This window comes from Aegilops tauschii, chromosome 4 (genome assembly GCF_002575655.3).
Source record: "Aegilops tauschii subsp. strangulata cultivar AL8/78 chromosome 4, Aet v6.0, whole genome shotgun sequence".
NCBI lineage: Eukaryota > Viridiplantae > Streptophyta > Magnoliopsida > Poales > Poaceae > Aegilops > Aegilops tauschii.
Window position 1 is genome coordinate 20,060,991 of NC_053038.3, and position 72,089 is coordinate 20,133,079.

Here is a 72,089-nt window from a genome sequence, read left to right on the forward strand (position 1 = left end):
GATTCCTTCGCCAAGGCAATTGCACCAGTATTGTCACAAAAGATTTTCGTTGGACCCGATGCACTAGGTATGACACCTAGATCTGATATGAACTCCTTCATCCAGACTCCTTCATTTGCTGCTTCCGAAGCAGCCATGTACTACGCTTCACACGTAGATCCCGCCATGACGCTTTGTTTAGAACTGCACCAACTGACAGCTCCATCGTTCAATGTAAACACGTATCCGGTTTGTGATTTAGAATCGTCCGGATCAGTGTCAAAGCTTGCATCAACGTAACCATTTACGATGAGCTCTTTGTCACCTCCATAAACGAGAAACATATCCTTAGTCCTTTTAAGGTATTTCAGGATGTTCTTGACCGCTGTCCAGTGATCCGCTCCTGGATTACTTTGGTACCTCCCTGCTAAACTTATAGCAAGGCACACATCAGGTCTGGTACACAGCATTGCATACATGATAGAGCCTATGGCTGAAGCATAGGGAACATCTTTCATCTTCTCTCTATCTTCTGCAGTGGTCGGGCATTGAGTCTTACTCAACTTCACACCTTGTAACACAGGCAAGAACCCTTTCTTTGCTTGATCCATTTTGAACTTCTTCAAAACTTTGTCAACGTATGTGCTTTGTCAAAGTCCAATTAAGCATCTTGATCTATCTCTATAGATCTTGATGCCCAATATATAAGCAGCTTCACCGAGGTCTTTCATCGAAAAACTCTTGTTCAAGTATCCCTTTATGCTATCCAGAAATTCTATATCATTTCCAATCAGCAATATGTCATCCACATATAATATCAGAAATGCTGCAGAGCTCCCACTCACTTTCTTGTAAATACAGGCTTCTCCAAAAGTCTGTATAAAACCAAATGCTTTGATCACACTATCAAAGCATTTATTCCAACTCCGAGAGGCTTGCACCAGTCCATAAATGGATCGCCGGAGCTTGCACACTTTGTTAGCTCCCTTTGGATCGACAAAACCTTCCGGTTGCATCATATACAACTCTTCTTCCAGAAATCCATTCAGGAATGCAGTTTTTACATCCATTTGCCAAATTTCATAATCATAAAATGCGGCAATTGCTAACATGATTCGGACAGACTTAAGCATCGCTACGGGTGAGAAGGTCTCATCATAGTCAATCGCTTGAACTTGTCGAAAACCTTTTGCAACAAGTCGAGCTTTATAGACAGTAACATTACCGTCAGCGTCAGTCTTCTTCTTGAAGATCCATTTATTCTCAATGGCTTGTCGATCATCGGGCAAGTCAACCAAAGTCCACACTTTGTTCTCATACATGGATCCCATCTCAGATTTCATGGCCTCAAGCCATTTTGCGGAATCTAGGCTCACCATCGCTTCTTCATAGTTCGTAGGTTCGTCATGGTCTAGCAACATAACTTCCAGAACAGGATTACCGTACCACTCAGGCACGGATCTTACTCTGGTTGACCTACGAGGTTCAGTAATAACTTGATCTAAAGTTCCATGATCATCATCATTAACTTCCTCACTAATTGGTGTAGGCGTCGCAGAAACCGGTTTCTGCGATGAACTACTTTCCAATAAGGGAGCAGGTACAATCACCTCATCAAGTTCTACTTTCCTCCCACTCACTTCTTTCGAGAGAAACTCCTTCTCCAGAAAGATTCCGAATTTAGCAACAAAAGTCTTGCCTTCGGATCTGTGATAGAAGGTGTACCCAACAGTCTCCTTTGGGTATACTATGAAGACACATTTCTCCGATTTGGGTTCGAGCTTATCAGGTTGAAGCTTTTTCACATAAGCATCGCAGCCCCAAACTTTAAGAAACGACAACTTTGGTTTCTTGCCAAACCACAGTTCATAAGGCGTCGTTTCAACGGATTTTGATGGTGCCCTATTTAACGTGAATGCGGCCGTCTCTAAAGCATAACCCCAAAACGATAGCGGTAAATTAGTAAGAGACATCATAGATCACACCATATCTAGTAGAGTACGATTACGACGTTCGGACACACCATTACGCTCTGGTGTTCTGGGTGGCGTGAGTTGCGAAACTATTCCGCATTGTTTCAAATGAAGACCAAACTCATAACTCAAATATTCTCCTCCATGATAACATCGTAGAAACTTTATTTTCTTGTTACGATGATTTTCAACTTCACTCTGAAATTCTTTGAACTTTTCAAATGTTTCAGACTTATGTTTCATTAAGTAGATATACCCATATCTGCTTAAATCATCTGTGAAGGTGAGAAAATAACGATATCCGCCACGAGCCTCAACATTCATCGAACCACATACATCTGTATGTATGATTTCCAACAAATCTGTTGCTCTCTCCATAGTTCCGGAGAACGGCGTTTTAGTCATCTTGCCCATGAGGCACGGTTCGCAAGTACCAAGTGATTCATAATCAAGTGGTTCCAAAAGTCCATCAGTATGGAGTTTCTTCATGCGCTTTACACCGATATGACCTAAGCGGCAGTGACACACATAAGTTGCACTATCATTATCAACTCAGCATCTTTTGGCTTCAATATTATGAATATGTGTATCACTACTATCGAGATTCAACAAAAATAGACCACTCTTCAAGGGTGCATGACCATAAAAGATATTACTCATATAAATAGAACAACCATTATTCTCTGATTTAAATGAATAACCGTCTCGCATCAAACAAGATCCAGATATAATGTTCATGCTTAACGCTGGCACCAAATAACAATTATTTAGGTCTAAAACTAATCCCGAAGGTAGATGTAGAGGTAGCGTGCCGACCGCGATCACATCGACTTTGGAACCATTTCCCACGCGCATCGTCACCTCGTCCTTAGCCAATCTTCGCTTAATCCGTAGCCCCTGTTTCGAGTTGCAAATATTAGCAACAGAACCAGTATCAAATACCTAGGTGCTACTGCGAGCATTAGTAAGGTACACATCAATAACATGTATATCACATATACCTTTGTTCACCTTGCCATCCTTCTTATCCGCCAAATACTTGGGGCAGTTCCGCTTCCAGTGACGAGTCTGCTTGCAGTAGAAGCACTCAGTCTCAAGCTTAGGTCCAGACTTGAGTTTCTTCTCCTGAACAGCAACTTGCTTGCTGTTCTTCTTGAAGTTCCCCTTCTTCTTCCCTTTGCCCTTTTTCTTGAAACTGGTGGTCTTATTGACCATCAACACTTGATGCTCCTTTTTTATTTCTACCTCCGCAGCCTTTAGCATTGCGAAGAGCTCGGGAATCGTCTTATCCATCCCTTGCATGTTATAGTTCATCACGAAGCTCTTGTAGCTTGGTGGCAGTGATTGGAGAATTCTATCAATGACGCTATCATCCGGAAGATTAACTCCCAGTTGAATCAAGTGATTATTATACCCAGACATTTTGAGTATATGCTCACTGACAAAACTATTCTCCTCCATCTTGCAGCTGTAGAACTTATTGGAGACTTCATATCTCTCAATCCGGGCATTTGCTTGAAATATTAACTTCAACTCCTGGAACATCTCATATGCTCCATGACGTTCAAAACGTCGTTGAAGTCCCGGTTCTAAGCCGTAAAGCATGGCACATTGAACTATCGAGTAGTCATCAGCTTTGCTCTGCCAGGCGTTCATAACATTTTTCAACTTAGTTTTCTCTAGGAACATATATAAAACATAGGGAAGCAACAACGCGAGCTATTGATCTACAACATAGATATAAGTGATATGATATGGCCATCATCATCTTGTGCTTGTGATCTCCATCTCCGAAGCACCGTCATGATCACCATCATCACCGGCGCGACACCTTGATCTTCATCGTAGCATCGTTGTCGTCTCGCTAATCTTATGCTTCTACGACTATCGCTACCGCTTAGTGATAAAGTAAAGCATTATAGGGCGATTGCATTGCATACAATAAAGCAAAAACCATATGGCTCCTGCCAGTTGCCGATAACTCAGTTACAAAACATGATTGTCTCATACAATAAAATTTAGCATCATGTCTTGACCATATCACATCACAACATGCCCTTCAAAAACAAGTTAGACGTCCTCTACTTTGTTGTTGCAAATTTTACGTGGCTGCTACGGGCTTAGCAAGAACCGTTCTTACCTACGCATCAAAACCACAACGATAGTTTGTCAAGTTGGTGCTGTTTTAACCTTCGCAAGGACCGGGCGTAGCCACACTCGGTTCAACTAAAGTTGGAGAAACTGACACCCGCCAGCCACCTGTGTGCAAAGCACGTCGGTAGAACCAGTCTCGCGTAAGCGTACGCGTAATGTCGGTCCGGGCTGCTTCATCCAACAATACCGCCGAACCAAAGTATAACATGCTGGTAAGCAGTATGACTTATATCGCCCACAACTCACTTGTGTTCTACTCGTGCATATAACATCAACGCATAAAACCTGGCTCGGATGCCACTGTTGGGGAACGTAGTAATTTTAAAAATTTCCTACGCACACGCAAGATCATTGTGATGCATAGCAACGAGAGGGGAGAGTGTTGTCCACGTACCCTCGTAGACCGAAAGTGGAAGCGTTAGCACAACGCGGTTGATGTAGTCATACGTCTTCACGATCCGACCAATCAAGTACCGAACGCACGGCACCTTCGAGTTCAGCACACGTTCAGCCTGATGACGTCCCTCGAACTCCGATCCAGCTGAGTGTTGAGGAAGAGTTTCGTCAGCACGACGGCGTGGTGACGATGATGATGTTCTACCGATGCAGGGCTTCGCCTAAGCACCGTACAGTATTATCGAGGTGGACTATGGTGTAGGGGGGCACCGCACACGGCTAAAAGATCAAACGATCAATTGTTGTGTCTCTAGGGTGCCCCTGCCCCCGTATATAAAGGAGCAAGGGGGGAGGTGCGGCCGGCCAGGAGGGGCGCGCCAGGTGGAGTCCTACTCCCACCGGGAGTAGGACTCCCTCCCTTTTCCTAGTTGGATTAGGAGTGGAGGGGGAAAGAGGAGGGAGAAAGGAAGGAAAGGGGGGGCGCCGCCCCCTCTCCTTGTCCTATTCGGACTAGGGGGGGGAGGGGCGCGCGGCCCTGCCCTGGCCGCCTCTCCTCTTCTCCACAAAGGCCCACTATGGCCCATTAAGCCCCCGGGGGGTTCCGGTAACCCCTCGGTACTCCGGTAAAATCTCGACTTCACCCGGAACACTTCTGATACCAAATATAGGCTTCCAATATATCAATCTTCATGTCTCGACCATTTCGAGACTCCTCGTCATGTCCGTGATCACATCCGGGACTCCAAACAACCTTCGGTACATCAAAACATATAAACTCATAATATAACTATCATCGAAACGTTAAGCGTGCGGACCCTACGGGTTCGAGAACTATGTAGACATGACCGAGATATGTCTCCGGTCAATAAGCAATAGCGGAACCTGGATGCTCATATTGGCTCCCACATATTCTACGAAGATCTTTATCGGTCAGACCGCATAACAACATACGTTGTTCCCTTTGTCATCGGTATGTTACTTGCCCGAGATTCGATCGTCGGTATCTCAATACCTAGTTCAATCTCGTTACCGGCAAGTCTCTTTACTCGTTCCGTAATACATCATCCCACAACTAACTCATTAGTTGCAATGCTTGCAAGGTTTAAGTGATGTGCATTACTGAGAGGGCCCAGAGATACCTCTCCGACAATCGGAGTGACAAATCCTAATCTCAAAATACGCCAACCCAACGAGTACCTTCGGAGACACCTGTAGAGGACCTTTATAATCGCACAGTTACGTTGTGACGTTTGGTAGCACGCAAAGTGTTCCTCAGGTAAACGGGAGTTGCATAATCTCATAGTCATAGGAACATGTATAAGTCATGAAGAAAGCAATAGCAACATACTAAACGATCGAGTGCTAAGCTAACGGAATGGGTCAAGTCAATCACATCATTCTCCTAATGATGTGATCCCGTTAATCAAATGACAACTCATGTCTATGGCTAGGAAACATAACCATCTTTGATCAACGAGCTAGTCAAGTAGAGGCATACTAGTGACACTCTGTTTGTCTATGTATTCACACAAGTATTATATTTCCGGTTAATACAATTCTAGCATGAATAATAAACATTTATCATGATATAAGGAAATAAATAATAACTTTATTATTGCCTCTAGGGCATATTTCCTTCAAAAGCTTCCGCGGTAAGATGATGGAGATCATGGTGTCATGCCGGTGACGATGGAGATCAAAGGCACAAGATGATGATGGCCATATCATGTCACATATTATGATTGCATGTGATGTTTATCATTTATACATCTTATTTTGCTTAGTTCGGCGGTAGCATTATAAGATGATCTCTCACTAAATTTCAAGATAAAAGTGTTCTCCCTGAGTATGCACCGTTGCCAAAGTTCGTCGTGCCCAGACACCTCGTGATGATCGGGTGTGATAAGCTCTACGTCCATCGACAACGGGTGCAATCCAGTTTTGCACACGCAGAATACTCGGGTTAAACTTGACAAGCCTAGCATACGCAGATATGGCCTCGGAACACTGAGACCAAAAGGTCGAGCGTGAATCATAGAGTAGATATGATGAACATAGTGATGTTCACCATTGAAAACTACTCCATTTCACGTGATGATCGGTTATGGTTTAGTTGATTTGGATCACATGATCACTTAGATGATTAGAGGGATGTCTATCTAAGTGGGAGTTCTTAAGTAATATGATTAATTGAACTTTAATTTATCATGAACTTAGTCCTGGTAGTATTAGCATATCTATGTTGTAGATCAATAGCTCGCGTTGTTGCTTCCCTATGTTTTATATATGTTCCTAGAGAAAACTAAGTTGAAAAATGATAGTAGCAATGATGCGGACTGGGTCCGTGATCTGAGGTTTATCCTCATTGCTGCATAGAACAATTATGTCCTTGATGCACCGCTAGGTGACATACCTATTGCAGGAGCAAATGCAGACGTTATGAACGTTTGGCTAGCTCAATATGATGACTACTTGATAGTTTAGTGCTCCATGCTTAACGGCTTAGAATCGGGACTTCAAAGACGTTTTGAACGTCATGGACCATATGAGATGTTCCAGGAGTTGAAGTTAATATTTCAAGCAAATACCCGAGTTGAGAGATATGAAGTCTCCAACAAGTTCTATAGCTAAAAGATGGAGGAGAATAGCTCAAGAAGTGAGCATGTGCTCAGATTGTCTGGGTACTACAATCGCTTGAATCAAGTGGGAGTTAATCTTCTAGATAAAATAGTGATTGACAAAATTCTCTAGTCACCATCACCAAGTTACTAGAACTTCGTGATGAACTATAATATGCAAGGGATAACGGAAACGATTCCCAAGCTCTTCGTGATGCTGAAATCGACGAAGGTGGAAATCAAGAAAAGCATCAAGTGTTGATGGTTGACAAGACCATGAGTTTCAAGAAAAGGGCAAAGGAAAGAAGGGGAACTTCAAGAAGAACGGCAAGCAAGTTGCTGCTCGAGTGAAGAAGCCCAAAGCTCGAGTGGCGATGTGAACTAGATTATTGACTCTAGTGCAAGTGGGAGACTGAAGGAAATATGCCCTAGAGGCAATAATAAAGTATTATTTATTTCCTTATATCATGATAAATGTTTATTATTCATGCTAGAATTGTATTAATCGGAAACATAATACATGTGTGAATACATAGACAAACAGAGTGTCACTACTATGCCTCTACTTGACTAGCTCGTTAATCAAAGATGCTAGCCATAGACATAAGTTGTCATTTGATTAACAAGATCACCTCATTAGGAGAATGACGTGATTGACTTGACCCATTCCGTTAGCTTAGCACTCGATCGTTTAGTATGTTGCTATTGCTTTCTTCATGACTTATACATGTTCTATGACTATGAGATTATGCAACTCCCGTTTACCGGAGGAACACTTTGTGTGCTACCAAACGTCGCAACGTAAATGGGTGATTGTAAAGGTGCTCTACAGGTGTCTCCAAAGGTACTTGTTGGGTTGGCGTATTTCGAGATTAGGATTTGTCACTCCAATTGTCGGAGAGGTATCTCTGGGCCCACTCGGTAATGCACATCACTATAAGCCTTGCAAGCATTGTGACTAATGAGTTAGTTGCGGGATGATGTGTTACGGAACGAGTAAAGAGACTTGCCGGTAACGAGATTGAACTAGGTATCGAGATACCGACGATCAAATCTCGGGCAAGTAACATACCGGTGACAAAGGGAACAACGTATGTTGTTATGCAGTCTGACCGATAAAGATCTTCGTAGAATATGTGGGAGCCAATATGGGCATCCAGGTCCCGCTATTGGTTATTGACCGGAGACGTGTCTCGGTCATGTCTACATAGTTCTCGAACCCGTAGGGTCCGCGCGCTTAACGTTACGATGACAGTTTTATTGAGTTTTGATGTACCGAAGGAGTTCGGAGTCCCGGATGAGATCAGGGATATGACGGGGAGTCTCGAAATGGTCGAGACGTAAAAATCGATATATTGGACGACTATATTTGGACTTCGGAAAGGTTCCGAGTGATTCGGGTATTTTTCGGAGTACCGGAGAGTTACGGGAATTCGTATTGGGCCTTAATGGGCCATACAGGAAAGGAGAGAAAGGCCTCAAAAGGTGGCCGCACCCCTCCCCATGGTCTGGTCCGAATTGGACTAGGGAAGGGGGGCGCACCCTTCCTTCTTTCTCCTTTCCCCTTCCCTTCTTCTACTCCCACAAGGAAAGAAGGAGTCCTACTCCCGGTGGGAGTAGGACTCCCCCCTATAGATCAATAGCTCGCGTTGTTGCTTCCGTGTGTTTATTTTTGATATGTTCCTAGAGAAAAAATTATGTTGAAAGATGTTAGTAGCAAAGATGCGGATTGGATCCGTGATCTGAGGATTATCCTCATTGCTGCACAGAAAAATTATGTTCTTGATGCACCGCTAGGTGACAGACCTATTGCAGGAGCAGATGCAGATGTTATGAACGTTTGGCTAGCTCAATATGATGACTATTTGATAGTTTAGTCACCATGCTTAACGGCTTAGAATCGGGACTTCAAAGACGTTTTGAACGTCATGGACCATATGAGATGTTCCAGGAGTTGAAGTTAATATTTCAAGCAAATACCCGAGTTGAGAGATATGAAGTCTCCAACAAGTTCTATAGCTAAAAGATGGAGGAGAATTGCTCAACTAGTGAGCATGTGCTCAGATTGTCTGGGTACTACAATCGCTTGAATCAAGTGGGAGTTAATCTTCCAGATAAAATAGTGATTGACAGAATTCTCTAGTCACCATCACCAAGTTAGTAGAACTTCGTGATGAACTATAGTATGAAAGGGATGGCAAAAGTAATTCCCGAGCTCTTCGCGATGCTGAAATCGACGAAAGTAGAAATCAAGAAAGAGCACCAAGTGTTGATGGTTAACAAGACCACTAGTTTCAAGAAAAGGGCAAAGGAATAGAAGGGGAACTTCAAGAAGAACGGCAAGCAAGTTGCTGCTCAAGTGAAGAAGCCTAAGTCTGGTCCTAAGCCTGAGACTAAGTGCTTCTACTGCAAAGGGACTGGTCACTGGAAGCGGAACTACCCCAACTATTTGGTGGATAAGAAGGATGGCAAAGTGAACAAAGGTATATTGGATATACATGTTATTGATGTGTACTTACTAGTGTTTATAGCAACCCCTCAGTATTTGCTACTGGTTCAGTTGCTAAAGAGTAGTAACTCGAAACGGGAGTTGCAGAATAAACAGAGACTAGTAAAAGGCGAGGTGACGATGTGTGTTGGAAGTAATTTCAAGATTGATATGATCATCATCGCACACTCCGTGTACTTTCGGGATTAGTGTTGAAACTAAATAAGTGTTATTTGGTGTTTGCGTTGAGCATGAATATGATTTGATCATGTTTATTGCAATACGGTTATTCATTTAAGTTAGAGAACAATTGTTGTTCTGTTTACATGAATAAAAACCTTCTATGGTCATACACACCAACGAAAATGGTTTGTTGGATCTCGATCGTAGTGATACACATATTCATAATATTGAAGCCAAAAGAGCAAAGTTAATAATGATAGTTCAACTTATTTGTGGCACTGCCGTTTAGGTCATATTGGTGTAAAGCGCATGAAGAAACTCCATAGTGATGGCATTTTGGAATCACTTGATTATGAATCACTTGATGCTTGTGAACCGTGCCTCATGGGCAAGATGACTAAAATGCCGTTCTCCGGAACTATGGAGAGAGCAACAGATTTGTTGGAAATCATACATACAGATGTATGTGGTCCGATGAAAATTGAGGCTCGTAGCAGGTATCATTATTTTCTGACCTTCACAGATGATTTGAGCAGATATGGGTATATCTACTTAATGAAACAGAAGTCTGAAACATTTGAAAAGTTCATATAATTTCAGAGTGAAGCGGAAAATCATCGTAACAAGAAAATAAAGTTTCTACGATCTGATCGTGGAGAAGAGTATTTGAGTTACGAGTTTGGCCTTCAGTTAAAACAATGTGAAATAGTTTCACTACTCACGCCACCTGGAACACCACAGTGTAATGGTGTGTCCGAACATCGTAACCGTACTTTATTAGATATGGTGCGATATATGATGTCTCTTACCGATCTACCACTATCGTTTTTGGGGTTATGCATTAGAGACAGCTACATTCACGTTAAATAGGGCACCATCAAAATCCGTTGAGACGACGCCTTATGAACTGTGGTTTGGCAAGAAACCAAAGTTGTCGTTTCTTAAAGTTTGGGGCTGCGATGCTTATGTGAAAAAGCTTCAACCTGATAAGCTCGAACCCAAATCGGAGAAATGTGTCTTCATAGGATACCCAAAGGAGACTGTTGGGTACACCTTCTATCACAGATCCGAAGGCAAGACATTCGTTGCTAAGAATGGATCCTTTCTAGAGAAGGAGTTTTCTCTCGAAAGAAGTGAGTGGGAGGAAAGTAGAACTTGATGAGGTAAATGTACCCGCTCCCTTATTGGAAAGTAGTTCATCACAGAAATCTGTTCCTGTGACTTCTACACCAATTAGTGAGGAAGTTAATGATGATGATCATGTAACTTCAGATCAAGTTACTACCAAACCTCGTAGGTAAACCAGAGTAAGATCCGCACCAGAGTGGTACGGTAATCCTGTTCTGAAGGTTATGTTACTAGACCATGACGAACCTACGAACTATGAAGAAGCGATGGTGAGCCCAGATTCCACGAAATGGCTTGAGGCCATGAAATCTGAGATAAGATCCATATATGAGAACAAAGTGTGGACTTTGATTGACTTGCCCAATGATCGGCAAGCCATTGATATTAAATGGATCTTCAAGAGGAAGACGGACGCTGATAGTAGTGTTACTATCTACAAAGCTAGACTTGTCGGAAAAAAGTTTTTGACAAAGTTCAAGGTGTTGACTACGATGAGATTTTCTCACTCGCAGCGATGCTTAAGTCTGTCCGAATCATGTTTAGCAATTGCCGCATTTTATGAAATCTGGCAAATGGGTAAACAAAACTGCATTCCTTAATGGATTTATTAAAGAAGAATTGTATATGATGCAACAGAAGGTTTTGTCAATCCTAAAGGTGCTAATTTGCAAACTCCAGCGATCCATCTATGGACTGGTGCAAACATCTCGGAGTTGGAATATACGCTTTGATAAGTTGATCAAAGGATATAGTTTTATACAGACTTGCGGTGAAGCCTGTATTTACAAGAAATTGAGTGGGAGCACTACAGCATTTCTGATAAGTATATGTGAATGACATATTGTTAATCAGAAATAATGTAGAATTATTCTGCAAAGCATAAAGGAGTGTTTGAAAGGAGTTTTTCAAAGATAGACCTCGGTGAAGCTGCTTACATATTGAGCATCAAGATCTATAGAGATAGATGAAGACGCTTGATAAGTTTTTCAATGAGTACATACCTTAACAAGATTTTGGAGTAGTTCAAAATAGAACAGTCAAAGAAAGAGTTCTTGCCTGTGTTACAAGGTGTGAAATTGAGTAAAGACTCAAAGCCCGACCACGGCAAAAGATAGAAAGAGAATGAAAGTCATTCCCTATGCCTTGGCCATAGGTTCTATAAAGTATGCCAGGCTATGTACCAGATCTATTGTATACCCTACACTGATTTTGGCAAGGGAGTACAATAGTGATCTAGGAGTAGATCACTGGACAACGGTCAAAATTATCCTTAGTGGAATAAGGATATGTTTCTCGATTATGGAAGTGACAAAAGGTTCATCGTAAAGGGTTACGTCGATGCAAGTTTTGACACTAAATCTAGATGACTCTAAGTCTTGGTCTAGATACATATTGAAAGTGGGAGCAATTAGCTAGAGTAGCTCCGTGCAGAGCATTGTAGACATAGAAATTTGCAAAATACTTACGGATCTGAATGTGACAGACCCGTTGACTAAAATTATCTCACAATCAAAACATGATCACACCTTAGTACTCTTTGGGTGTTAATCACATAGCGATGTGAAATAGATTATTGACTCTAGTAAACCCTTTGAGTGTTGGTCACATAGAGATGTGAACTATGGGTGTTAATCACATGGTGATGTGAATTATTAATGTTAAATCACATGGCGATGTGAACTAGATTATTGACTCTAGTGCAAGTGGGAGACTGAAGGAAATATGCCCTAGAGGCAATAATAAAGTATTATTTATTTCCTTATATCATGATAAATGTTTATTATTCATGCTAGAATTGTATTAACCGGAAACATAATACATGTGTGAATACATAGACAAACAGAGTGTCACTACTATGCCTCTACTTGACTAGCTCGTTAATCAAAGATGGTTATGTTTCCTAGCCATAGACATAAGTTGTCATTTGATTAACAAGATCACCTCATTAGGAGAATGACGTGATTGACTTGACCCATTCCGTTAGCTTAGCACTCGATCGTTTAGTATGTTGCTATTGCTTTCTTCATGACTTATACATGTTCTATGACTATGAGATTATACAACTCCCGTTTACCGGAGGAACACTTTGTGTGCTACCAAACGTCACAACGTAAATGGGTGATTGTAAAGGTGCTCTACAGGTGTCTCCAAAGGTACTTGTTGGGTTGGCGTATTTCGAGATTAGGATTTGTCACTCCAATTGTCGGAGAGGTATCTCTGGGCCCACTCGGTAATGCACATCACTATAAGCCTTGCAAGCATTGTGACTAATGAGTTAGTTGCGGGATGATGTGTTACGGAACGAGTAAAGAGACTTGCCGGTAACGAGATTGAACTAGGTATCGAGATACCGACGATCAAATCTCGGGCAAGTAACATACCGGTGACAAAGGGAACAACGTATGTTGTTATGCGGTCTGACCGATAAAGATCTTCGTAGAATATGTGGGAGCCAATATGGGCATCCAGGTCCCGCTATTGGTTATTGACCGGAGACGTGTCTCGGTCATGTCTACATAGTTCTCGAACCCGTAGGGTCCGCACGCTTAACGTTACGATGACAGTTTTATTGAGTTTTGATGTACCGAAGGAGTTCGGAGTCCCGGATGAGATCGGGGATATGACGAGGAGTCTCGAAATGGTCGAGACGTAAAAATCGATATATTGGACGACTATATTTGGACTTCGGAAAGGTTCCGAGTGATTCGGGTATTTTTCGGAGTACCGGAGAGTTACGGGAATTCGTATTGGGCCTTAATGGGCCATACGGGAAAGGAGAGAAAGGCCTCAAAAGGTGGCCGCACCCCTCCCCATGGTCTGGTCCGAATTGGACTAGGGAAGGGGGGCGCACCCTTCCTTCTTTCTCCTTTCCCCTTCCCTTCTCCTACTCCCACAAGGAAAGGAGGAGTCCTACTCCCGGTGGGAGTAGGACTCCCCCCTATGGCGCGCCTCTCCCCTTGGCCGGCTGCCTCCCCCTTGCTCCTTTATATACGGGGGCAGGGGGGCACCCCAGAGACACAACAATTGATCCTTGAGATCTCTTAGCCGTGTGCGGTGCCCCCCTCCACCATATTACACCTCGATAATACCGTTGCGGAGCTTAGGCGAAGCCCTGCGTCGGTGGAACATCATCATCGTCACCACGCCGTCGTGCTGATGAAACTCTTCCTCAACACTCGGCTGGATCGGAGTTCGAGGGACGTCATCGAGCTGAACGTGTGTAGAACTCGGAGGTGCCGTACGTTCGGTACTTGATCGGTCGGATCGTGAAGACGTACGACTACATCAACCGCGTTATGATAACGCTTCCGCTATCGGTCTACGAGGGTACGTGGACAACACTCTCCCCTCTCGTTGCTATGCATCACCATGATCTTGCGTGTGCGTAGGAATTTTTTTGAAATTACTACGTTCCCCAACAACAACTTATTTGTGGCACTGCCGTTTAGGATATATTGGTGTAAAGCGCATGAAGAAACTCCACGCTGATGGGGTTTTGGAATCACTTGATTATGAATCAGTTGATGCTTGCGAACCATGCCTCATGGGCAAGATGACTAAGACCCCGTTCTCCGGAACAATGGAGCGAGCACAGACTTGTTGGAAATAATACATACTGATGTATGCAGTCCGATGAGTGTTGAGGCTCGCGACAGGTATCATTATTTTCTGACCTTCACAGATGATTTGAGTAGATATGGGTATATCTACTTGATGAAACACAAGTCTGAAACATTTGAAAAGTTCAAAGAATTTCAGAGTGAAGTGGAGAATCATCGTAACAAAAACAAAAGTTTCTACGATATGATCGCAGAGGTAAAATATTTAAATTACGAGTTTGGCCTTCAATTAAAACAATGTGGAATAGTTTCACAAACTCATGCCACCTGGAACACCACAGCATAATGGTGTGTCCGAACGTCATAACCGTACTTTATTGGATATAGTGCAATCTATGATGTCTCTTACCGATTTACCACTATCGTTCTGGGGTTATGAATTAGAGACAACTGCATTCACATTAAATAGGGCACCGTCTAATCCGTTGAGACGACACCGTATGAACTATGGTTTGGCAAGCAACCTAAGCTGTCGTTTCTTAAAGTTTGGGGTTGCGATGCTTATGTGAAAAAGTTTCATCCTGATAAGCTCAAACCCAAATCGGAAAGGTGTGTCTTCATAGGATACCCAAAAGTTACTGTTGGGTACACCTTCTATCATAGATCCGAAGGCAAGATATTCGTTGCTAAGAATGGATCCTTTCTAGAGAAGGAGTTTCTCTCGAAAGAAGTGACTGGGGGGAAAGTAGAACTTGATGAGGTAACTGTACCTGCTCCCTTATTGGAAAGTAGTTCATCACAGAAATCTGTTCCTGTGACTCCTACACCAATTAGAGAGGAAGCTAATGATGATGATCATGTGACTTCAGACCAAGTTACTACCGAACCTCATAGGTCAACCAGAATAAGATCCGCACAAGAGTGGTACGGTAATCCTGTTCTGAAGGTCATGTTACTTGACCATGACGAACCTACGAACTATGAGGAAGCGATGATGAGCCCAGATTCCGCGAAATGGCTTGAGGCCATGAAATCTGAGATGGGATCCATGTATGAGAACAAAGTGTGAACTTTGGTTGACTTGCCCGATGATCGGCAAGCCATAGAAAATAAATGGATCTTCAAGAGGAAGACGGATGCTGATAGTAGTGTTACTATCTACAAAGCTAGAATTGTCGCAAAAGGTTTTCGACAAGTTCAAGGTGTTGACTACGATGAGAGTTTCTCACTCGTATCTATGCTTAAGTATGTCTGAATCATGTTAGCAATTGCCGCATTTTATGAAATCTGGCAAATGGATAAACAAAATTGCATTCCTTAATGGATTTATTAAAGAAGAGTTGTATATGATGCAACCAGAAGGTTTTGTCAATCCTAAAGGTGCTAACAAAATATGCAAGCTCCAGTGATCCATCTATGGACTGGTGCAAGCATCTCGGAGTTGGAATATACGCTTTGATAAGTTGATCAAAACATATAGTTTTATACAGACTTGCGGTGAAGCCTGTATTTACAAGAAAGTGAGTGGGAGCACTACAGCATTTCTGATAAGTATATGTGAATGACATATTGTTGATCGGAAATAATGTAGAATTATTCTGCAAAGCATAAAGGAGTGTTTGAAAGGAGTTTTTCAAAGAAAGACCTCGGTGAAGCTGCTTACATATTGAGCATCAAGATCTATAGAGATAGATCAAGACGCTTGATAAGTTTTTTCAATGAGTACATACCTTGACAAGATTTTGAAGTAGTTCAAAATGGAACAGTCAAAAAAAGAGTTCTTGCCTGTGTTACAAGGTGTGAAATTGAGTAAGACTCAAAGCCTGACCACGGCAGAAGATAGAAAGAGAATGAAAGTCATTCCCTATGCCTCAGCCATAGGTTCTACAAAGTATGCCATGCTGTGTACCATATCTATTGTATACCCTACCACTGAGTTTGGCAAGGGAGTACAATAGTGATCTAGGAGTAGATCACTGGACAGCGGTCAAAATTATCCTTAGTGGAATAAGGATATGTTTCTCGATTATGGAGGTGACAAAAGGTTCGTCGTAAAGGGTTACGTCGATGCAAGTTTTTTGACACTGATCCAGATGACTCTAAGTCTCAATCTGGATACATATTGAAAGTGGGAGCTATTAGCTAGAGTAGCTCCGTGCAGAGCATTGTAGACATAGAATTTGCAAAATACTTACGGATCTGAATGTGGCAGACCCGTTGACTAAAATTATCTCACAAGCAAAACATGATCACACCTTAGTACTCTTTGGGTGTTAATCACATAGCGATGTGAACTAGATTATTGACTCTAGTAAACCCTTTGGGTGTTGGTCACATGACGATGTGAACTATGGGTGTTAATCACGTGGCGATGTGAATTATTGGTGTTAAATCACATGGCGATGTGAACTAGATTATTGACTCTAGTGCAAGTGGGAGACTGAAGGAAATATGCCCTAGAGGCAATAATAAAGTTATTATTTATTTCCTTATATCATGATAAATGTTTATTATTCATGCCAGAATTGTATTAACCGGAAACATAATACATGTGGGAATACATAGAAAAACATAGTGTCACTAGTATGCCTCTACTTGACTAGCTCATTGATCAAAGATGGTTGAGTTTCCTAGCCATAGACATGAGTTGTCATTTGATTAGCGGGATCACATCATTAGGAGAATGATGTGATTGAGTTGACCCATTCCATTAGCTTAGCACTCGATTGTTTAGTATGTTGCTATTGCTTTCTTCGTGACTTATACATGTTCCTATGACTATGAGATTATGCAACTCCCGTTTACCGGAGGAACACTTTGTGTGCTACCAAATGTCACAACGTAACTGGGTGATTATAAAGGTGCTCTACAGGTGTCTCCGAAGGTACTTGTTGGGTTGACGTATTTCGAGATTAGGATTTGTCACTCCGATTGTCGGAGAGGTATCTCTGGGCCCACTCGGTAATGCACATCACTATAAGCCTTGCAAGCATTGTAACTAATGAGTTAGTTGCGAGATGATGTATTATGGAACAAGTAAAGAGACTTGCCGGTAACGAGATTGAACTAGGTATTGAGATACCGACGATCGAATCTCGGGCAAGTAACATACCGATGACAAAGGGAACAACGTATGTTGTTATGCGGTCTGACCAATAAAGATCTTCGTAGAATATGTGGGAGCCAATATGAGCATCCAGGTTCCGCTATTGGTTATTGACCGGAGACATGTCTCGGTCATGTCTACATAGTTCTCGAACCCGTAGGGTCCGCACACTTAAAGTTTCGATGACGGTTATGTTATGAGTTTATGAGTTTTGATGTACCGAAGGTTGTTCGGAGTCCCGCATATGATCACGGACATGACGAGGAGTCTCGAAATGGTCGAGACATAAATATTGATATATTGGAAGCCTATATTTGGATATCGGAAGTGTTCCGGGTGAAATCGGGATTTTACCGGAGTACCGGGGTTACCGGAACCCCCCCTGGGGGGCTTATTGGGCCTACATGGGCCTTAGTGGAAATAGAGGGCAACAAGGGCAGTGTGGGGCGCGCCCCCCAAGGCCCAAACCGAATTGGTTTAGGGCAAAGGGGGCCGTCCCCCTCTTTCCTTCTCCTCCTCTCCCTTTCCTTCCCCCTCTCCTTCTCCTCCTCTCCCTTTCCTTCCCCCTCTCCTACTCCTACTAGTAATAGGAGTCCTACTCCTAGTGGGAGTAGGACTCCCCCTTGGTGCGCCTCTCCCTGGCTGGCCGCCTCCTCCCCTTGCTCCTTTATATACGGGGGCAAGGGGGCACCCCAGAGACAAAACAATTGATCGTTTGATCTTTTAGCCGTGTGCGGTGCCCCCCTCCACCATAGTCCACCTCGATAATACTGTAGCGGTGCTTAGGCGAAGCCCTGCGTCGGTAGAACATCATCATCGTCACCACGCCGTCGTGCTGACGAAACTCTCCCTCAACACTCGGCTGAATCGGAGTTCGAGGGACGTCATCGGGCTGAACGTGTGCTGAACTCGGAGGTGCCGTGCGTTCGGTACTTTATCGGTCGGATCATGAAGACGTACGACTACATCAACCGCGTTGTGCTAACGCTTCCGCTTTTGGTCTACGAGGGTACGTGGACAACACTCTCCCCTCTCGTTGCTATGCATCACCATGATCTTGCGTGTGCGTAGGAATTTTTTTGAAATTACTACATTCCCCAACAGAACGGTGGAGCTGTCAGTTGGTGCAGTTCTAAACAAAGCGTCGTGGCGGGATCTACGTGTGAAGCGGAGTACATAGCTGCTTCGGAAGCAGCAAATGAAGGAGTCTGGATGAAGGAGTTCATATCCGATCTAGGTGTCATACCTAGTGCATCGGGTCCAATGAAAATCTTTTGTGACAATACTGGTGCAATTGCCTTAGTGAAGGAATCCAGATTTCACAAGAGAACCAAGCACATCAAGAGACGCTTCAATTCCATCCGGGATTTAGTCCAGGCGGGAGAGATAGAAATTTGCAAGATACATACGGATCTGAATGTTGCAGACCCGTTGACTAAGCCTCTTCCACTAGCAAAACATGATCAACACCAAGGCTACATGGGTGTTAGAATCATTACAGTGTAATCTAGATTATTGACTCTAGTGCAAGTGGGAGACTGAAGGAAATATGCCCTAGAGGCAATAATAAAGTTATTATTTATTTCCTTATATCATGATAAATGTTTATTATTCATGCTAGAATTGTATTAATCGGAAACATAATACTTGTGTGAATACATAGACAAACAGAGTGTCACTAGTATGCCTCTACTTGACTAGCTCGTTGATCAAAGATGGTTATGTTTCCTAGCCATTGACATGAGTTGTCATTTGATTAATGGGATCACATCATTAGGGGAATGCCGTGATTGACTTGACCCATTCCGTTAGCTTAGCACACGATCGTTTAGTATTCTGCTATTGCTTTCTTCATGACTTATACATGTTCCTATGACTATGAGATTATGCAACTCCCGTTTACCGGAGGAACACTTTGTGTGCTACCAAACGTCACAACGTAACTGGGTGATTATAAAGGTGCTCTACACGTGTCTCCGAAGGTACTTGTTGGGTTGGCGTATTTCGAGATTAGGATTTGTCACTCCGATTGTCGGAGAGGTATCTCTGGGCCCACTCGGTAATGCACATCACTTAAGCCTTGCAAGCATTGCAACTAATGAGTTAGTTGCGGGATGATGTATTACAGAACGAGTAAAGAGACTTGTCGGTAACGAGATTGAACTAGGTATTGAGATACCGACGATCGAATCTCGGGCAAATAACATACCGATGACAAAGGGAACAACGTATGTTGTTATGCGGTCCGACCGATAAAGATCTTCGTAGAATATGTGGGAGCCAATATGAGCATCCAGGTTCCGCTATTGGTTATTGACCAGAGACGTGTCTCGGTCATGTCTACATAGTTCTCGAACCCGTAGGGTCCGCACGCTTAAAGTTTCGATGACAGTTATATTATGAGTTTATATGTTTTGATGTACCGAAGGTTGTTCGGAGTCCCGGATGTGATCACTGACATAACGAGGAGTCTCGAAATAGTCGAGACATGAAGATTGATATATTGGACGACTATATTCGGACACCGGAATGGTTCCGGGGGTTATCGGATATATACCGGAGTACCGGGGGTTACCGGAACCCCCCGGGGGATTAATGGGCCTATATGGGCCTTAGTGGAGAAGAGGAGGGGCGGCCAGGGCAGGCCGCGCGCCCCCTCCCCCTCTAGTCTGAATTGGACAAGGAGGGGGGGGGGGGGGCGGCGCCCCCCTTTCCTTCTTCTCCTCCTCCTCTTTCCCCCCTTCTCCTAATCCAACAAGGAAGGGAGGGAGTCCTACTCCCGGTGGGAGTAGGACTCCTCCTGGCGCGCCCCTCTCCTGGCCGGCCGCCTCTCCCCCCCCCTTGCTCCTTTATATACGGGGGCAGGGGGCACCCCAAAGACACAACAATTGATCTATTGATCTTTTAGCCGTGTGCGGTGCCCCCCTCCACCATAGTCCACCTCGATAATACTGTAGCGGTGCTTAGGCGAAGCCCTGCGTCGGTAGAACATCATCATCGTCACCACACCGTCGTGCTGACGAAACTCTCCCTCAACACTCGGCTGGATCGGAGTTCGAGGGACGTCATCGGGCTGAACGTGTGCTGAACTCGGAGGTGCCATGCGTTCGGTACTTGATCGGTCGGATCGTAAAGACGTACGACTACATCAACCGCGTTGTGCTAACGCTTCCGCTTTCGGTCTATGAGGGTACGTGGACAACACTCTCCCCTCTCGTTGCTATGCATCACCATGATCTTGCGTGTGCGTAGGAATTTTTTTGAAATTACTACGTTCCCCAACATTCCCCCCGTCGCTCGCAGGAGCGATGCGGGGGTTCACGAAAGGGGCGTCTCTCAACAGTCAACCTTATTCAACCTTCACGAAGTTGCCGCTGCCGCCTCGCCTCATGGAGCAAAAATAAAACACCTAAAACACAAAGCAGGATCCCTCAAGGGCCGGGGTCCACCGCGCCTCCATGGCCCGACGATCAACGAAGATGAGGCGGACCAGCGGCAGCGCGGACGGGGGCAGAGGAACCCTAAGCTATTTTCATGTCAAATTCAAGTGTGTCTGTTCTCCTATTAATCAGCATCTCATTGCATAGTCTACATCATACTGGAATCAGCTGGAACTCTACATCACCATCATACATACAGGAAAAAAAGACCAGGAAGGTATTCTACAATGGAGGATCATGAGGACGACATCTTCGGGTTTGCCTTCTCCCACCCGCCGCAGGAGTCGTCGCAGCAGCTCTCCTCGCCGATGACCCTGTTGACGGTCCTGCCGACGCAGCTGGAGGAGGCGCAGCCGCCGTCCCTGGCGTTGTCGAAGTCCGGCGCGAAGCCGAGGAACATCGGCGGCTGCGTCTCCATCCCGTGGTTGCTGCCCAGCGTCCCGTACTGCTTCTCGACGCCGCCGTCCTCCCGGAACCTGACCTTGCACCCGCCGCCGTCCTCCCTGCAGAGGAGCAGGTCGTGGCCGGGGTTCCAGAAGATGCGCACGCCGTGCGCCCAGCACAGGTTGGCGCCGCGGTAGGAGCAGAGCACCTCGAACACCTCGTCGCCGCGCACCGCCGGGATCGACATGCGCGCCTCCTCCGCGCTGGGGATCTCCGCCCGCTCCGACCAGACCGGCGCGCTCAGGTTGTGCTCGCTGTAGCCGTGGCACAGCAGCTGCACGTTGCCGTCCGCCATGTCCAGCTCCTCGCCCACCTGCTGCTCGTTGGTCACCACGATCAGCAGCTTCGGCGCGGCGCCCGGCAGGAACGGGGACGGCAGGCGGGGGCACCGGTACCGGAGGAAGTAGCTGGTCGCCACCACCGCGGCAATCAAGACGGCGAGGACCACGATCTTGACCGGCCCCGCGGCCATGACGGCGACGACAACGACGATGATGCTGCGACGGCGGTGGCGCGCCGGCGGAACTTAGGACCGTGGAGATGGGGCTGCGCGTACGTGTGCGGTCGAGGCTGGCATGCAAAGTGGCGCGCGCCTCGCTCATGCATGTTTCGCCGTGATCCTTCCTTGGGCTGAGGGAGGCCACAGCGGAGGAAGGCAAACTTAGGCAGCGGACAGAGACGAATGAGCTCGTTTTTTCCTCTAGGAGGCAAGAGCTGCACTGCCTAATTTTGGGGTGTTTGCTCACCTGGCTAAATTTGCCGATCGACCAAGAACACATGAAATGCAACACTCAAATATCATGCCAACTTTTATTCTCATTTGGTAGAGCAAAGCATGCTCTGAAGTCTGAATTATGGTTCCATTCGAACAACAGTAGGCATAAACTCAGCAAGATGATGACAACATCAGGATGGTTGGGTAATTCAGAGGCACTCCATATATATCAGTGCTGGAGCAGGTCTCTGAACCAGTAGGCCGACGCCTTGGGGTGCCGATCCAGGGTGGGGCTGTTGAAGTCGACGTACACGATGCCGAACTTGGATGAGTAGCCGGAGATCCACTCGAAGTTGTCGAGGAGAGACCACGCGAAGTAGCCGAGGACGTTGGCGCCGCCGTCGATGGCCTTCTTCAGCTCGCTGAGGTAGCTCCGGTAGAACCGGACCCTCGTCGCGTCCCGCAAGTACTGGTCGCGGGTGAGGCCCCCCGGCTGATCCATTCCTGGCAACATGATGATAATTATAAAGTTAGTATATGCATGACAAGATGAAGGAGAGGCATGAAACCGAGGAAGATGATATGGAGCTTCAAAAAAGGATGAAGTATTTATCCAGTACCGTTTTCCGTTATGACAATAGCTGGGTTTCCATACTTCTGGCTGAGGTAGTGCACGCATCCGTACATCCCCGACGGGACGATGTAAAGCCAGTTAGAATTCGCCTACAAGAGTTCACAAGGATTGATCATGTTAATTTTGAACACAACGGTGCAAATAATGTCCGAGAAAATAGAGCTGAAAAAGGTTGCAGCTAAGAGCTACACACACACCTTTGGTCCAATCGGTTTGCCATTTCTCTCAACTGCAAAGATTTCGGCGATGATTAAAAGGGTGAACCGACAATATTCATCGGAATGCGATGATGTAAAACCTAGAGCTTGAGACAAGAAACTCACAGGCATAGGTAACCTGCCAATCGGCTGAGTAGCTGGTCGGCGTCTGCTGCGTCAACTTCTGCCCCTTCATGAGGCTGGCCGTGTACTGGTTGATCCCAATGTAGTCTGCTGAGCCCTTGACCAATTTAGCTTCACTGGGAGTGAACCTGGGCAACCTCTCTTTCACAAGGTCTTGCATTATCTGTGGGTAATGCCCGTTTATTAGCGGGTCGACAAACCTGCATCCAATGCAACGTTTGATGGTATAAGCATTGGTATATATTTTGTTTATCTATCTGAAATGCTTTGTCAGAGGATACTAGTATGGCCTACCAGCCAACATGGAAGTCCCTGGCTCTTTGAGCTGCTGCTTGGTCTTCAGTTGAGTTGGTAAGAGCCTCGTACCAGTTGAAGTCCAGAACTATTCCAACCTTCCCCTTCTGAGCTGCCTGCATTTTTAAAAACAAATATTCAGATACTATTCTATCATCAGTCTAGACAGAATGATGTTCACCACAAATCATACATATCTGATATCTCAAGATTTCTTGTCACTTACGGGTTAGGGAAATAATACTAATACATGTAGTAAGAAAAAATAATTCAAACTACACTCCTGAAAGCTGAGCCTAGTATGATTTACTCTTATAATTCAAGTAGAAAAATACCTGATACTTATTCCGGTATCTTGCAACTGCATAACCATGTGCTAAGAGAAAATTGTGAGCAACGATGTAAGGTTCTGTTGCTGAGTTGCCACCGGCAGCGCATTTGCTGCACCTTTGAGGAGGATTCGACCCTACATCGTAACCAAGAAGCGCAACTATCCTTGGTTCGTTGAATGTAAACCAGTGCTTTACACGATCGCCAAAGGTCTTAAAACAAAAGTCAGCGTAGTCTGCAAATAGTCCCCTACAGAACAAATATTATGAAGATAGTCATGCATTGCTCATTGTTCAACCTTTCATATCAGAGGTACAAACTGTATAGCATGCTGTATTTATCTAGAAAAACATATAGTGCCTGTATGTTGTGCATTTTACTTTCGGGTAAACATACAAAAACTTCCACAGGCATAATGTTCATGCTCAATACGCAAAGTCACTTTAGACAATTACTGTACACAGAGTCACAGAGTAACTGGTAATTTGTCTAAACCATTTTTGCTTTCTCAGGTATATATGCTACTCCCTCCCTCCCACAATATAAGAGCGTTTTTGACACTAGTGTAGTGTCAAAAACACTCTTATATTATGGGACGGAGGGAGTAGCTTCTAATTCCGAACTACAAGTATACAGTAACTCCAAGGTGAGAAGGTAAATGTAGCACATGAGTACATAGAAAGCTACTAGAATATTAGTTTGACTTACACCGTCTTTGCATTTAACCAGCCTCCATACTTCTTCTCAAGTGCAAGAGGGAGATCGTAGTGGTAAAGATTAATATAAGGAGTAATGCCTGCTCAGTTTTCATGGAAGCATTCAGATATTAATGTATTCAGGTTCCCATGGAGGTTTCACAGGTTGAAGCAGATGGTTAGTTCCGCGCAAAAATGGAAATAGATGATTAGTTATATGCTATACCTTTCTGAAGAAGGTAGTTTATCAGATTATTGTAATACGCGACGCCTTCTTGGTTAACTTTTCCGTCACCATCTGCGCAAGTCAAAGATGAATAAGGGTGGTAACTCTTGTGTTTCATTCAGTATAATATTGGAGTTATGTATTAGCATGCTACGGTTCCAGCCAAACTCGGAGTACCTGGGAAGATTCTGGACCATGAGATAGAAAACCGGTAGGCATCGAAATTTAATCCTTTCATGAGGTTAACATCTTCCTGTGCCAACATAAAAGAACACATCGTAAGGCCCTGGGAGTTCTTTCTCTGATAGTTGTAGTGTGAATGTCAACAATTAGTACTGCGCTGGGATGTCAACTTTTGTGAACTGTGATATATGCAGTTGTAATTTTGTAGCGTTTACAGTTAGTACTGTGCCGGGAGATGTCAATCAGCTCATTTTTTGTCAAATGTGATCTCTGCAGTGTTATTTTGAAATGGGTACAGATATTTCACTTGTAGAAAGCTTGGTCAGCCATCGCTTCACTGACCAAATTAAAAGAAGATAGACATTGCCCCCCATGAGCTTCTATATTGAACAAGATATGGTATCTACTTTTTTTGCAGTGCGGTAAAGAACCCAGAGGAGCAGTAAAACTCATATTTCAACTAATTTCTAACATGGAGGTTATTATGATTTCCAACACTAAAAGATGCGCCTCTGTTTGCTCCGGATGTGGTAGTACCTTGTAGCGATGATACTGATCCGTAGTAACATCTGCATTTTGATTGCCCGCAATATTTCCTGCTCATTGCAACATAAATAAGAAAAATGTCAGTGTGCATGGATGAGGTCGAAGAAGAACAATGCACTTTGGATCTCAGTTCAAAATTCTACATCGAGTGTTTAGTCGCCTATTAACTGGTTTTACCCTTGGCAAATGTTCAAATCCTTGTCGGAAAATACATCGGAACTACGGAGTAGTGCTAAGCAACTCACTGGCCACCCCTAAAAAAAAGCAACTCACTGGCCACTGGCCACTGGTAACTCGCCGGTGCTAAGCAAGAGACAGACGAGACGAGACGAAACTGAGAGAGACGAGCGTATCTCACCTGGGACGTGGGCGAACGCGTCCCAGATGGAAGGCCCGCGGCCGCCGCCGGCGGCCATGCCCTCGACCTGGTACGCCGACGTGGCCGTCCCGAAGACGAAGCCCTTGGGGAAGGACGCCCTGCTCAGCCCGCCCAGCCAGTTGGGCCGGCGCGGCGACGCCCCCGCGCCCGCGGCTCCCACGCCATGGCACGCCGCCGCCACCAGCGCGAGCAGCAGCAGCACCGCGGACCTCGCGGCCATCTCGCGGCCGACCGACAAACCCCGCTCGGCGCTCGCACGACGGAGTGGCACACTCTTGCTCGCTGTTCACACCCACCCTCTGGCCACTGGTAACTCGCTACTCGCTAGCAATGCCAGAGCAGCGGCACGCTCTTCAAGCAGTATTTGTGGGCGCGTCCTAATAATTGCCGGAGGGCATCTTTTCTGGCGGAGCGCGCGCGTGGTCGAGGCTGGCGGCACGGACGTGCTGGAGTGTTCCAGTGGCTGACACGGCGTGACACGGCCGGGCGCCGGTGATAACGCCGCGTGGGCCACGGTGTCCTTCCCCAAGGACCAGCTGACGGACGGTCTAGGGGGAGAAGGAAGGAAGGGGTGACGAGGCGTGGCCGGCCGGAATGATTAATGGCGGCCAGTTCACGCCTGTCGGCGAGCGTCACGTGGCGGGGTCTTCCTCCGGGGGTCGGGCATGTGACGCGCCGCGGCATGTGGTGGCGTGGAGGGTGGGGTGGGATCATGGGATGGCGCGGATAGCGGAGGTACGAGCCTCGAGCCTGGCGGCGACGAACATGTCGCGGTCCGTGCGCCCCTGCGTTGTGTGTCCACCGCGCGGCCAACCACGGTTTACCTCGGAGGTGTGGCCTGGGGCTCTCAGCTGCACGGGCACCAGTCGGTGCTGCATACACTAGCCAGGTTGACATGCTGCCGTTGATTTTTTTTTTTTTTTGAAAGATCCACTTGGGAAGCGATGGTACGATAAGATCAGCCCCCTCCATGCTGTTGGATGGAGCACCGAACAGCCGTCCGATCTCTGCAGCCTTTGCAACAAGACTAGTGTCACCCACTTTGCAACTTTTGCCTTGTTGCGATCCGTTGCACCGTTTCTTCTTCCTCCTTTTCCTTTGAAACAAGGCCTCTGCTGCAGTCGCAACAAAAAGACTTCTACTTAGCTGGCCAATCCAGACAACGTCTCACAAATAAAAATCTGGCCGCCTTGTGCGATCACAATAAAAAACGCAGTAAAAAGATCTGGATCAATTGTAAAAGTTTACAAAAGCTTCAAGTCCTCATTGAATCTCCGTTTGCATCCACATACATAGGGTTGGTTCTCTTCCATTAAAGATTGCATCCATTGCCGGTGCTGCCAATGCTACCAGCTCTAAAAGAAGGGCACATTGTGGTACTTGCTCCAAGGAGGATGGGCATGTCACATGTGCTTGAGTTAACGCAAACGACTTTACGTACTAGGAAAATCTGGTGGTGCCGTGGTGGTGAGCTGCCAAGGCTCCTTTCCTTTCCAATTTCTCAACTGGAACAAGTGAATAACCATGATGAGGTTGTTGGTGCGGTGAGCTTTTACAATAGTGGCAGATCGAGCCGTCCAGGAGCACGCCCTACGGAGTTTCCTTCTAGGGTTCCTCGCGCTGCCGCCGGAGCCCGCCGCCGCTAACCCTCTCTCCCCCTCCTCAATCCCTCCCTCCCTCCTCCCTCCCCCGTTACCCCCCCCCCCCCCCGTGTCGCCTCCGAGAGCGAGGCGTCCGTGGGCTCCTTCCCCATTCCCCTCCAGCGCTCCCCCCCTCGCTCCTCCCTCCTCCCGCCGCCGCCAGCCTTTCCCCGCGCGCGGCCCCCCTGCTCGGGCGGTGGTGGCTGGCGGCGTTGCCCTTCGGCCGGCGGCCGTGGTGCTGCGTGCCAAGGTGGCTCTCGACGTGTGACGCCCCCGATTTGACCGTACACTAATCATGCACGCAAATGTGTACGATCAAGATCAGGGACTCACGGGAAAATATCACAACACAACTCTACAACATAAATAAGTCATACAAGCATCATAATACAAGCCAGGGGCCTCGAGGGCTCGAATACAAGTGCTCGATCACAGACGAGTCAGCGGAAGCAACAATATCTGAGTACAGACATAAGTTAAACAAGTTTGCCTTAAGAAGGCTAGCACAAACTGGGATACAGATCGAACAAGGCGCAGGCCTCCTGCCTGGGATCCTCCTAACTACTCCTGGTCGTCGTCAGCGGCCTGCACGTAGTAGTAGGCACCTCCAGTGTCGTAGGTGTCGTCGTCGACGGTGGCGTCTGGCTCCTGGACTCCAACATCTGGTTGCGACAACCAGATAGAAAGGAAAGGGGGAAAAGAGGGAGAGAAGCAACCGTGAGTACTCATCCAAAGTACTCGCAAGCAAGGAGCTATACTACATATGCATGGGTATATGTGTAAAGGGGCATATCAATGGACTGTACTGCAGAATGCCAGAATAAAAGGGGGATAGCTAGTCCTGTCGAAGACTACGCTTCTGGCCATCTCCATCTTGTAGCATGTAGAAGAGAGTAGATTGAAGTCCTCCAAGTAGCATTGCATAGCATAATCCTACCCGGCGATCCCCTCCTCGTCGCCCTGTTAGAGAGCGATCACCGGGTTGTATCTGGCACTTGGAAGGGTGTATTTTATTCAGTATCCAGTTCTAGTTGTCATAAGGTCAAGGTACAACTCCGGGTCGTCCTTTTACCGAGGGACACGGCTATTCGAATAGATAAACTTCCCTGCAGGGGTGCACCACATAACCCAACACGCTCGATCCCATTTGGCCGGACACACTTTTCTGGGTCATGCCCGGCCTCGTAAGATCAACACGTCGCAGCCCCACCTAGGCTCAACAGAGAGGTCAGCACGCCGGTCTAAACCTATGCGCGCAGGGGTCTGGGCCCATCGCCCTATGCACACCTGCACGTTGCGTACGCGGCCGGAAGCAGACCTAGCCCCCTTAATACAAGCGCGAGCTTACGGTCCAATGCGGCGCGCGCCACTCAGTTGTTGACGTCAAAAGAGCTTCGGCTGATACCACGACGTCGGGATACCCATAACTACTCCCCACGTAGATGGTTAGTGCGTATAGACCAAATGGCCAGACTCAGATCAAATACCAAGATCTCGTTAAGCGTGTTAAGTAACCGCGAACGCCGACCAGGGCCAGGCCCACCTCTCACCTAGGCGGTCTCAACCTGCCCTGTCGCTCCGCCACAAAGATCCACTCGCGGGTACTCCTACGAGCCGACCCGACTTTAGTCATCACATGTGTCATGTATATAGTATATAAGTATATACCCGTGATCACCGCCCAGGTGATCACGGCCCGATAGTATAGCACAGCAGACGGACAAGAATGTAGGGCCACTGATGGAAAACTAGCATCCTATACTAAGCATGTAGGATTGCAGGTAAAGGTAACAACAGTAGTAGCAAGGATAGGCTATGCATCAGGATAGGATATCGAAAAGCAGTAACATGCTACACTCCTCTAATGCAAGCAGTATAGAGAAGAATAGGCGATATCTGGTGATCAAGGGGGGGGGGCTTGCCTGGTTGCTCTGGTAAGTAGGAGGGGTCGTCAACTCCGTAGTCGAACTGGGCAGCAGCAGTGTCGGTCTCGTAGTCTACCGGAGAGAAGAGGGGGAAGAAACAGTAAATACAATGCAAACATAAACATGACGATGCGTGACATGACAATGAGCAGTGCGAGGTGTGTCCTAACGCGACAGTAGGTGGTACCGGCGAAGGGGGGGGACATCCGGGAAAGTATTCCCGATGTTTTGCGTTTTCGGACAGATGGACCGGAGGGGGAAAGTTGCGAGTTCGATAGGTTAGGGAGGTGTGGTGGACGAACGGACTGCGTATCAGGATTCGTCTCGTCGTTCTGAGCAACTTTCATGTAGAAAACATTTTCATCCGAGTTACGGTTTAAAAGATATGAATTTTCAAAGATTATTTGAATTTCTGGAATTATTTGAATTAAGCAAAAATGAATTATGACGTCAGCATGAGGTAATGCTGACGTCAGCAGGTCAACAGGTCGGCTGACCAGTCAAACCAGACAGGTGGGTCCAGTGGGACCCACATGTCATTGACAGGGCACTAACAGAGTTTTATAATTAACTTAAACAAGGTTATTAGCAGGTAGGCCCCACCTGTCAGTGCCTATTTAGATTAATTAATTAGTTTTATTTATAAAAACATTTTTTTTGTTAATTATGCGGCGGGGCCCGCATGTCAGTGGCTGGGGCCTGCCCAGTCAGCAGTTGACTGGGGTCAACCCAGTCAACTGGGCCACCAGGGCCCACTGGCAGCGACCTAGGGGGTGGCCCCAGGTGTGCCAGCTCAGCGCGGCCGGCGGCTCAACGCCGGCGACGCCAAACGCGGCGGCGCGGCTCGGATCTCGCCGGATTTCGCCTACGGGGCTCGGGAAGGAGCGGGGCTAGTCTCATTCGAACGAGCTCGCAGCGCCGCATCCAGTGGTGGCCGTAGCTTCGCCGGACTTGGCCGGAATCGGCGCCGGCGAGTGGCGGAGGTGGCGGCGTGCACGGGTGCTCGACGAAAACGGAGCTACGGCGTGCTATCGAGCAAACGGAGGGGCTGGGGAGTATCTACGCGCTGTGGGGAGTGCAACGGGCTTGAGCCCGTGACCAAAAGGTCACCGGAGCCTTGCCGGCGGCGAGCTCCGCGGCGACGCGTTCAGACGCAAGCAGAGCGGCGGCTACGAGAGCTCAAGAGGCCAGGAGAGCGAGGGGAGAGGATGAGGGGCTCACCGCGCGGCGCAAGAAAGGCCCGTGGGAGGCTTAGTAGCAGCAGCAGTCGCCGGAGTCGAAGAAGACGGCGGCGACCCGAGGAAGAAGGCGACGGCGTTGGGGGTGATGTAGGGGGTCCCGGCTCGAGCAAGTGGTCGGGGAGGACGGGCTCGACGTGGCGGAGCTCGTGGACACGTCGAGGTCGCGAGAAAAGCACGGTGGTCGCGTGAACGACGGAGAACGGCGGCGACCGCGTCGGTCTCCTCTCCAGAACGAAGGAGAGGGTGAGGGGAGAGGTGGATCTGGGGGAGGGGAGGCGCAGAGGCGAGCGAGAGGGGCAAGTGGGAGGGATGGGCGGAGGCCGAGGCGTCGGGGCGGCCTTATCCTCCCCCGTCGCCGGCGAGGGGGTGCGGCGGGGACCTGCCCTGTTCCGACCCCGGTCGGGGGAACAGGGAAGGGGAGGGCATGGTCGAGCGAGGTGGGCCAGGCCGGCTGGGCCTGGGGTCGGCCCAGTTGGGCCAGGGTCCAGTGGGGGAAGGGGGGGTTCCTTTTCTTGTTTGTGTTCTTTTTTCTTTTTGTTCTGTTTTCTCTTTATTTATTTATTTTCTTTTCTGTTTTAATTCATTTAAAAGCATTTAGGCATTTTATAAAAATGTGATTACTTCACCATAATTACCGATGCAATAATTGACATGGCCCGAACATTTTTATTATAATATTTGAAAACTTTTGTCGTTTGACTTATTTAGGATTTAAATTTGAAACGGTTTTGAATTAACCCGAGATTAATTTCAGTGACAGAGGTGACGTGCCATCATTAACGTGAGACTACTGTAGCATGATTATCCGGGCGTTACAAATCTCCTCCACTAAAAGAAATCTCGTCCCGAGATTTAGGAGGTAGAAGGAAACAGTGCGGGGTATTCTTAGCGCAGACGATCCTCTCGTTCCCAAGTGGCCTCATCTTCAGAATGGTGCGACCACTGGACTTTGAGAAACTTGATCGCTTTCTGACGTGTGCGGCGTTCAGCTTGGTCGAGAATGCGGACCGAATGCTCCTTATAGGAGAGGTCTTGCTGCAATTCGAGCACTTCATGATCCACAGCTCGGATTGGGTCCTTGAAGCAACGGCGGAGCTGTGACACATGGAACACATCGTGTACCTGAGAAAGGTTCGGCGGTAGTTCCAGTTGGTATGCCACCTTTCCACGCCTTTCGAGAATAGTGAATGGGCCAATATAGCGAGGAGTTAGTTTGCCCTTGATTCCGAAGCGGTGAGCACCCTTCATTGGTGTGACTCGAAGATAAGCCTTTTCGCCAGGTTGATAGACCATGTCTTTATGATGACGGTTATACTGACTCTTCTGACGTGACTGAGCAGTCTTGAGATTCTCGCGAATAATGCGGACTTGTTCTTCGGCATGTTGGATAATATCCGGACCAAAGAGTGGACGTTCCCCAGTTTCTGACCAGTTCAGAGGGGTTCGGCACTTTCGTCCATATAACACTTCGAAGGGGGGCCATCTTCAGACTAGCTTGATAGCTATTATTATAAGAGAACTCAGCATACGGGAGAGATTCCTCCCATTTCTTGGCGAAGGAAATAACACAAGCTCGAAGCATATCTTCGAGAACTTGGTTGACGCGTTCGACTTGCCCTTGCGACTGAGGATGAAACGCAGTACTGAATGACAGATGAGTTCCCATGGCTTCTTGGAAACTTGCCCAGAATCTTGAAGTGAATAAGCTACCACGGTCTGAGCTGATAACCAATGGAATACCGTGGAGTGAAACAATCCTAGACATATAGAGCGTTGCCAGCTGACTAGCAGTGATTGTTTCTTTGACCGCCAGAAAATGTGCAACTTTGGAAAGCCGGTCAATGACGACAAGAATAGCATCATTACCTTTCTGTGATTTGGGAAATCCAGTGACGAAGTCCATCTCAACATGGTCCCATTTCCATTCAGGAATAGAGATAGGTTGCAGAGTTCCAGCAGGCCTTTGATGTTCTGCTTTGATACGACGGCAAACGTCACACTCAGCAACATAACGAGCAATGTCTTGCTTCATATTAGACCACCAGAATCTCTGACGGATGTCTTGGTACATCTTTGTACTACCAGGATGGATACATAGAGGCGTATCATGAGCTTCTTTCATAACTTCCTGTGTCATATCCAGGTTTTTCTCTGCACATGGCACCACTAGGCGGCCCTTGAAGTATAAGGTGCCATCTTCAGCAATAGTGAAGAATGAGGGCTTTCCTTCTGCGAGGTAGTGCTTAATCTTGTGGGCTTCAGAGTCATATCCCTGTATTCTCTTGATGGAGTCCAGGAGATCTGGTTCGACGGCCAGGGTATTGAGGGAACCCTGGGGAACAACACGGAGGTTCATCTTGCGAAACTCCTTAGGAGGGGGAGCGAGTGCACCCGGAGGGACAATATGGAGGTTTAGCTTCCTGAATTCTTCAACAAGCGAGGGCTAAACTTTGTGAACCTGGAGGTGGTTGCAGTAAGACTTGCGGCTCAAGGCATCAGCCATTACATTAGCCTTGCCTGGCGTATAGGAAATACCCAAGTCAAAGTCTGCAACAAGCTCCATCCATCTCTGTTGACGGAGGTTCAGATCTGGCTGAGTAAACAGATACTTCAGACTTTGGTGGTCAGTGAAGATCTCGCAACGATTACCGAGAAGGTAATGTCGCCACTGCTTCAGCGCATGAATGACAGCAGCAAGTTCGAGGTCGTGAACTGGGTAGTTCTCTTCGTGAGGGCGCAATTGCCGAGAGGCATAAGCAATCACTTTGCGGTCTTGCATTAGGACACAGCCTAATCCTTGACGGGAAGCGTCGCAGTAAATGACGAAGTCCTTCTTAGTATCCGGTGGAGCTAGAACTGGGGCAGAAGTCAACTTGTCTTTGAGTGCCTGGAAACTTTCCTGACATTTGTCTGTCCATTGGAACTTGACGCCCTTATGCAACAGGTTAGTCAGAGGTCTGGCGATCTTGGAGAAGTTCTCGACGAATCGACGGCAATAGCTGGCGAGATCGAGAAAACTTCTCACTTGCTTAACGTTCTTGGGAGGAGTCCAATCAAGAATAGCCTGAACTCGCTCGGGGTTGACGGCAATACCATCCTTAGAGATGACATGCCCAAGATAGGTTACTTCCGGTAGCCAGAATTCACATTTGGAGAACTTGGCATATAGTTGATGTTCTCGTAGCTTTTCCAGCACAAGTCGAAGATGTTCAGCATGTTCTTCTTCGTTCTTGGAAAATACCAGGATATCATCCAGATAAACCACAACGAACTTGTCGAGGTAATCCATGAATATATAGTTCATCAGTCGAGAGAAGGTGGCTGGAGCATTGGTTAAACCGAAAGACATGACGGTGTACTCGTATGAACCATAGCGAGTCACGAAGGCGGTCTTTGGGATATCCTCTTCGCGAACACGGATCTGGTGGTAACCCAACCTCAAGTCGAGCTTAGAGAACACTGACGAACCCGCCAGTTGACCATACAGATCATTGATCCGAGGAAGAGGGTATTTATTCTGAATGGTAGCTTGGTTTATAGGATGGTAGTCTTGAACTAACCGGTTTGTCCCATCCTTCTTCTTGACAAAGAGAGAAGGTGCTCCCCAAGGAGAGCAACTTGGGCGAATGAATCCTTTGCGAAGAGATTTGTCGATTTCTTCCTTAAGCTCAAGGTGTTCATGCGGCGGCATTTTGTAGGGTCGCTTGGCTATAGGAGTGGTGCCTGGTTTCAAGTCGATGATGAATTCGACAGCTCTAGCAGGGGGAATCCCTGGAAGTTCTTCAAGGAAGACGTCGAGGAATTCACGCACGACGGGAATGTTTTCAATGCCCTCGAGTGGTGCAGCATTCAATGCATTCAATGCATAGAGCCTTGCCTCGGCATTTTGCACCAGATGGGCTTGGTAAGTAACTATCTCATCTGAAGGGTGTAGCAGATGGACGGTCTTAGTGGCGCAAACTATAGAAGCAGTATGCGCTTTCAACCAATCCATACCCAAAATGAGGTCGATGTTAGACGACTTTAGGATAATGGGAGAGGCATAGAATTCCAGCCCTTCGATTTCCACGGGGACATCGATGCCAACCAAGGAGGTTTGACACTGTCCCACGGGGGTTTTGACCAATACAGAGGTGTTCATCTCCTCACATTTAACGTCGTGCTTGTATGCAAAATCTTCTGACATGAATGAATGCGATGCACCTATATCAAATAAAACGGATGCTGGTACTGAATTTACGAGGAGTGTACCCATCACAGTAGCAGGCTGGTCTTGAGCTTCGTTGAGGTCAACGTGGTTGGCATGAGCACGACCATAAGACTTAGCATTGTTGTTGCGGGGCTGGTTGTTACCACGGCCCGTTGCTGGAAGGGCAAGTTGATTCTGATTCTGATTGCAGTCCCTGGCACGGTGACCTGGTTGCCCACACTTGTAGCACAGACCATTATTGGGAGTGGGAACGGGAGCTTGGGATGGTGGAGCTGGAAGTCTTGACTGCCTAGATGGTGGTGGAGGCAGACGAGGTGCAGCATAGGTCTGCCTTGGGGCAGATGCATTTGGACGGTACATGCTGTTCGGGATCCATATCTTACGCTTCTGTGAGGGCGAGCCCGAAGATGAGCCCGTGTCACGGTTGCGCCTGTGAGAGCTCTGGTATTCCTACAGACCAGTTTCGACATTGATGGCCTTGTTCACCAAGGTGGCGAAATCAGCAAAGTCATGCACTAGAAGTGCGAGCTTGATGTCAGCTTGAAGGCCATCACGGAACTTCTCCTGTCTGCGTGCATCAGTTGCAATGTCCTCTTCAGCATAGCGAGACAAGTCCAGAAACTCCCGCTGATAAGCTTCAACAGTTTTGTTGCCTTGAGTGAGGTTGCGGAACTCACGCTTCTTCCGGTCCATGACTCCCTGAGGAATGAAGCGGGCACGGAAAGCTGCTTGGAAGTCTGGCCATGTGATGATTGTTCCAGCTGGCAGAGTACGCCTGTGGCTGTCCCACCATTGAGCTGCGGGTCCCTTCAAGAAGAAGGAAGCAAAGGTGACATAGCTGGCAGGGGCTACATCAGCAGACTCCATCTCATAGGTGATGTCACGGAGCCAGTCATCAGCATCCAGAGGCTGAGTTGAGCTGCGGTAGATGGTTGGGTTGAGGCGTATGAAATCTTGAAGAGTCACTTGGGCTGGCTGCTGGTTCATATTGGGGCGAGGAAACTGAGCCATCATATTTTCCATGAACTGGCGGTTCAGTTCAAACTGTTGGATCATACCAGCCATGTACTCAGGTGGTGGTGGGGCATCGCCACCACGTCCACGACCACCTGGTCTAACCATCCTGCTAATATATAACAGGGGTAGTTCAGCATTGAGAAATTTGCAAAGACAAGAATCATTCATGATGAAACATGCATAATGAAAGGAGCACGATAGCTACTACATAGTAGTCGGCATAACTTACAAAGGGGTCATGCATAGAGTTCAGTACATAGACTAAAACAACATAGGCGGCACACAGGCTCGCGGCGAATGCATCTAACACTACAAGCAAGCCTACATCAGTCCCAAGAGGTACTGTGGAGGTAATCGTAGCCCGACAGCTGGTAGTGAGGCAACGGATAGCCCTCCACATCAGCAGACTGGGGGCCGCGGATACTCAGGTGTAGAGCCCGACGCTCAGGTGGCAGAAGAGGACCAAGTGCAGGGGAGTAGCCTCCCACCTCTGGCCAACCGACACTGTGGGGCATCACGGTCCTGGCTGGGTAGATCGCAGTACGCGGTACCTGTCCAGATCGGACAAAGGGGTGCAGCAACGTCAGAGCACGGTAAAGGTGCTGACGGGTGGTGTACATCTCGTGGCGAAGAGCTCGGTTAGCTCGATCCAGCCCATCAGCATGCAGAACCAGGTTCTGATGGTAGAAGGGCTCTCGGGTGACAGTGGAGTAGGCAGCAGTATAGTATCCCTCCGCACCAACATCAGATGCGATAGCAATGTGCCTGAAAGGGGAGGTGTCCAACTCCCGATACTCTCCACGAAGACGTGTCAGAGCAGCATAGGCAGCATCGTGGACAGCCATATCGATGGTCACACCAACACCATGTGCGGTGTGCAGCACAGTAGTGGAGTCATACTCCCGCGAGTAGAGGTGGACGATGGCACGGTACTGCTCCTAGTTAAAGTCCTGGTACTCCTCGTAGACGGTGTACTCAGGGTGCCAGCGATAACCCAGATAGGTCATCATCTCAGCTAGCACAGCCGGTGATCCCGAGGCACCAATGGCCGTCGTGTGACGCACGACCTGCCTCGTGGGTTCCATCTGAAAGCAAAGACGTTTCAAAGGAGTCAAATGACAGTGTGTGAATTGTTCAAAATACTATTCTAAGAAACAACTATGGCTTATCCAACTTTGGGGTGAATGCGGTCACGGGATCCTAGTGTTAGAGTTAGTAAATTCGTTTAACCCGAGTAGAAGAGAGTTCAGAGTCCCAGAGTAAAGGTCGAGGAGTAAAAGATCCTAGTACCACCCAATGGCGACGTGGGCCCATAAGACACACAGCCATGTTAGTAAAAGCTTTGTAATGTCTAGACTCGACTTCAGCCAAGGAGTGTGGAAAGGGGGATTCCTACAGGCAGTCGGCTCTGATACCAACTTGTGACGCCCCCGATTTGACCGTACACTAATCATGCACGCAAATGTGTACGATCAAGATCAGGGACTCACGGGAAGATATCACAACACAACTCTACAACATAAATAAGTCATACAAGCATCATAATACAAGCCAGGGGCCTCGAGGGCTCGAATACAAGTGCTCGATCACAGACGAGTCAGCGGAAGCAACAATATCTGAGTACAGACATAAGTTAAACAAGTTTGCCTTAAGAAGGCTAGCACAAACTGGGATACAAATCGAACAAGGCGCAGGCCTCCTGCCTGGGATCCTCCTAACTACTCCTGGTCGTCGTCAGCGGCCTGCACGTAGTAGTAGGCACCTCCAGTGTCGTAGGTGTCGTCGTCGACGGTGGCGTCTGGCTCCTGGACTCCAACATCTGGTTGCGACAACCAGATAGAAAGGAAAGGGGGGAAAGAGGGAGAGAAGCAACCGTGAGTACTCATCCAAAGTACTCGCAAGCAAGGAGCTATACTACATATGCATGGGTATATGTGTAAAGGGGCATATCAATGGACTGTACTGCAGAATGCCAGAATAAAAGGGGGATAGCTAGTCCTGTCGAAGACTACGCTTCTGGCCATCTCCATCTTGTAGCATGTAGAAGAGAGTAGATTGAAGTCCTCCAAGTAGCATTGCATAGCATAATCCTACCCGGCGATCCCCTCCTCGTCGCCCTGTTAGAGAGCGATCACCGGGTTGTATCTGGCACTTGGAAGGGTGTATTTTATTCAGTATCCAGTTCTAGTTGTCATAAGGTCAAGGTACAACTCCGGGTCGTCCTTTTACCGAGGGACACGGCTATTCGAATAGATAAACTTCCCTGCAGGGGTGCACCACATAACCCAACACGCTCGATCCCATTTGGCCGGACACACTTTTCTGGGTCATGCCCGGCCTCGTAAGATCAACACGTCGCAGCCCCACCTAGGCTCAACAGAGAGGTCAGCACGCCGGTCTAAACCTATGCGCGCAGGGGTCTGGGCCCATCGCCCTATGCACACCTGCACGTTGCGTACGCGGCCGGAAGCAGACCTAGCCCCCTTAATACAAGCGCGAGCTTACGGTCCAATGCGGCGCGCACCACTCAGTTGTTGACGTCAAAAGAGCTTCGGCTGATACCACGACATCGGGATACCCATAACTACTCCCACGTAGATGGTTAGTGCGTATAGACCAAATGGCCAGACTCAGATCAAATACCAAGATCTCGTTAAGCGTGTTAAGTAACCGCGAACGCCGACCAGGGCCAGGCCCACCTCTCACCTAGGCGGTCTCAACCTGCCCTGTCGCTCCGCCACAAAGATCCACTCGCGGGTACTCCTACGAGCCGACCCGACTTTAGTCATCACATGTGTCATGTATATAGTATATAAGTATATACCCGTGATCACCGCCCAGGTGATCACGGCCCGATAGTATAGCACAACAGACGGACAAGAATGTAGGGCCACTGATGGAAAACTAGCATCCTATACTAAGCATGTAGGATTGCAGGTAAAGGTAACAACAGTAGTAGCAAGGATAGGCTATGCATCAGGATAGGATATCGAAAAGCAGTAACATGCTACACTACTCTAATGCAAGCAGTATAGAGAAGAATAGGCGATATCTGGTGATCAAGGGGGGGGGCTTGCCTGGTTGCTCTGGCAAGTAGGAGGGGTCGTCAACTCCGTAGTCGAACTGGGCAGCAGCAGTGTCGGTCTCGTAGTCTACCGGAGAGAAGAGGGGGAAGAAACAGTAAATACAATGCAAACATAAACATGACGATGCGTGACATGACAATGAGCAGTGCGAGGTGTGTCCTAACGCGACAGTAGGTGGTACCGGCGAAGGGGGGGAACATCGGGGAAAGTATTCCCGATGTTTTGCGTTTTCGGACAGATGGACCGGAGGGGGAAAGTTGCGAGTTCGATAGGTTAGGGAGGTGTGGTGGACGAACGGACTGCGTATCAGGATTCGTCTCGTCGTTCTGAGCAATTTTCATGTAGAAAACATTTTCATCCGAGTTACGGTTTAAAAGATATGAATTTTCAAAGATTATTTGAATTTCTGGAATTATTTGAATTAAGCAAAAATGAATTATGACGTCAGCATGAGGTAATGCTGACGTCAGCAGGTCAACAGGTCGGCTGACCAGTCAAACCAGACAGGTGGGTCCAGTGGGATCCACATGTCATTGACAGGGCACTAACAGAGTTTTATAATTAACTTAAACAAGGTTATTAGCAGGTAGGCCCCACCTGTCAGTGCCTATTTAGATTAATTAATTAGTTTTATTTATAAAAACATTTTTTTTGTTAATTATGCGGCGGGGCCCGCATGTCAGTGGCTGGGGCCTGCCCAGTCAGCAGTTGACTGGGGTCAACCCAGTCAACTGGGCCACCAGGACCCACTGGCAGCGACCCAGGGGGTGGCCCCAGGTGTGCCAGCTCAGCGCGGCCGGCGACGCCAAACGCGGCGGCGCGGCTCGGATCTCGCCGGATTTCGCCTACGGGGCTCAGGGAGGAGCGGGGCTAGTCTCATTCGAACGAGCCCGCAGCGCCGCATCCAGTGGTGGCCGTAGCTTCGCCGGACTTGGCCGAAATCGGCGCCGGCGAGCGGCGGAGGTGGCGGCGTGCACGGGTGCTCGACGAAAACAGAGCTACGGCGTGCTATCGAGCAAACGGAGGGGCTGGGGAGTATCTACGCGCTGTGGGGAGTGCAACGGGCTTGAGCCCGTGACCAAAAGGTCACCGGAGCCTTGCCGGCGGCGAGCTCCGCGGCGACGCGTTCAGACGCAAGCAGAGCGGCGGCTACGAGAGCTCAAGAGGCCAGGAGAGCGAGGGGAGAGGATGAGGGGCTCACCGCGCGGCGCAAGAAAGGCCCGTGGGAGGCTTAGTAGCAGCAGCAGTCGCCGGAGTCGAAGAAGACGGCGGCGACCCGAGGAAGAAGGCGACGGCGTTGGGGGTGATGTAGGGGGTCCCGGCTCGAGCAGGTGGTCGGGGAGGACGGGCTCGACGCGGCGGAGCTCGTGGACACGTCGAGGTCGCGAGGAAAGCACGGTGGTCGCGTGAACGACGGAGAACGGCGGCGACCGCGTCGGTCTCCTCTCCAGAACGAAGGAGAGGGTGAGGGGAGAGGTGGATCTGGGGGAGGGGAGGCGCAGAGGCGAGCGAGAGGGGCAAGTGGGAGGGATGGGCGGAGGCCGAGGCGTCGGGGCGGCCTTATCCTCCCCCGTCGCCGGCGAGGGGGTGCGGCGGGGACCTGCCCTGTTCCGACCCCGGTCGGGGGAACAGGGAAGGGGAGGGCATGGTCGAGCGAGGTGGGCCAGGCCGGCTGGGCCTGGGGTCGGCCCAGTTGGGCCAGGGTCCAGTGGGGGAAGGGGGGGTTCCTTTTCTTGTTTGTTTTCTTTTTTCTTTTTGTTCTGTTTTCTCTTTATTTATTTATTTTCTTTTCTGTTTTAATTCATTTAAAAGCATTTAGGCATTTTATAAAAATGTGATTACTTCACCATAATTACCGATGCAATAATTGACATGGCCCGAACATTTTTATTATAATATTTGAAAACTTTTGTCGTTTGACTTATTTAGGATTTAAATTTGAAACGGTTTTGAATTAACCCGAGATTAATTTCAGTGACAGAGGTGACGTGCCATCATTAACGTGAGATTACTGTAGCATGATTATCCGGGCGTTACACGACGCGACGGTGCGGCCGTTGGCCGTGGGGCGGCGCGGTGGCGCTGGTGGCCGGCGGCGCCCGTGGCCCCATCTGGGTTGGGGCGGGCCGGTGGCACAACGTTCGGCGGCGACGCTCCTTGGTGGTGGCGAGGTGGCGGCGGTCTGCGGGTGGTGAGGACTTCGTCGGTCGGAGAGTTGCAGCGTGGTGACAGACTGACAGGACTGTCCGGGTTCAAGAGGGCCCGGCAAGTCCTCGTCCCCGCGTCCGGTCGGCTCCGCTGCAGCGGTGGAGGTTGTCCCCTCCCTCTGGTCGAGCTGTGGTCGCTCCCGTGGCCGGTGTCTCCTTTCCCTCTCCAGGTCTCGTGTTGGCATCTCCAGAGAGGTGGCAAGGGTGGTCCGGTAACCGTGGTGGCACAGGCTGGTGGGCGGCGGATGGTGTGGTGCATTTCAAAGTGCCCGGGGTGGTGGTGGATCGGGAGAAATCCCTGTCGGCTTGTCCGACACCAACGCGGTGACGCCTGCGGGCGCCGTCGGACCTTCCTAAGGGGCGTCGGGTGTATCCCTTCCCCACTACCCCCCGCGTACCGCGGGAAATCCTAGAACTTGTTCGGGCAACAGCGGCGGCGGCGGCGTCGCATCCCCTTCTTGAAGGTGTTTCTTGGTGCGCGGTGCTTCGTGAAGGAAATATGCCCTAGAGGCAATAATAAAGTTATTATTTATTTCCTTATTTCATGGTAAATGTTTATTATTCATGCTAGAATTGTATTATCCGGAAACTTAGTACATGTGTGAATACATAGACAAAACAAAGTGTCCCTAGTATGCCTCTACTTGACTAGCTCGTTTATCAAAGATGGTTATGTTTCCTAACCATAGACATGTGTTGTCATTTGATGAATGAGATCACATCATTAGGAGAATGATGTGATGGACAAGACCCATTCATTAGCTTAGCATTATGATCGTTACAATTTCATTGGTACTACTTTATTCATGACTTATACATGTCCTCAGACTATGAGATTATGCAACTCCCGAATACCGGAGGAACACTTTGTGTGCTACCAAACGTCACAACGTAACTGGGTGATTATAAAGGTGCTCTACAGGTGTCTTCGAAGGTGTTTGTTGGGTTGGCATATATCGAGATTAGGATTTGTCACTCCGTGTTTCGGAGAGGTATCTCTGGGCCCTCTCGGTAATGCACATCACTATAAGCCTTGCAAGCAATGTGACTAATGAGTTAGTTACGGGATGATGCACTACGGAACGAGTAAAGAGACTTGCCGGTAACGAGATTGAACTAGGTATTGAGATACTGACGATCGAATCTCGGGCAAGTAACATACCGATGACAAAGGGAACAACGTATGTTGTTATGCGGTTTGACCGATAAAGATATTCGTAGAATATGTGGGAGCCAATATGAGCATCCAGGTTCCGCTATTGGTTATTGACCGGAGACGTGTCTCGGTCATGTCTACATAGTTCTCGAACCCGTAGGGTCCGCACGCTTAACGTTCGGTGACGATCGGTATTATGAGTTTATGTGTTTTGATGTACCGAAGGTTGTTCGGAGTCCCGGATATGATCATGGACATGACGAGGAGTCTCGAAATGGTCGAGACCTAAAATCGATATATTGGATGACTATGTTTGGACGTCGGAATGGTTCCGGATGAGTTCGGGCATATACCGGAGTACCTGGAGGTTACCGGAACCCCCCGAGAAGTATATGGGCCTTATTGGGCCATAGTGGGAGAGAGAAGAGGGAAGCCTAGGAGGGGGCGTGCCCCCCCCCCCCCCAAGCCCAATCCGAATTGGGTAGGGGGCCGGCCCCCCCTTTCCTCCCCCCTCTCCCCCCTTCCTTCCTCTCCTAATCCAACTAGGGAAGGGGGGGGGGAATCCTACCCCCGGTGGGAGTAGGACTCCCTTGGGGCGTGCCATGGGAGGGCCGGCCCTCCCCCTCCTCCACTCCTTTATATACGGAGGAGGGGGGCACCCCATAGACACACAAGTTGATCATTGATCTCTTAGCCGTGTGCGGTGCCCCCCTCCACCATAATCCACCTCGGTCATATCGTTGCAGTGCTTAGGCGAGGCCCTGCGCCGGTAGCTTCATCATCACCATCATCACGCCGTCGTGTTGACGAACCTCTCCCTCGACACTCTGCTGGATCGTGAGTTCGTGGGACGTCGCCGAGCCGAACGTGTGCAGATCACGGAGGTGCCGTACTTTCGGTACTAGGATCGGTCGATCGTGAAGACGTACGACTACATCAACCGTGTTGTCATGACGCTTCCGCTTACGGTCTACGAGGGTACGTAGACAACACTCTCCCCTCTCGGTTCTATGCATCACCATGATCTTGCGTGTGCGTATGATTTTTTTTTTTTTTTGAAATTACTACGTCCCCAACACTTCGGGATACTGGGAGCATGGTGGTACTTCTTCGAAGGGTGCAGCGGTTGCCGGTCTTCCTTTCTTTGTTGATCTGCCGGTGTCGGCATTTATTTCTCTTTCTTTTTCTTGCTTTTCCTTTTGGGCTTATCTGTGTTGCGGCCCCAGCGAGCTAGATGTTCGGATGTTTACTTTATAATATAAAGCGGGGGAAACCTTTATCGTCAATAGCGGCAAGTGGGTGCACACAAACAATAGTGTGAAACTGAACAAGGTTGTTCCAATACACTCTACGCTGCAGCACATTTTCAAAGCCAATATACTGCTGGCGTCCACTGCTTATCAAGTACAGCTACTTGCCGCAGCAAGAGAAAATAAACTCACCATTAGAAGGAGAGCATGAAGATGGAGGGAAGAACCAGATACAAGCAAACCAGCAGGGAGAGCAGGACCCGGGGGCTACTCGAGGTGGCCGAACCACCAGCTGCTGCCATGTTGCTGCTTGAGACGCCGGAGCCGGCTTGAGTGCTGCCAGAAGTAACTGCGCCGTCTTTCGAGCCGGGCCCCGACGCCTGCAGCATGTTCTTGAACCAGTAGGCCGAGTCCTTGGGGTACCGCTTGAGGGTGGTGAAGTCGACGTACACGATGCCGAACTTGGAGGTGTAGCCCGACAGCCACTCGAAGTTGTCCAGGAGGGACCACGCAAAGTAGCCCACCACGTTCGCGCCGTCGTCGATCGCCTTCTTCAGCTCCGCGAGGTAGGTCTTGTAGAACTCCACCCTTGATGCGTCGTGGAGGAACTCCTCGCGGGTCAGGTTCGCGGGTTGGTCCATTCCTGGCAACATATCATACCACCGTGGTGATTCGTGTTATACATGTGTGTGTTTGCTGTGATGGGCTTTGTTGCATGTAGAGTTTGTTTTTTCAAGTTGTTAAAGGAGGATAAGGCCGTTTCGAATACCGTTCTCGGATATAATGATCGTCGGGTTGTTGTACTTCTCCCTTATGTAGTTCACACATCCGTACATGCCCGTCGGGACGATGTAAAGCCAATTGGAGTTCGCCTGCACACAGGTTGATACACCACCAGATACTCGCTTGTTAGTTTCGCATTCGACAATCTTGTAACGCTGGCAGAAGAAACTGCAATGTGCTGTTGCAGGAGGAAACGGCTATACATACCTTCTGTCCAATTGGTACGCCATTTCGCTGAACTGCACGTTTAAAGGAGAGGGTGAGAAGTGATGTATCTTGAGTAACTACATTGATTTATATTTATAAAACCTGAATCATACATATAAGTTGACAACTCACATATATATTGAACATGCCAGTCAGATGAGTAGCTTGTCGGTGGTTGCTGAGGCGTTGGTTGGTCCGCCATGTAGGTCGCTGTATACTGATTTATCCCAATATAATCTACAGAGCCCTTGACTAACTTAGATTGTTCAGGTGTGAAACTAGGTAACCTCTCTTTTACGATATCTTGCATGGTCTTCGGGTATTGGCCATTTAGTAGTGGATCAAGAAACCTGAATTTCCGGAACAAAATTGTCAATAAAGGACAATTGTGTCAGACAAAAATCTGAAGTTTTGTGACGAATTACTGCCATGGTCTTACCAACCAACATGGAAGTCCCTAGCCCTTTGAGCTGCTGCTTGGTCGGCAGGTGAGTTGGTAGCAGCTTCATACCAGTTGAAGTCCAGAACTATCCCAACTTTGCCTTTCTGACTTGCCTAAATTTTGTTTGAAGTCAGATGACAGGATCGTACACAGCAATACAAATACATATGTGACATAGTTGCCTCAATACTTGTTTTTCCGCTACGAATGTACATAACATATGATATTCCGTTGTTCCCAAGTGCAAGTGAGTTCCCACACTATTTGTCATATTCACATATTATAAGCACATTATTTTGTAGACCAAAATGCTTTCGCCAATTTCGCTACCATATACAAACCATATGGCAAAGCAAAAGAATTTCAAACTTGCAGCCGAATATCCTTCTTTGAAAAAAAATGTTAATAAGAAACTTTAGCCACTTGGCATAGCATGGATTGCTTTTTGCAAGATACTGAATTCAATTCCATTCAGAAACAAACTCAAGAAAATAACCAAAATTTTACGCTGCCAAATTAGGATAATTATTGTGTACGTACAAACTACCATGTCACTAACCTGGTACTTATTGCGGTATCTCGCAACTGCAGTAGCATGAGACAAGAGAATGTTATGAACAACAGTGTAAGGCTCTGTTGCGGAGTTCCCACCGGCAGCGCATTTGGTGCACCTGTTAGGGGGATTCGTTCCAGTATCAAAGCCAAGTGCTGCTACTATCCTTGGCTCATTGAATGTGAACCAGTTCTTAATTCGATCACCATAAGTCTTGAAACAAAATTCAGCATAGTCCGCAAATATGTTCCTACAGAAAAAGACGGAGAAATGTTTTAATGCTCCTTGACCCTTGTAGAAACTGTCATAAGCATAGAAGTTGCATTCTTACATGTATCAACAATTATACGCAGAAATTACAGATTATGTAGATGGTCCATTTATCTTATGTTGGTATGTTCACAATGGGAAGTGAAAATTCAGTCATGACCAAGAATTGTGGTTGTTAAGCTTCTTTTTGCTCTTATAAAAGTAATATTTAGTGTGACTTACGCGATCTTTGGGCTTAAGAAGCCATCATACTTCTTCTGAAGCGCAAGAGGGATATCATAGTGGTTGAGATTGACATAAGGAGTGAGCCCTGCTCAGTTTTGACATAGACATTAAGACACAAATGTACTTATGTTCACATAAACAACTGAAGAATTGAATTACTCCGTTTGATATTTTGATGTCGTCGTACCTTGCTTAAGGACGTAGTCTATGAGATTGTTGTAATACGTGACACCTTCTTTATTAACTTTCCCCTCCCCATCTGAATGAACCAAAATGCATCAGTGAAACAAACAGAGAAACAGCTCGAGTAGATGCACTCAATAGCTAGAGTCAGATTTTTCATGTACCTGGGAAGATCCTGGACCATGAGATTGAAAACCGATACGCGTCGAAATTCAGGCTTTTAAGTAGATCGACATCTTCCTGTAGTGGCACAAGGGCATCAAATATCAGTCTGGCAGAATCCATTTTTTAACTCAGGAGATTTCTTTTTACAACAGATTGCTGTGACTCCCAAAATTGTAGTAAGTTCAAATTAAAGTCAAAATGGACCTAGCGCACATCATTGCAAGCATATGTTTTCAGAATTCAGATTACACTTCACTTGGAAAGCTGCAATTTTCTAACAATACCCCATGCTTGATTATGCTTGAAAGTAATAGTGGTGGCAACTAGTACAAACTGAAAGATTAAACACCGAATTTTATCTACATGTAGGCATGCACAAGTAGATGGTATTTTCCTTTTGAACCGATAAAATTACTCAGAGGGAGAGGAGTGAGCATTTCTCGGTCCTACCTTGTAGCGATGGTACTCATCCGTGGCGACATCTGCATTGGCGTTCTCCGCAATGTTCCCTGTCGGCGGCAGGCGGCACAGAGCAGGACGATGTTAGATTCCTCGAATAAGCCAGTCAGTAATAACATGATAACGCGGGATCTAGCTAGCATAGCAGACAGTGGAGCAGGATGAGGTGGTGTGGTGGCGTACCGGGGGTGTGGACGAAGGGGTCCCAGATGGAGGGCCCGCGGCCGCCGGCGGCGGCCGCGCCCTCGACCTGGAACGCCGACGTGGCCGTCCCGAAGACGAAGCCCTTGGGGAAGGACGCCCGGCTCAGCCCGCCCGTGTCCGCCGCGGCGCGCGCGCATCCGAGCAGCGCGGCGGCGGCCAGCAGCAGCACCAGCAGCCGCGGCGGCGCCATCATCTGAGCTACTAGGCCGCTGGTACCGAGCGAGCAGCTCTCAGTCTCACTCTCGCTCGCCGGTGGGAGTGGGCAGTGGGCGGTGAGTGAAAGTGAGCAGCGCTTTCTGTCCTGACCGTGGTGGCGCATGTGACGCCGCGGCCGTATTTTTTGGCCGGTGGTCTGGTCGGACCACTGGGTTCGGTAGGTAGTGCTACAGTACAAACCTGGTGAGAGCGAGCGGCTCAGCCTCACTCGCTCACTGTCGTACTAGGTGGGAGTGACAGTGGGTGCATTTTTTCTGGCCGTGGTGGCGTGATCCTGTTTTTTCGCCGGTGGTCGGGCCAGCTGATTAGGTATTCGATCTGGGTTGGATTGGACTGGATTGGAACGGGGATGTGTACGCACGCCGACGGTGATGCGATCTGGCTCGCCGTCGGCGGTCCCGTCCATCGGCACGCTAGCTGCGCGGCAGCCAGCAGGCAGGCAGGAGCGGTAGAAATGCGCTGTCATCATGCATGCGTTACATTATGCGAGCCAACAAGTCAAAAGTTATGTGCCGGTGTCGCAAAAGTTATGCAACGGTGACTAATATAGGAGCAGTTGCGTGAGATCCCAGTGCCACCTAAAGTTCTTAATTTCTGGTGGAGGGTTATTCACAAATTTGCGCCATGTCGTTCCATTCAGGCTTCTGTCAACTGGGCAATTGATATTATTCATGATCTTGCTGCATTGATTACATAGCATAAAACTACTACTTTACAGGCTAGGGTTCCAAAAAACTACCGGATTTTAACTTTTCTCATATAACAACCAAATAGGTGGTCGGCTGTTTCAAAAAAAACCCAAATCGTCGAGTGCTTTCAGATTAATCATGATTATGACAGGTCGGGCCCGCACCTAAACGAACTGTTTGTTTGACCGTTAACTTATAAATGGAGCCCACATGTCAGTGTCTCTTCCTTCTCTTTTTCTTTCTCTCCCTCCCATGAACTCTCTCTCGAGCACGAGAACCCCCCTTCCAGAGCCGGCGACTCTGTCCTCTCCCCGGCCTCCCTCTCTCCTCCGCCGCTGGAAGCCACCAGCTCGCCGCCGCCAGAAGCCACTAGCCGCTGGCGGCGAAGCATGAACCAGCGGCCACCACCATCGCTGCCATCGGCGACGACCTCATGCACGAGATCTTCCTCCGCCTCCCCTCCCTCGCGAGCCTAGTCCGCGCCGCCCTCGACTGTCGCACCTTCCTCCGCGCCGTCCGTTCGTCCCCTGCCTTCCGCCGTCGCTTCCAGGTGCTCCACCCGCCCCAGCTGCTTGGCTTCTTTAGCAACCCCTTCCGCATCGTCGTCCCTGCTTTCGTTCCAAGGACCAGCAGCAGAGGCCATTCCGCGGCCAAGGAGCAGGAGAGGGCGTCCTGCAGGTGCGTGGCGGCGGCATGGAGCACGGCATGGCGCGGCGGCAGCCATGAACAGCAGGGACCCGATTGCTTTTTCAAAAAAACAGGGACCCGGTTGCTTTTTTAGGAAAAACTACAGGGACCCGATTGCTTTTTTAAAAACAGCAGGGACCCGATTGCTTTTTATAAATGTTTATAGGGGCTATTTTGTAAAAGTGAGGACATATTTGTAAATTTGGAAAAGAACCGGGGGATTGAAGAACTTTTTATTTGAATATGAGGTACAAACACTGACATGTGGGCCCCACTTGTAAGTTAACGTCAACCAGACGGTTCGTTTAGGTGCGGGCCCGACCTCTCATAAACGCGATCAACTTTAAATCACTCGACGATTTGGGTTTTTTGAAACAGCCGGCCACCCATTTGGTAGTTACCTAAGAAAAAATAAAATCCGGTAGTTTTTTTGGAACCCTAGCCTGTAAAGTAGTAGTTTTATGCTATTTACTCTGCTACATTGGAAGGAGTGAAGAAGCACCGAATGCCGAGAGAGAATACGAGCTGGTTACCGCCAGAGGAAACCTTTATCAAGGTGAATGTTGATGCCAGCTATTCAGGAAACTTCGCTCATGGAGGCACGGGAGTGGTGATTCGTAACCACAATGGTGAGTTAATCCGAGCTCGGGCTATTTGGTACCGGTATGCGCAAAATGCAAGGTTCATGGAAGCCTTGGCGATTAGGGATGGTATTCGTTTAGCAATGGATCTTGGCTTCCACAAGGTTATCCTTGAGAGTGATGCGCAGGAGGTTGTCCGGATGATCAATGTTGCAAATTTTGAGAGGGCGGATATTGCTTCCATTTGTTATGAGGTCCAGGAGGTGAGCTCCGGTTTTGATCCCTTCGTTCTCGTGCATGTAAACCGGAAAGCAAACATAGCTGCGCATAGATGCGCCAGAGGCTAGCGAGGATCGTAGAAGATGTTTATGGGTTAACTATGTACCCTCTTTTCTTCTAGGTTGTATTCAACCTCCCTGTAATTCTCATGTTTAAGCAGTAAAGCCTTTGTTTCACAGAAAAAAGTGGTTTGGCTGGCTGCGCCGCAGCAGCATCCTCTCCTTGGTGGTTTGTGCGGTGTTTTTTGTGGGACCAGGGTAGGCTGCCCCTTTCTTGTGAGCGGGTTGTAAGAGCAACTCCAACGCGCCGACCCATTTCATTCGTGCGTGTCCATTTGGGTTGCCGCGGACAGAAAAGTCGGCCCAACACGCCGACCCAAACGGACGCGTGTTCGCTTTTCATCCGCCTGCCAACCTAGCCCAAATTTGAGCCTAATTTACGTCGGCACGGACACGAAGCGGACGCGCGCGATGCGCGTCTACTCCTCCCCCTGGCGCGCCAGTCGGTGGCACATTGGTCGTTCTCTTTCACCCCTATTGACAGCAAGCCCTCGCTCGCCCCACCCCGTCGTCGTCGCCGCCCAGTTTCGGTGTCTCGGCCAGCAGTCTACACCTCCACACCCCCCCCCCACACACATACCGCCACCTCCCACATGGCCGCCACCAATGCCTCGATGCCGGGCCACCGCAACTTCCCACCCCCATTCCAACGTCGTTGCGAGCACGAAGTCACCCCCGCGGCACTGGCTAGCTTCTTCGTCCGACGCCGCCGCGCTCGCCAGACACCCCCACACTCATCGGACGCCGGCAGCCACCTGGTCCAGGGGAGTCGCGCGTCTCTTCACCGGCCAGCTTCTTCGTCAACGCCCGCAAGTTGTTCGACAGTTGCCTCAAGGTACAAAATGGACTCCGCCGACGAGTTCCTTTTCCACAATTTTCTGTGCCACTCCAACGATTCCTCATCCGATGATGAGGAGATGTAGGCTGCCGTGTTGGTTGATACGTCCATTTTACATCATGCTTTTATATTGATATTTATTGCATTATGGGCTGTTATTACACATTATATCACAATACTTATGCCTTTTCTCTCTTATTTTATAAGTTTTACATGAGAGTGAGAATGCCGACAGCTGGATTCTGGACTGAAAAGGAGCAAATATTAGAGACCTATTCTGCACAACTCCAAAAGTCCTGAAACTTCACGGAGAATTATTTTGGAATATATAAAACGTATTGGGCGAAGAAAGCACCAGAGGGGGCCACCTGACATCCATAAGGGTGGGGCGCGCCCCCCTGTCTTATGGGCCACCTGGCAGGCCCCCGACGCCCATCTTCTGCTATATGGTGTGTTTTGACCTGGAAAAAATCAGAAGGAAGCTTGCGGGACGAAGCGCCGCCGTCTCGAGGCGGAACCTGGGCAGAACCAATCTAGGGCTCCGTGTTGGGAATCGTAGCATAATTTTAAAATTTTCCTACGCTCACCAAGATGCATCTATGGAGTGTACTAGCAACGAGGGGAAAGGAGTGCATCTACATACCCTTGTAGATCGCGAGCGGAAGCGTTCCAATGAACGTGGATGACGGAGTCGTACTCGCCGTGATCCAAATCACCGATGACCGAGTGCCGAACGGACGTCACCTCCGCGTTCAACACACGTACGGTGCAGCGACGTCTCCTCCTTCTTGATCCAGCAAGGGGGAAGGAGAGGTTGATGGAGATCCAACAGCACGACGGCGTGGTGGTGGATGTAGCGGGTCTCCGGCAGGGCTTCGCCAAGCTTCTGCGAGAGAGAGAGGTGTTGCAGGGGAGGAGGTAGGCGCCCAAGGCTGTAGTGTGCTGCCCTCCCTCCCCCCCCTTTATATAGGCCCCCTGGGGGGCGCCGGCCCAGGGAGATGGAATCTCCAAGGGGGGGCGGCGGCCAAAGGGGGGGAAGGGGTGCCTTGCCCCCCAAGGCAAGGGGGAAGCTCCCCCCCCTAGGGTTCCCAACCCTAGGCGCATGGGGGGAGGCCCAAGGGGGGCGCCCCAGCCCACAAAGGGCTGGTTCCCTTCCACTTTCAGCCCACGGGGCCCTCCGGGATAGGTGGCCCCACCCGGTGGACCCCCGGGACCCTTCCGGTGGTCCCGGTACAATACCGGTAACCCCCGAAACTTTCCCGGTGACCGAAACTTGACTTCCTATATATAATTCTTCACCTCCGGACCATTCCGGAACCTCTCGTGACGTCCGGGATCTCATCCGGGACTCCGAACAACTTTCGGGTTTCCGCATACATATATCTCTACAACCCTAGCGTCACCGGACCTTAAGTGTGTAGACCCTACGGGTTTGGGAGACATGCAGACATGACCGAGACGCCTCTCCGGTCAATAACCAACAGCGGGATCTGGATACCCATGTTGGCTCCCACATGTTCCACGATGATCTCATCGGATGAACCACGGTGTCGAGGATTCAATCAATCCGTATGCAATTCCCTTTGTCAATCGGTATGTTACTTGCCCGAGATTCGATCGTCGGTATCCCAATACCTTGTTCAATCTCGTTACCGGCAAGTCTCTTTACTCGTACCGCAATGCATGATCCCGTGACTAACGCCTTAGTCACATTGAGCTCATTATGATGATGCATTACTGAGTGGGCCCAGAGATACCTCTCCGTCACACGGAGTGACAAATCCCATTCTCGATCAGTGCCAACCCAACAGACACTTTCGGAGATACCCGTAGTGCACCTTTATAGTCACCCAGTTACGTTGTGACGTTTGGCACACCCAAAGCACTCCTACGGTGTCCGGGAGTTGCACGATCTCTGTTGGGAATCGTAGCATAATTTTAAAATTTTCCTACGCTCACCAAGATGCATCTATGGAGTCTACTAGCAACGAGGGGAAAGGAGTGCATCTACATACCCTTTTAGATCGCGAGCGGAAGCGTTCCAATGAACGTGGATGACGGAGTCGTACTCGCCGTGATCCAAATCACCGATGACCGAGTGCCGAACGGACGGCACCTCCGCGTTCAACACACGTACGGTGCAGCAACGTCTCCTCCTTCTTGATCCAGCAAGGGGGGAGGAGAGGTTGATGGAGATCCAACAGCACGACGGCGTGGTGGTGGATGTAGCGGTTCTCCGGCAGGGCTTCGCCGAGCTTCTGCGAGAGAGAGAGAGAGAGAGAGAGAGGTGTTGCAGGGGAGGAGGGAGGCGCCCAAGGCTGTGTCTGTGCTGCCCTCCCTCCCCCCCACTATTTATAGGACCCCTGGGGGGCGCCAGCCCTTGGGAGATCAGATCTCCAAGGGGGGCGGCGGCCAAGTGGGGGGGAAGGGGTGCCTTGCCCCCAAAGGCAAGGGGGAAGCTCCCCCCTAGGGTTCCCAACCCTAGGCGCATGGTGGGAGGCCCAAGGGGGGCGCCCCAGCCCACTAAGGGCTGGTTCCCTTCCACTTTCAGCCCACGGGGCCCTCCGGGATAGGTGGCCCCACCCGGTGGACCCCCGGGACCCTTCCGGTGGTCCCGGTACAATACCGGTAACCCCCGAAACTTTCCTGGTGGCCGAAACTTGACTTCCTATATATAATTCTTCACCTCCGGACCATTCCGGAACCTCTCGTGACGTCCGGGATCTCATCCGGGACTCCGAACAACTTTCGGGTTTCCGCATACATATATCTCTACAACCCTAGCGTCACCGGACCTTAAGTGTGTAGACCCTACGGGTTCGGGAGACATGCAGACATGACCGAGACGCCTCTCCGGTCAATAACCAACAGCGGGATCTGGATACCCATGTTGGCTCCCACATGTTCCACGATGATCTCATCGGATGAACCACGGTGTCGAGGATTCAATCAATCCGTATGCAATTCCCTTTGTCAAACGGTATGTTACTTGCCCGAGATTCGATCGTCGGTATCCCAATACCTTGTTCAATCTCGTTACCGGCAAGTCTCTTTACTCGTACCGCAATGCATGATCCCGTGACTAACGCCTTAGTCACATTGAGCTCATTATGATGATGCATTACCGAGTGGGCCCAGAGATACCTCTCCGTCACACGGAGTGACAAATCCCAGTCTCGATCCGTGCCAACCCAACAGACACTTTCGGAGATACCCGTAGTGCACCTTTATAGTCACCCAGTTACGTTGTGACGTTTGGCACACCCAAAGCACTCCTACGGTATCCGGGAGTTGCACGATCTCATGGTCTAAGGAAAAGATACTTGACATTGGAAAAGCTCTAGCAAACGAAACTACACGATCTTTTATGCTATGCTTAGGATTGGGTCTTGTCCATCACATCATTCTCCTAATGATGTGATCCCGTTATCAATGACATCCAATGTCCATAGTCAGGAAACCATGACTATCTGTTGATCAACGAGCTAGTCAACTAGAGGCTTACTAGGGACACGTTGTGGTCTATGTATTCACACATGTATTACGATTTCCGGACAATACAATTATAGCATGAATAATAGACAATTACCATGAACAAAGAAATATAATAATAACCATTTATTATTGCCTCTAGGGCATATTTCCAATAGTCTCCCACTTGCACTAGAGTCAATAATCTAGTTCACATCACCATGTGATTAACACTCACTGGTCACATCACCATGTGACCAACATCTAAAGAGTTTACTAGAGTCAACAATCTAGTTCACATCACTATGTGATTATCACTCAATGTGTTCTGGTTTGGTCATGTTATGCTTGTGAGAGAGGTTATTAGTCAACGGGTCTGAACCTTCCAGAACCGTGTGCTTTACGAATATCTATGTCATCTTGTGGATGCTACCACGCGCTATTCGGAGCCATTTCAAATAATTGCTCTACTATACGAATCCGGTTTACTACTCAGAGTCATCCGGATTAGTGTCAAAGTTCGCATCGACGTAACCCTTTACGACGAACTCCTTTCCACCTCCATAATCGAGAAAATTCCTTAATCCAGTAGGTACTAAGGATAAGTTCGACTGCTGTCATGAGATCCTTTCCCGGATCACCATTGTACCCTCTTGACCAACTCATGGCAAGGCACACTACATGTGCCGTACACAACATAGCATACTATAGAGCCTATGTCTAAAGCATAGGGGACGACCTTCGTCCTTTCTCTATCTTCCGCTGTGGTCAGGTCTTGAGTCTCACTCAATACTCACACCTTGTAACACAGCCAAGAACTCCTTCTTTGCTGATCTATTTTGAACTCTTTCAAAATCATGTCAAGGTGTGCTGTCTTTTGAAAGTATCATCGGGCGTCTTGATCTATCTCTATGGATCTTGATGCCCAATATGTAAGTAGCTTTATCCAGGTCTTCCTTTGAAAAACTCCTTTCAAACAACCCTTTATGCTTTCCAGACATTTTACATCATTTCGGATCAACAATATGTCATTCACATATACTTATCAGAAATGTTGTAGCGCTCCCACTCACTTTATTGTAAATACAAGTTTCTAAAAAACTTTGTATAAACCCAAAAAACTTTGATCACTCCATCAAAGCGTATATTCTGACTCCGAGATGCTTGCTCTAATCCATGGAAGGATCGCTGGAGCTAGCATACCTTTTAGCATCCTTAGGATCGACAAAACCTTTCTGATTGTATCACATACAACCTTTCCTTACGAAAACTGGTAAGGTAACTTGTTTTGACATCCATCTGCCAGATTTCATAAATGTAGCTAATGCTAACATGATTCCGACGGACCTAAGCATCGCTACGGATGAGAAAAACTCATCGTAGTCAACTCCTTGAACTTGTGAAAATACTCTTTGCCACAAGTCGAGCTTCATAGACGGTAACATTACCGTCCATGTCCGTCTTCTTCTTAAAGATCCATTTATCTCAATGGCTTGCCGATCATCGGGCAAGTTCACCAAAGTCCATGCTTTGTTCTGATACATGGATTCTATCTCGGATTTCATGGCCTCGAGCCATTCGTCGGAATATGGGCCCACCATCGCTTCTCCATAGCTCATAGGTTCATTGTTGTCTAGCAACATGACTTCCAAGACAGGATCACGCATTACTCTGAAGTAGTGCGCATCCTCGTCGTCCTACGAGGTTTGGTAGTGACTTGATCCGAAGTTTCATGATCACTATCATAAGCTTCCACTTCAATTGGTGTAGGTGCCACAGGAACAACTTCCTGTGCCCCGCTACACACTAGTTGAAGCGACGGTTCAATAACCTTATCAAGTCTCCACCATCCTCCCACTCAATTCTTTCAAGAGAAACTTTTCCTCGAGAAAGGACTCGTTTCTAGAAGCAATTACTTTTGCTTCCAGATCTGAAATAGGAGGTATACCCAACTGTTTTTGGGTATTCTATGAAGATGCATTTATCCGCTTTGGGTTCGAGCTTATCAGCCTGAAACTTTTTCACATAAGCATCGCAGCCCCAAACTTTTAAGAAACGACAACTTAGGTTTCTATAAACGGTGTCGTCTCAACGGAATTGCGTGGTGCCCCTTTTAAAGTGAATGCGGTTGTCTCTAATGCCTAACCCATAAACGATAGTGGTAATTCGATAAGAGACATCATGGTATGCACCATATCCAATAGGGTGCAGCTATGATGTCCGGACACACCATCACACTATGGTGTTCCAGGCGGTATTAATTGTGAAACATCTTCCACAATGTCTCAATTGTGTGCCAAACTCGTATCTCAGATACTCATCTCTATGATCATATCACAGACATTTTATCCTCTCGTCACGACGATCTTCAACTTCACTCTGAAATTACTTGAACCTTTCAATAATTCAGACTAGTGTTTCATCAAGTAAATACATCCAGCATCTACTCAAATCATCTGTGAAGTAAGAACATAACGATATCCACTGCATGCCTCAGCACTCATTGGACTGCGTACATCAAAATGTATTACTTCCAATAAGTTGCTCTCTTGTTCCATCTCACTGAAAACGAGGACTTTCAGTCATTTTGCCCATGTGGTATGATTTGCATGTCTCAAGTGATTCATAATCAAGTGAGTCCAAACGATCCATCTGTATGGAGATTCTTCATGCATATATACCAATAGACATGGTTCGCATCTCTCAATCTTTTCAAAAATGATTGAGTCCAAAGATCCACCTACATGGAGCTTCTTCATGCGTTCTACACCAATATGACTCAAGTGGCAGTGCCACAAGTATGTGGTACTATCATTACTATCTTATATCTTTTGGCATGAACATGTGTATCACTACGATCGAGATTCATTTTAGGTGCAAGACCATTGAAGGTTTTATTCAAATAAACAGAGTAACCATTATTCTCCTTAAATGAATAACCGTTTTGCGGTAAACATAATCCGATCATGTTCAACGCAAACACCAAATCTCGACGGTAGAGGGAGCATGCGATGCTTGATCACATCAACCTTGGAAACACTTCCAACACATATCGTCATCTCTCCTTTAGCTAGTCTCCATTTATTCCGCAGCTTTTATTTCGAGTTACTAACACTTAGCAACCGAACCGGTATCTAATACCCTGGTGCTGCTAGGAGTACTAGTAAAGTACACATTCATACAACGTATATCCAATATACTTCTGTCGACCTTGCCTGCCTTCTCATCTACCAAGTATCTAGGGTAGTACTGCTTCAGTAATCGTACCTCTCATTACAGAAGCACTTAGTCTCGGGTTTGGGTTCAACCTTGGGATTCTTCGCTAGAGCAGCAAACGACTTGCTGTTTCATGAAGTATCCCTTTTGCCCTTGCCCTTCTTAAACTAGTGGTTTTACTAACCATCAACAATTGATGCTCCTTCTTGATTTCTACTCTCGCGGTGTCAAACATCGCGAATAGCTCAAGGATCATCATAACTATCCTTGATATGTTATAGTTCATCACGAAGCTCTACTAGCTTGGTGGCAGTGACTATGGAGAACTATCACTATCTCATCTGGGAGATTAACTCCCACTCGATTCAAGCGATTGTGGCACTCAGACAATCTGAGCACACGCTCAACGATTGAGCTTTCCTCCCTTAGTTTGCAGGCTTAAGAAACTTGTCAGAGGTCTGATACCTCTTGACGTGGGCACTGGTCTGAAATCCCAATTTCAGTCTTCGGAACATCTCACATGTTCTGCGACGTTTCAAAAACGTCTTTGGTGCCTCAATTCTAAACCGCACTGAACTATCACGTAATCATCAAAACGTGTATGTCAGATATTTCGTAACATCTACAGACGACGCTGAGGTTCAGCACACCGAGCGGTGCATTAAGGACATAAGCCTTCTGTGCAGCAATGAGGACAATCCTCAGTTTACGGACCCAGTCCGCATAATTGCTACTACCAACTTTCAACTAAATTTTCTCTAGGAACATATCTTAACCAGTAGAACTAAAGCGCAAGCTATGACATGATTTGCAAATACCTTTTTGACTATGTTCATGATAATGAAGTTCATCTGATTATGAACTCCCACTCAGATAGACATCCCTCTAGTCATTTAAGTGAAACATGATCCGAGTTTAACTAGGCCGTGTCCGATCATCACGTGAGACGGACTAGTCAAGATCGGTGAACATCTCCATGTTGATCGTATCTTCTATACGACTCATGCTCGACCTTTCGGTCCTCCGTGTTCCAAGGCCATGTCTGTACATGCTAGGCTCGTCAAGTCAACCTAAGTGTATTGCGTGTGTTCCGAGGCCATGTCTGTACATGCTAGGCTCGTCAACACCCGTTGTATTCGAACGTTAGAATCTATCACACCCGATCATCACGTGGTGCTTCGAAACAACGAACCTTCGCAACGGTGCACAGTTAGGGTGAACACTTTCTTGAAATTATTATAAGGGATCATCTTACTTACTACCGTCGTTCTAAGCAAATAAGATGCAAAAACATGATAAACATCACATGCAATCAAATAGTGACATGATATGGCCAATATCATCATGCTCCTTTGATCTCCATCTTCGGGGCACCATGATCATCTTCGTCACCGGCATGACACCATGATCTCCATCATCATGATCTCCATCATTGTGTCTTCATGAAGTCGTCACGCCAACGGTTACTTCTACTTCTATGGCTAACGCGTTTAGCAACAAAGTAAAGTAATTTACATGGCGTTATTCAATGACACGCAGGTCATGCCTATGGCTCCTACCGGTTGTCATACTCATCGACATGCAAGTCGTGATTCCTATTACAAGAATATGATCAATCTCATACATCATATATATCATTCATCACATCTTCTGGCCATATCACATCACATAGCACTAGCTGCAAAAACAAGTTAGACGTCCTCTAATTGTTGTTGCAAGTTTTTACGTGGTTTGTAGGTTTCTAGCAAGAACGTTTCTTACCTACGTATGACCACAACGTGATTTGCCAATTTCTATTTACCCTTCATAAGGACCCTTTTCATCGAATCCGTTCCGACTAAAGTAGGAGAGACAGACACCCGCTAGCCACCTTATGCAACTAGTGCATGTCAGTCGGTGGAACCTGTCTCACGTAAGTGTACGTGTAAGGTCGGTCCGGGCCGCTTCATCCTACAATGCCGCCGAAACAAGAAAAGACTAGTAGCGGCAAGAAGAATTGGCAAACTCAACGCCCACAACTGCTTTGTGTTCTACTCGTGCATAGTAACTACGCATAGACCTGGCTCATGATGCCACTGTTGGGAATCGTAGCATAATTTTAAAATTTTCCTACGCTCACCAAGATGCATCTATGGAGTCTACTAGCAACGAGGGGAAAGGAGTGCATCTACATACCCTTTTAGATCGCGAGCGGAAGCGTTCCAATGAACGTGGATGACGGAGTCGTACTCGCCGTGATCCAAATCACCGATGACCGAGTGCCGAACGGACGGCACCTCCGCGTTCAACACACGTACGGTGCAGCGACGTCTCCTCCTTCTTGATCCAGCAAGGGGGGGGAGAGGTTGATGGAGATCCAACAGCACGACGGCGTGGTGGTGGATGTAGCGGGTCTCCGGCAGGGCTTCGCCGAGCTTCTGCGAGAGAGAGAGAGGTGTTGCAGGGGAGGAGGGAGGCGCCCAAGGCTGTGTCTGTGCTGCCCTCCCTCCCCCCCACTATTTATAGGACCCCTGGGGGGGCGCCAGCCCTTGGGAGATCAGATCTCCAAGGGGGGCGGCGGCCAAGTGGGGGGGAAGGGGTGCCTTGCCCCCCAAGGCAAGGGGGAAGCTCCCCCCCTAGGGTTCCCAACCCTAGGCGCATGGGGGGAGGCCCAAGGGGGGCGCCCCAGCCCACAAAGGGCTGGTTCCCTTCCACTTTCAGCCCACGGGGCCCTCCGGGATAGGTGGCCCCACCCGGTGGACCCCCGGGACCCTTCCGGTGGTCCCGGTACAATACCGGTAACCCCCGAAACTTTCCCGGTGGACGAAACTTGACTTCCTATATATAATTCTTCACCTCCGGACCATTCCGGAACCTCTCGTGACGTCCGGGATCTCATCCGGGACTCCGAAAAACTTTCGGGTTTCCGCATACATATATCTCTACAACCCTAGCGTCACCGGACCTTAAGTGTGTAGACCCTACGGGTTCGGGAGACATGCAGACATGACCAAGACGCCTCTCCGGTCAATAACCAACAGTGGGATCTGGATACCCATGTTGGCTCCCACATGTTCCACGATGATCTCATCGGATGAACCACGGTGTCGAGGATTCAATCAATCCGTATGCAATTCCCTTTGTCAAACGGTATGTTACTTGCCCGAGATTCGATCGTCGGTATCCCAATACCTTGTTCAATCTCGTTACCGGCAAGTCTCTTTACTCGTACCGCAATGCATGATCCCGTGACTAACGCCTTAGTCACATTGAGCTCATTATGATGATGCATTACCGAGTGGGCCCAGAGATACCTCTCCGTCACATGGAGTGACAAATCCCAGTCTCGATCCGTGCCAACCCAACAGACACTTTCGGAGATACCCGTAGTGCACATTTATAGTCACCCAGTTACGTTGTGACGTTTGGCACACCCAAAGCACTCCTACGGTATCCGGGAGTTGCACGATCTCATGGTCTAAGGAAAAGATACTTGACATTGGAAAAGCTCTAGCAAACGAAACTACACGATCTTTTATGCTATGCTTAGGATTGGGTCTTGTCCATCACATCATTCTCCTAATGATGTGATCCCGTTATCAATGACATCCAATGTCCATAGTCAGGAAACCATGACTATCTGTTGATCAACGAGCTAGTCAACTAGAGGCTTACTAGGGACACGTTGTGGTCTATGTATTCACACATGTATTACGATTTCCGGACAATACAATTATAGCATGAATAACAGACAATTACCATGAACAAAGAAATATAATAATAACCATTTATTATTGCCTCTAGGGCATATTTCCAACAGTCTCCCACTTGCACTAGAGTCAATAATCTAGTTACATTGTGATGAATCGAACACCCATTGCGTCCTGGTGTTGATCATGTTTTGCCCTAGGGAGAGGTTTAGTCAACAGATTTGCTACATTCAGGTCCGTATGTACTTTACAAATATCTATGTCTCCATTTTGAACACTTTCACGAATGGAGTTGAAGCGACGCTTGATATGCCTGGTCTTCCTGTGAAACCTGGGCTCCTTCGCAAGGGCAATAGCTCCAGTGTTGTCACAGAAGAGAGTCATCGGGCCCGACGCATTGGGAATCACCCCTAGGTCGGTAATGAACTCCTTCATCCAGACTGCTTCCTGTGCTGCCTCCGAGGCTGCCATGTACTCCGCTTCACATGTAGATCCCGCCACGACGCTTTGCTTGCAACTGCACCAGCTTACTGCTCCTCCATTCAAAATATACACGTATCCGGTTTGTGACTTCGAGTCATCCAGATCTGTGTCGAAGCTAGCGTCGACGTAACCCTTTACGACGAGCTCTTCGTCACCTCCATAAACGAGAAACATATCCTTAGTCCTCTTCAGGTACTTCAGGATATTCTTGACCGCTGTCCAGTGTTCCTTGCCGGGATTACTTTGGTACCTTCCTACCAAACTTACGGCAAGTTTTACATCAGGTCTGCTACACAGCATGGCATACATAATAGACCCTATGGCCGAGGCATAGGGGATGACACTCATCTCTTCTATATCTTCTGCCGTGGTCGGGCATTGAGCCGTGCTCAATTGCACACCTTGCAATACAGGCAAGAACCCCTTCTTGGACTGATCCATATTGAACTTCTTCAATATCTTGTCAAGGTATGTACTTTGTGAAAGACCAATGAGGCGTCTTGATCTATCTCTATAGATCTTGATGCCTAATATATAAGCAGCTTCTCCAAGGTCCTTCATTGAAAAACACTTATTCAAATAGGCCTTTATACTTTCCAAGAATTCTATATCATTTCCCATCAATAGTATGTCATCCACATATAATATGAGAAATGCTACAGAGCTCCCACTCACTTTCTTGTAAACACAGGCTTCTCCATAAGTCTGTGTAAACCCAAACGCTTTGATCATCTCATCAAAGCGAATGTTCCAACTCCGAGATGCTTGCACCAGCCCATAGATTGAGCGCTGGAGCTTGCATACTTTGTTAGCATTCTTAGGATCGACAAAACCTTCCGGCTGCATCATATACAACTCTTCCTTAAGGAAGCCATTAAGGAATGCCGTTTTGACGTCCATCTGCCATATCTCATAATCATAGTATGCGGCAATTGCTAACATGATTCGGACGGACTTCAGCTTCGCTACGGGTGAGAAAGTCTCATCGTAGTCAACCCCTTGAACTTGTCGATAACCCTTAGCGACAAGTCGAGCTTTGTAGATGGTCACATTACCATCTGCGTCCGTCTTCTTCTTAAAGATCCATTTGTTTTCTATGGCTCGCCGCTCATCGGGCAAGTCAGTCAAAGTCCATACTTTGTTTACATACATGGATTCTATCTCGGATTTCATGGCTTCTAGCCATTTGTCGGAATCCGGGCCCGCCATCGCTTCTTCATAGTTCGAAGGTTCACCGTTGTCTAACAACATGATTTCCAGGACAGGGTTGCCGTACCACTCTGGTGCGGAACGTGTCCTTGTGGACCTACGAAGTTCAGTAACTTGATCCGAAGCTTCATGATCATCATCATTAACTTCCTCCCCAGTCGGTGTAGGCCCCACAGGAACATTTTCCCGCGCTGCGCTACTTTCCGGTTCGGAAGGGGTGACTATCACCTCATCAAGTTCCACTTTCCTCCCACTCAATTCTTTCGAGAGAAACTCCTTCTCCAGAAAGGACCCGTTCTTGGCAACGAAGATCTTGCCTTCGGATCTGAGGTAGAAGGTATACCCAATAGTTTCCTTAGGGTATCCTATGAAGACGCATTTTTCCGACTTGGGTTCGAGCTTTTCAGGTTGAAGTTTCTTGACATAAGCATCGCATCCCCAAACTTTTAGAAACGACAGCTTAGGTTTCTTCCCAAACCATAATTCATACGGTGTCGTCTCAACGGATTTCAACGGAGCCCTATTTAAAGTGAATGCGGCAGTCTCTAAAGCATAACCCCAAAATGAGAGCGGTAAATCGGTAAGAGACATCATAGATCGCACCATATCCAATAGAGTGCGATTACGACGTTCTGACACACCATTTCTCTGAGGTGTTCCAGGCGGCGTGAGTTGTGAAACTATTCCACATATCCTTAAGTGTGCACCAAACTCGTGACTTAAATATTCTCCACCACGATCTGATCGTAGGAATTTTATTCTCCTATCACATTGATTCTCAACCTCACTCTGAAATTCTTTGAACTTTTCAAAGGTTTCAGACTTGTGTTTCATCAGGTAGACATACCCATATCTACTTAAATCATCAGTGAGAGTGAGAACATAACGATATCCGCCGCGAGCCTCAACACTCATTGGACCACACACATCGGTATGTATGATTTCCAATAAGTTGGTTGCTCGCTCCATTGTTCCGGAGAACGGAGTCTTGGTCATCTTACCCATGAGGCATGGTTCGCACGTGTCAAATGATTCGTAATCAAGAGACTCCAAAAGTCCATCTGCATGGAGCTTCTTCATGCGCTTGACACCAATGTGACCAAGGCGGCAGTGCCACAAGTATGTGGGACTATCGTTATCAACTTTACATCTTTTGGTATTCACACTATGAACATGTGTAACATCACGTTCGAGATTCATCAAAAATAAACCATTGACCAGCGGGGCATGACCATAAAACATATCTCTCAAATAAATAGAACAACCATTATTCTCGGATTTAAATGAGTAGCCATCTCGAATTAAACGAGATCCAGATACAATGTTCATGCTCAAAGCTGGCACTAAATAACAATTATTGAGGTTTAAAATTAATCCCGTGGGTAGATGCAGAGGTAGCGTGCCGACGGCGATCACATTGACCTTGGAACCATTCCCGACGCGCATCGTCACCTCGTCCTTTGCCAGTCTCCGTTTATTCCGTAGTTCCTGCTTTGAGTTACAAATATGAGCAACCGCACCGGTATCAAATACCCAGGAGCTACTACGAGTACTGGTAAGGTACACATCAAATACTTGTATATCACATATACCTTGGGTGTTGCCGGCCTTCTTCTTGTCCGTTAAATATTTGGGGCAGTTCCGCTTCCAGTGACCACTTCCCTTGCAATAAAAGCACTCAGTCCCGGGCTTGGGTCCATTCTTTGACTTCTTCCCAGTAACTGGTTTACCGGGCGCGGCAACTCCCTTGCCGTCCTTCTTGAAGTTCTTCTTACCCTTGCCCTTCTTGCACTTGGTGGTTTTATTCACCATCAACACTTGATGTTCTTTTCTGATCTCCCCTTCCGCTGATTTCAGCATTGAATATACCTCGGGAATGGTCTTTTCCATCCCCTGCATATTGTAGTTCATCACAAAGCTCTTGTAGCTTGGTGGAAGCGACTGGAGGATTCTGTCAATGACCGCGTCATCCGGGAGATTAACTCCCAGCTGAGACAAGCGGTTGTGCAACTCAGACATTCTGAGTATGTCCTCACTAACAGAACTGTTCTCCTCCATTTTACAGCTGAAGAACTTGTCGGAGACATCATATCTCTCGACCCGGGCATGAGCTTGAAAAACCAGTTTCAGCTCCTCGAACATCTCATATGCTCCATGTTTCTCAAAACGCTTTTGGAGACCCGGTTCTAAGCTGTAAAGCATGCCGCACTGAACGAGGGAGTAATCATCAGCACGTGATTGCCAAGCGTTCATAACGTCTTGGTTCTGTGGGATTGGTGCATCACCTAGCGGTGCTTCTAAGACATAATCTTTCTTGGCTACTATGAGGATGAGCCTCAGGTTCCGGACCCAGTCCGTATAATTGCTGCCATCATCTTTCAGCTTGGTTTTCTCTAGGAACGCGTTGAAATTGAGGACAACGTTGGCCATTTGATCTACAAGACATAGTGTAAAGATTTTAGACTAAGTTCATGATAATTGAGTTCATCTAATCAAATTATTTAATGAACTCCCACTCAGATAGACATCCCTCTCGTCATCTAAGTGAAACATGATCCGAGTTTAACTAGGCCGTGTCCGATCATCACGTGAGACGGACTAGTCAAGATCGGTGAACATCTCCATGTTGATCGTATCTTCTATACGACTCATGCTCGACCTTTCGGTCCTCCGTGTTCCGAGGCCATCTCTGTACATGCTAGGCTCGTCAAGTCAACCTAAGTGTATTGCGTGTGTTCCGAGGCCATGTCTGTACATGCTAGGCTCGTCAACACCCGTTGTATTCGAACGTTAGAATCTATCACACCCGATCATCACGTGGTGCTTCGAAACAACGAACCTTCGCAACGGTGCACAGTTAGGGTGAACACTTTCTTGAAATTATTATAAGGGATCATCCTACTTGCTACCGTCGTTCTAAGCAAATAAGATGCAAAAACATGATAAACATCACATGCAATCAAATAGTGACATGATATGGCCAATATCATTATGCTCCTTTGATCTCCATCTTCGGGGCACCATGATCATCTTCGTCACCGGCATGACACCATGATCTCCATCATCATGATCTCCATCATTGTGTCTTCATGAAGTCGTCACGCCAACGATTACTTCTACTTCTATGGCTAACGCGTTTAGCAACAAAGTAAAGTAATTTACATGGCGTTATTCAATGACACGCAGGTCATACAAAATAATAAAGACAACTCCTATGGCTCCTGCCGGTTGTCATACTCATCGACATGCAAGTCGTGATTCCTATTACAAGAATATGATCAATCTCATACATCACATATATCATTCATCACATCTTCTGGCCATATCACATCACATAGCACTTGCTGCAAAAACAAGTTAGACGTCCTCTAATTGTTGTTGCAAGTTTTTACGTGGTTTGTAGGTTTCTAGCAAGAACGTTTCTTACCTACGTATGACCACAACGTGATTTGCCAATTTCTATTTACCCTTCATAAGGACCCTTTTCATCGAATCCGTTCCGACTAAAGTAGGAGAGACAGACACCCGCTAGCCACCTTATGCATCTAGTGCATGTCAGTCGGTGGAACCTGTCTCACGTAAGTGTATGTGTAAGGTCGGTCCGGGCCGCTTCATCCTACAATTCCGCCGAAACAAGAAAAGACTAGTAGCGGCAAGAAGAATTGGCAAACTCAACGCCCACAACTCCTTTGTGTTCTACTCGTAGATAGTAACTACGCATAGGCCTGGCTCATGATGCCACTGTTGGGAATCGTAGCATAATTTTAAAATTTTCCTACGCTCACCAAGATGCATCTATGGAGTGTACTAGCAACGAGGGGAAAGGAGTGAATCTACATACCCTTGTAGATCACGAGCGGAAGCGTTCCAATGAACGTGGATGACGGAGTCGTACTCGCCGTGATCCAAATCACCGATGACCGAGTGCCGAACGGACGGCACCTCCGCGTTCAACACACGTACGGTGCAGCGACGTCTCCTCCTTCTTGATCCAGCAAGGGGGAAGGAGAGGTTGATGGAGATCCAACAGCACGACGGCGTGGTGGTGGATGTACCGGGTCTCCGGCAGGGCTTCGCCAAGCTTCTGCGAGAGAGAGAGAGGTGTTGCATGGGAGGAGGGAGGCGCCCAAGGCTGTAGTGTGCTGCCCTCCCTCCCCCCCCCCTTTATATAGGCCCCCTGGGGGGCGCCGGCCCAGGGAGATGGGATCTCCAAGGGGGGGCGGCGGCCAAAGGGGGGGAAGGGGTGCCTTGCCCCCCAAGGCAAGGGGGAAGCTCCTCCCCCTAGGGTTCCCAACCCTAGGCGCATGGGGGGAGGCCCAAGGGGGGCGCCCCAGCCCACAAAGGGCTGGTTCCCTTCCACTTTCAGCCCACGGGGCCCTCCGGGATAGGTGGCCCCACCCGGTGGACCCCCGGGACCCTTCCGGTGGTCCCGGTACAATACCGGTAACCCCCGAAACTTTCCCGGTGGCCGAAACTTGACTTCCTATATATAATTCTTCACCTCCGGACCATTCCGGAACCTCTCATGACGTCCGGGATCTCATCCGGGACTCCAAACAACTTTCGGGTTTCCGCATACATATATCTCTACAACCCTAGCGTCACCGGACCTTAAGTGTGTAGACCCTACGGGTTTGGGAGACATGCAGACATGACCGAGACGCCTCTCCGGTCAATAACCAACAGCGGGATCTGGATACCCATGTTGGCTCCCACATGTTCCACGATGATCTCATCGGATGAACCACGGTGTCGAGGATTCAATCAATCCGTATGCAATTCCCTTTGTCAATCGGTATGTTACTTGCCCGAGATTCGATCGTCGGTATCCCAATACCTTGTTCAATCTCGTTACCGGCAAGTCTCTTTACTCGTACCGCAATGCATGATCCCGTGACTAACGCCTTAGTCACATTGAGCTCATTATGATGATGCATTACTGAGTGGGCCCAGAGATACCTCTCCGTCACACGGAGTGACAAATCCCAGTCTCGATCCGTGCCAACCCAACAGACACTTTCGGAGATACCCGTAGTGCACCTTTATAGTCACCCAATTACGTTGTGACGTTTGGCACACCCAAAGCACTCCTACGGTGTCCGGGAGTTGCACGATCTCATGGTCTAAGGAAAAGATACTTGACATTGGAAAAGCTCTAGCAAACGAAACTACACGATCTTTTATGCTATGCTTAGGATTGGGTCTTGTCCATCACATCATTCTCCTAATGATGTGATCCCGTTATCAATGACATCCAATGTCCATAGTCAGGAAACCATGACTATCTGTTGATCAACGAGCTAGTCAACTAGAGGCTTACTAGGGACACGTTGTGGTCTATGTATTCACACATGTATTACGATTTCCGGACAATACAATTATAGCATGAATAATAGACAATTACCATGAACAAAGAAATATAATAATAACCATTTATTATTGCCTCTAGGGCATATTTCCAACACTCCGGCGGAGCTGTTCTGTCAGGGAAACTTCCCTCCCGGAAGGGGAAATCGAAGCCATCGTCATCACCAACGATCCTCTCGTCAAGAGGGGGTCAATCTCCATCAACATCTTCACCAGCACCATCTCCTCTCAAACCCTAGTTCATCTCTTGTATCCGATCTTTATCTCAAAACCTCATATTGGTACCTGTGGGTTGCTAGTACTGTTGATTACTCCTTGTAGTTGATGCTAGTTGGTTTATTCGGTGGAAGATCATATGTTCAGATCCTTAATGATAATTAATACTCCTCTGATTATGAACATGAATATGCTTTGTGAGTAGTTACGTTTGTTCCTGAGGACATGGAAGAAGTCTTGTTATAAGTAATCATGTGAATTTGGTATCCGTTCGGTATTTTGATGAGATGTTTGTTGTCTTTCCTCTAGTGGTGTTATGTGAACATCGACTACATGACACTTCACCATTATTTGGGTCTAGGGGAAGGCATTGGGAAGTAATAAGTAGATGATGGATTGCTAGAGTGACAGAAGGTTAAACCCTAGTTTATGCGTTGCTTTGTAAGGGGCTGATTTGCATCCATATGTTTCATGCTATGGTTAGATTTATCTTAATTCTTCTTTCGTAGTTGCGGATGCTTGCGAGTGGGGTTAATCATAAGTGGGAGGCTTGTCCAAGGAAGGGCAGCATCCAAGCACCGGTCCACCCACATATCAAATTATCAAAGTAACGAGCGTGAATCATATGAGCATGATGAAAACTAACTTGACAACAATTCCCATGTGTCCTCGGGAGCGCTTTGCTTTATATAAGAGTTTGTCCAGGCTTGTCCTTTGCTACAAAAAGGATTGGGCCACCTTGGTGCACCTTGTTTACTTTTGTTACTTGTTACCCGTTACGAATTATCTCAGCATACAACTATCTGTTACCGATAATTTCAGTGCTTGCAGAGAATACCTTGTTGAAAACTGCTTGTCATTTCCTTCTGCTCCTCGTTGGGTTCAACACTCTTACTTATCGAAAGGACTACGATAGATCCCCTATACTTGTGGGTCATCATTGGTCCATGACCACCTTAATAGGCAGCGGCCGTTGTTCCGGGGCTCGATCCCGGGGCACATTCCGGCGTTGAATCACAACCGAGAGAGCGGTCATTTCCTTCTTTGGAAGGACTACTTTGACACAACCAACTCGCTATTCAAATATCGGAAATTCCGGCGGCGTTTCCGTATGGCTAGGCATGTTTTCAACCGTATTAGAGAGGGGGTGGTTGGATACGATAATTATTTCAAGTGCAAAGAAGATGCCCTTGGAAAGATTGGCTTCTCATCTTATCAGAAATGCACTGCAGCCATCCGGATGCTTGCATACGGAATGCCCAGTGATCTCATTAATGAGTACGTGCGTACGAGCGAGTCTACGTGCCTATAGTCTATATACAGGTTCTACAAGACTGTGATTGCTGTGTTTGGTGCTAAGTACTTGAGAGAGCCGACTGCTGAAGATACAACCCGCTTGTTGGCGATGAATGCCAGCAGGGGCTTTTCAGGGATGCTTGGCAGCATAGACTGCATGCACTGGGAGTGGAAGAACTGCTCTTCTGCTTGGCAAGGGCAGTATAGGGGCTATGTCAGGGCTTGCACTGTCATACTTGAGGCAATGGCCTCACAAGATCTCTGGATCTGGCACTCTTTCTTTGGCATGGTCGGGTCGCACAATGATATCAACGTGCTTCAATGCTCGCCGGTCAATGTTAACATCAGCGGCCACAACTACAACAAAGGTTACTACCTAGGTGACGGTATCTATCCTCAGTGGACCACTATTGTGAAGACAATCTCCAACCCTGTCGGTGAGAAGAGGAAGAGATTTGCTCAAGAGCAAGAGAGTGCTAGGAAGGATGTGGGAGCATGCGTTTGGTGTGCTTCAATCTCGATGGGACATCGTTTGGTATCCTGCTAGAACTTGAAGCACTAAGAAGTTGTGGGAGGTGATGACTGCTTGTGTGATCATGCATAATATGATCGTAGAGGATGAGCGCTTGAAATGTATTTATAATCAAGGGTTTCAATTTCAGGATGAGAATATTGTGCGTGAGCATGGAGGCGCGACAACGTTTACACACCTCACTCAATTTCATCATGAAATGCGTGATTGAGAAACTCACATGCAGCTGCAAAATGATTTGGTTGAGCATATGTGAGCTCATGTTGACAACCAATAGATGTATCTTTTTTTAATGTATTTGAGATAATTTAATTTTTATTCGGCTGGTAAACTATGCTAAATTTATTTGGTTATGAAACTATGTTATTTTTGTTTGCTTGTAGAACTATGTAAAATTTGTGTATATTTGTTCAAAAACACCACGCAAGCAAATATGGGTCAGCACATTAAACGCACTGCCGACCCAAATTATAAACAAGACGGATGACCCAAACAGACAAAAAACAAACAAAATCATACAGATTATAAATAAGACGGACGACCCAAACGGATAAAAAGCAGACAAAATCGCCCGTCCTTTTGGGTCGACGAGAGTTGGAGTTGTTCTAATTGCACCGCCCCGCCAGAACAATGGACCTATGAAATGCAGTGGCACTGCCTGCTGCCAGGGCAACGAGCTACACGCATATATCGATAACCCCAGAGATCTGTAATATATCGATAACCCAAGAGATCTTTACAGAAAAGGAGGGCCTACTACAATTTGCACTTGTCTGCTGACAGCACACAGAAATTAACCTAACCGATAAAGGGCCCACAGATAGCTTGTATTCAAGCTGATGAGAATACCACTATGGAGTTCCAATTCATAGTACATAATCTGCTGCTAAATCATTGACATTTTGTCCCAGACGCAGATAGGTAACTCGTTCTCAATGTAGATAAAAGCTGGCAAGCATGAGGCAGACACAGAAATATATAATCCTAACCTCTTCGACCGAAGCGACTATTTGCATGTTACAAATCAAGCAAAGTTGGTACAGATGTATAGCAACAGCAATAAAAACATCAAACAACGATCACAAAGTTCAGGAAGACATGAGCTTCAAGCCGTTGTCCGGCATTCCCATTCCACCAGCGAGATCGGCATCTATTTGCGTGTGTGGGGCTGGTCCAGACAACTGCTTGACCCTACATGAATCAAAAGGTAGTCATTAGATAGGAGACTTCACACATCAAGATCTTTCTACAGCTTCGTATGTTCCTTTCAAGCTCAAGTTATGCGGGACTGAATTAAAGGTCTTTCATCAGGCTAAAATTCTTTAGAAACAATGGCCAATGTTCTTGCTTCTTAGCAACTGGATTACATTCACACAACTAAGTTGGCTCTTGAACATTAAAACTTACACACGATTCAAATAAACAGTTACTTCAAAACACTGCGTGAGAGAATTTAGAGCAGAGTCTCCTCTGTTCAGCTATAGCATCATGCAACACAGTGCATGTATTATAGGTTTCTCTTGATTGATGGGCAGTCACAAACAAAGTGCATGTCATGAGAGAGGAAAGGCTCATATGCAAGTGTCCTGCACAGGAGACATGGCTGTGGGATGTGCTAGGTTTTGTCACACTGGGCCAATGTATTGCTATTTAAATTATCACCAGCATATTTAAATTATCTCTCCAAATCTGATCCTCAGATTGGTACTGGATACGGATACAGGCATCGACGCAAGTGCACCAGCTCAGGGAGTTCTGGTGCATCATATAACACTGAACATAAGCTTTAATAAGTTGACTCAGAACAAGGGGAATCACCTTTTCTTGTGGCGCTTTGAGCGGTAGTGATCCTCCTTCACGGTCTCATCCGCGAAGTACCGACTGCAGCCACCACCAGAACATGTAGTATAAATAATCAGAAGGAAATAGAGTTGCATTGCTGTACGAGAAACTGAGAAATGAAGCTCCTCACAGGCACAGAACATATCATTGTGTGATACAGTGATTCACAAGTACAGTTGCCTACCTACCCATCTTGATTCAGTTAAGGCACTGTCAAAACAACCTATAGATCCCCAAGTATTCAGACACAGATATTACAGCTTCCTGTAGCATATATGCAGCAACATACTAGAACATGTGCAATTTATCACATCCTAATTGACCCAAAAACGCCCTACTATGTCTGTAACAGCATCTAAATAGGACCATCAAGAACATCACACT

General features: G+C 47.7%; 3 protein-coding genes across 3 annotated transcripts in view; all 3 read right to left on the minus strand.

Annotated features, from left to right (window-relative positions):
- Positions 1 to 22,252: 22,252 nt before the first annotated feature.
- LOC109741565 (beta-glucosidase 7) lies at positions 22,253 to 26,429 on the minus strand. Its single transcript, XM_020300650.3, has 11 exons — positions 25,792 to 26,429; positions 25,425 to 25,483; positions 24,882 to 24,957; positions 24,705 to 24,776; positions 24,492 to 24,579; positions 23,789 to 24,032; positions 23,454 to 23,569; positions 23,142 to 23,359; positions 23,016 to 23,047; positions 22,805 to 22,907; positions 22,253 to 22,688 (listed from the first exon to the last, which is right to left on the minus strand). Exons 1-11 carry the CDS (start codon positions 26,030 to 26,032, stop codon positions 22,414 to 22,416), a joined length of 1,524 nt encoding a protein of 507 aa, XP_020156239.1. The 5' UTR covers positions 26,033 to 26,429; the 3' UTR covers positions 22,253 to 22,413.
- A 17,183-nt stretch (positions 26,430 to 43,612) lies between these two features.
- Positions 43,613 to 47,376, minus strand: LOC109741564 (beta-glucosidase 8). The gene is made up of 11 exons (XM_020300649.4): positions 47,015 to 47,376; positions 46,823 to 46,881; positions 46,372 to 46,447; positions 46,212 to 46,283; positions 46,022 to 46,109; positions 45,536 to 45,779; positions 44,974 to 45,089; positions 44,667 to 44,884; positions 44,535 to 44,566; positions 44,314 to 44,416; positions 43,613 to 44,187 (listed from the first exon to the last, which is right to left on the minus strand). The coding sequence occupies exons 1-11, from the start codon at positions 47,352 to 47,354 to the stop codon at positions 43,739 to 43,741; spliced, it is 1,797 nt and encodes a 598-aa protein (XP_020156238.1). The 5' UTR covers positions 47,355 to 47,376; the 3' UTR covers positions 43,613 to 43,738.
- A 23,312-nt stretch (positions 47,377 to 70,688) lies between these two features.
- The window catches only part of LOC109742225 (zinc finger C2H2 protein ECU02_0310), a 1,798-nt gene continuing 397 nt past the window's right edge, over positions 70,689 to 72,089 (minus strand). Inside the window, exons 2-3 of the mRNA XM_020301315.4 lie at positions 71,682 to 71,744; positions 70,689 to 71,054 (exon numbers count right to left, since the gene is read on the minus strand). Coding sequence (XP_020156904.1) covers positions 70,952 to 71,054; positions 71,682 to 71,744 — 166 coding nt within the window. The 3' untranslated portion in view covers positions 70,689 to 70,951. The remainder of the gene's footprint in view (positions 71,055 to 71,681; positions 71,745 to 72,089) is intronic.

Coding starts and splice junctions, on each gene's coding strand:
- LOC109741565 (XM_020300650.3), bottom strand. CDS start 26,032: ATGGCCGCGAGGTCCGCGGTGCTGCTGCTGCTCGCGCTGGTGGCGGCG. Junction 24,580..24,704: donor AAACTACCTTCTTCAGAAAG/GTATAGCATATA, acceptor AAAACTGAGCAG/GCATTACTCCTTATATTAAT. Junction 23,360..23,453: donor AGGGACTTCCATGTTGGCTG/GTAGGCCATACT, acceptor CATTGGATGCAG/GTTTGTCGACCCGCTAATAA.
- LOC109741564 (XM_020300649.4), bottom strand. CDS start 47,354: ATGCGCCACCACGGTCAGGACAGAAAGCGCTGCTCACTTTCACTCACC. Junction 46,110..46,211: donor AGACTACGTCCTTAAGCAAG/GTACGACGACAT, acceptor AAAACTGAGCAG/GGCTCACTCCTTATGTCAAT. Junction 44,417..44,534: donor GCGTACCAATTGGACAGAAG/GTATGTATAGCC, acceptor ACCTGTGTGCAG/GCGAACTCCAATTGGCTTTA.